This window comes from Ctenopharyngodon idella, chromosome 12, assembly GCF_019924925.1.
Source record: "Ctenopharyngodon idella isolate HZGC_01 chromosome 12, HZGC01, whole genome shotgun sequence".
NCBI lineage: Eukaryota > Metazoa > Chordata > Actinopteri > Cypriniformes > Xenocyprididae > Ctenopharyngodon > Ctenopharyngodon idella.
In genome coordinates this window covers 1,592,885-1,664,973 of record NC_067231.1, presented here as the reverse complement: position 1 = coordinate 1,664,973, position 72,089 = coordinate 1,592,885, and the positions used below count along the sequence as shown (strand labels likewise).

The 72,089-nt window shown below is 36.7% G+C and overlaps 3 protein-coding genes and 1 long non-coding RNA gene across 7 annotated transcripts; 3 read left to right on the top strand and 1 right to left on the bottom strand.

The window, feature by feature from the left end:
• Positions 1–18,847: 18,847 nt before the first annotated feature.
• Positions 18,848–23,428, top strand: LOC127523605 (bone morphogenetic protein 2-B-like). Of its 2 annotated transcripts, XM_051914513.1 has the most exons (6): positions 18,848–20,173; positions 20,255–20,382; positions 20,921–21,028; positions 21,101–21,167; positions 21,243–21,284; positions 22,843–23,428. In XM_051914513.1, the coding sequence occupies exons 1-6, from the start codon at positions 19,882–19,884 to the stop codon at positions 23,253–23,255; spliced, it is 1,050 nt and encodes a 349-aa protein (XP_051770473.1). In that variant the 5' UTR covers positions 18,848–19,881; the 3' UTR covers positions 23,256–23,428. The 2 variants fall into 2 exon arrangements, with proteins under 2 accessions (XP_051770473.1, XP_051770472.1); XM_051914512.1 differs by having other exon boundaries at positions 18,849–20,173; positions 21,101–21,284.
• A 1,837-nt stretch (positions 23,429–25,265) lies between these two features.
• On the bottom strand, positions 25,266–33,312 carry LOC127523591 (uncharacterized). The gene is made up of 2 exons (XM_051914493.1): positions 32,755–33,312; positions 25,266–31,691 (listed from the first exon to the last, which is right to left on the bottom strand). The coding sequence occupies exon 2, from the start codon at positions 31,585–31,587 to the stop codon at positions 25,837–25,839; it is 5,751 nt and encodes a 1,916-aa protein (XP_051770453.1). The 5' UTR covers positions 31,588–31,691; positions 32,755–33,312; the 3' UTR covers positions 25,266–25,836.
• Positions 33,313–38,640: 5,328 nt separating this feature from the next.
• Positions 38,641–46,190, top strand: LOC127523611 (uncharacterized). Of its 3 annotated transcripts, none has more exons than XR_007932906.1 (5): positions 38,641–43,309; positions 44,953–45,006; positions 45,097–45,207; positions 45,656–45,683; positions 45,784–46,190. It is a non-coding gene; the product is annotated as an uncharacterized LOC127523611 (long non-coding RNA). The 3 variants fall into 3 exon arrangements; XR_007932905.1 differs by having other exon boundaries at positions 45,091–45,207; XR_007932907.1 differs by lacking the exon at positions 38,641–43,309 and adding an exon at positions 43,620–44,289 and having other exon boundaries at positions 45,091–45,207.
• Positions 46,191–49,128: 2,938 nt separating this feature from the next.
• Positions 49,129–64,977, top strand: vstm4b (V-set and transmembrane domain containing 4b). The gene is made up of 8 exons (XM_051914516.1): positions 49,129–49,282; positions 50,789–51,187; positions 59,361–59,414; positions 59,865–59,972; positions 60,974–61,007; positions 62,054–62,175; positions 62,264–62,328; positions 62,443–64,977. The coding sequence occupies exons 1-8, from the start codon at positions 49,231–49,233 to the stop codon at positions 62,566–62,568; spliced, it is 960 nt and encodes a 319-aa protein (XP_051770476.1). The 5' UTR covers positions 49,129–49,230; the 3' UTR covers positions 62,569–64,977.
• The last annotated feature ends 7,112 nt before the right edge of the window (positions 64,978–72,089 follow it).

The window sequence follows — 72,089 nt, the reverse complement described above, 5'->3', positions numbered from 1 at the left end:
CCTGTGGATTATACCCCTGTTAAAGAGAAAAGACAGAATAAGAGAGTGAATGATCTGGCAACTATAAAAAGAAACAAGTGAAGGGCCAATATTAAACTGACAGCTGTTACAAGACTTTCAAGGAACACAAATGTATGTATTCAGGAACACAAAACTGGTTATGAAAAAAGATCTAGGCATCCTATCAGAACAACTGGACACAAATATGCTATATAGACTACATTAGTCATCTGGAGTGATTTGACTTTTTGGGAGTGTCACATATATCTGCGCCGCCTCGTATACAGGAGTGATGGATCGCATACTCTCAGCAGGCACTTCAGAAGAGTTTCTCTGATTACATAATTGGCTCACAACACCACAGGGAGAAGGTCCTGTTTGATATTTCATGTCTTTGGTGGGTCTTTTGGCCTTGAGCGGTCCGCGAGTCTACGAGGGAAAGCGCCACTGTCCGTTTGGAGGGTTTTATGTTTAGTTTGTCTTGGCCACAGGATGCATATCGTTCCGATGACATTCTGCAGACATTTCCAGCTTTTTGTTTTAGCTCCATCCATCTCTCTGTCTGTCTCCCTCTCAACCCTCAAAGAAAGAAAGAGGAGAGAGTTATGTCTCCCCCTGTGTTCTCACTCACTCAAACCTGGCTCGAGAGTCTTGTGGGGTGGTAGTAAGGGGTTCGCTGCATGCGTCTCCCAGCATTCTGCTTTTTGGCAGTCTCATGGACCTCCTGACCCCCTGTTTGCTCCCCGGCCCCATCTACTGATGAGTGATGGCTAATAAAAAGGTCCTCTCTTGCCCTGGAGTGTGTTAAACATCTCACTGGCAACGCAGAAGCGATTTCTCACTGTCTGGTTATCCGCACACGTTTGCATACCAGCATCCTTCAGACAAATTAGAGGTGGCGGAAGGAGGCAGGATTAAATGCTGGCAGACACAGGTACACAAAACCAAAGAGGGACAATATGTAGGTTTAATCAGTGGTAAATGATCTGAAAAAAATTATAATATGCGATTCTTACCTCAAGGATCTATTTCTAACATTTAAACATTTTCGTTGTAACCTAATTAAAGGGGACCTATTATGCACAATTCACTTTTACATGGTGTTTGAACATAAATTTGTTGGCAGTGTGTGTACACAACCACGCTATAATGGTAAAAATCCACTAATTCCTCAATTTTTTTAATCCCCATAAATCATAAACAGTGTCCCAGAACAAGCCGTTTTCATTTTCTGAGCAATATGAAGTCATACTGCTCAGGCCCCGCCCACGACTGCTGACGGACTCTGCCGTATTAGCATAGACCCCGCCCTGAGCAAGTTGTACACAGTCGTTATTTTCTCCAGGCCAGAGCAGCTGTAGCAACAAAAATGCCTCGAAAGCAACTTTTGTTGTTGGATGTAAGAGTGAACATAACAGTCTTCATGTACTCCTGACATCAGAGCCACTGAAGACACAGTGGATTAGATTTATTTTTGAAGGGATGTACCTAAATCCATTTATGTGTGAATAATTTTACACCAGACTGCTTTGTGAACGAGAGTCAACACAAAGGGACAATACAAAACAGGTTTTGCTAAAAAGTTGTTACTCAAGGATGGATCAGTACCAACTATTCATGATCCAGCTTATAGTCTCTGGAGTGATACTGGATAAGGCAGTAATGAAGGGGAGAGAACGCACTTTATTACAGTTTGTCGAAGTTGTTTTACGGATATAAAGTTTACCAGTTTATTAAGCACCCCTGAAAAGGCATAAGGTCTGTATTCATTTGTTAACTGTTAATTGTAACGAGTGTTTTTGTGTAATTCGCTGTGTATGTTGATGATAATGCAAGGGAGAGAGCTTATGGATAAGACTTTAATGCGCACTTCTTATACTGTGTTTTATTCAGCTCTTACTGTGATTTTCTGGAGGGAAAACAGACGCTTCATCTTTTGTGTGAAGTACAATAAACTTCATTAAACTCATTAGTAAAGTTTTGGCCACCATTTGGACGGAGTCCGCTACAACAGGCTTGTACTAATAGTGGATAAAAGCAAGAGGAAAACATAAGTTAATTAAACTAAACTAAACCTGTTCTATCTCCATGCAGCATATATTCTCTGGCTCTGTAGGCATCATTGTCCGACTCTGGTTCAAACTGAACACCATTACTGACAGTTTCTGACATTTTCAGTGCGTGAGATTGTCCTGTTTTGTTGTTGCATGAGCTCTTGAAGCTCCGCCCTCTTCTTGAAAGGGGCCGGGAGCACCAGCTCATTTGCATTTAAAGGGACACACACAAAAACGGTGCGTGTTTGCTCACCCCTAAAAATTTTAACATGCTACAAAATGATCTGTGGGGTATTTTGAGATAAAACTTCACATACACACTCTGAGGGCATCAGAGACTTATTTTACATCTTGTAAAATGGGGCATAATAGGTCCCCTTTAAGTTAGGGAGATTGAGTCATAGTTAGGCATTAATAAATTAACATTTATCATTAAGTTTAATAAATAATTAAACGATAAACATTTATTAAATTGCTCATTAATATATGTCCACCTTTCTATTATTATTGTTGCCTCTAGTAAATATGTGTCTGATTTTTAATTTTAATTTTGGGTTCATTTTAAGCCAGACATACAGTAATTTTTAATCAATAGTTGGGTTAAATAAAACTGCCCAGCACATTGGGTCAAACATTTAACCCAACCGCTGGGTTAAAACAATCCACTTGCTGGGTTTGTCCATTTTCAACCAAACTTGGGTTGTTTTTAACCCAGCATTTTTTAGAGTGTACTATAATAATAAACATTTAAAAATCAGATCTTTACTAAACCACTTTTAAATGAACTTTATTCAATCCATACGGGGAAAAAAATCATCTCCCCAAGTCCCAAAAAAGTTAGAGAGAAAAACATTAACACGAATTTGCTTGAATTTAACATGTTTATTTGCAAATGTGATGACAAACGCACAGCTCACCCTTTTCAGGCCTGCTATTACACTCCCATGCTCTGTTTGTTAGGACAGATGGTCTGGAGCGTCTCTTAGCCGAAGTCCCTGTACGGAAAAAAAGATGGGTTTTAAAGTTACAAAGCCATAGACAAGGAGTCCTGTCAAAGCTGAGCGCAAATGACCGAGTGTGTAGGAGAGAGAGACACTTTAAAGGCAGAACAGCTACAGAGATGTTGGAAAGTTACTAATTTCCCATCGAGAAAAGCCAGATTGCTAAAACCAGATTGTTAACAAATCATTTTGTTCAGATCATTCTGATGATATAAATGTTACTGCATCAATCTTAATAGATATTTTAGGCCAGACTATGTTATAAAGCCCAGCGGTGGGTCTTGCCCTCCATTACGAAAGCTATTGATGTGTTTTGCTACCATGAGGACGTGCAGGCTGGTATTGTGCTAGTTTTGGCCAATATTTTATAGCTTTTAAAGCTTCTGCTTCCTTCCTCGGATGAAGTATTACAACTACTGTTTGTTATTGAGCCAAGAAATCACAGGTAACAGGGGCCATTCACCATACGCCAGAAGGAGGGCTTGTGCACTTCACGGAGAATTGACTTTATATTGAGTCTCATAAAACACTGCAACCTTCTCAAAGACGTTACTATGGAAGCAAATAAATAGATGTGTTTTTTCCCCGAGATGGTCACCATCCAGCCTGCATCTCTTTTGGCAAAGGATCGTTGGTATGTTTGGAAAAATACTCCACAGAGGGTTTTTGGGTCATTAATAAAGCCTAATTGCAGCTAACCTAGCTGTTATCGGCTTCTCCTTAAACAAGCAATTTGCTATGAAATTCGAGATTCTGCACTCATTTATGCTGTGTTGGTCAGTTCAGCGTTTATATAAACACTTTATAAATCCTTCATATGAAGCCCTGCGAGCCTGCGGCCGGCCTCTGTTGCCTGCAGCTCTTTCTTCATGCTTATTTTAAAATGAGGCCATCTCAGATGTTTCTTATAGTTTATTGAAGAACCACAATCCATCGACAAAAAAAAAAAAAAAAAAAAAAAGTCCTGGATTGCGATTTCTTGATTTGGACTTTAGAGTTATTGCCTTTGTCTGCACTAAGCAAAATATACATGTTTCATTTCTAGGGGAAAGTTGAGAGAGACTGCCAACGACACTGAAAATTAGGGCTTCGTTTAGCAGGAAATTACAAATCCGCCTTTCAGACGACGGCATCCTACCTGTACATCACTCGGTAAGGACCTGGAGGAGATCGGTCACGGTCCCGACCGACGACAGTGTCAACTGAACTGTTTCTCATTTACATTAAGAATGACATCTTCCATGTTGTGAAAATGACTTCATTAAGGGAGTGGTTTCACTTGCAAAATACAGTATTAGTGACGTACAGTATAAAGGTGTGATTACTTTTTGCTCAACAAGATTTTGCAGGCGAAATGCAGTCATTTTAATAGAAATCTGCACATTTGAGAGTTTTGCGTTAGTGCCGAAAAGTTCCCCACACTTGACAATGGACGTTTTTTTTGCACATGAAATATCACTCAACTCTAAAAAATGCTGGGTTAAAAACAACCCAAGTTGGGTTAAATATGGACAAACCCAACGATTGGGTTGTTTTGACCCAGCGGTTGGGTTAAATGTTTGACCAACATGCTGGGCAGTTTTTTTTTTTAACTCAACTATTGTTTAAAAATGACTGTATGTCTGGCTTAAAATGAACCTCAAAATAGGTTGGAAATTGAAAATCAGACACATAATTACTAGAGGAAACAATAATAATCAAAAGGTGAACATTTATTAATAAGCAATTTAATGAATGTTTACTGTTTAATTATTATTCATTAAACATATTAATAATTGTTAATTTTCAACATATTTTGGGTTCATTTTAAGCAAGAATACAATAATTTTTAAACAATAGTTGAGTTAAATAAAACTACCCAGCAGGTTGGGCAAACATTTAACCCAACTGCTGGGTCAAAACAACCCAATCGTTGGGTTTGTCCATTTTCAACCCAATTTGGGTTGTTTTCAACCCAGCATTTTTAAAGTGTATGCATGAATTGCATTTTAACTTATTTTTGAATAAATTAACGAGAGGACAAAAAAAACGAGCATCACATCAATGACCCTTAATCTCTTAAAAACACACTGTGGATGTGCTCAGACCATCATTCACTCCAGAGCTATGTCCTCAATCCTCATTTGAGGGTGGGAGTTTGACGAGGATCCAAGAGAATACAACACATGGCATATAAACTACAGGCCAGCCGTCAAGGGACCCATCCGAAAATCAGCGCTACATCAGGGCCGTAACCGTGAGAGGAGATGAAAAATGAAAAGTTTTACAGCCTATGTCTTCCATATGAGGGCCGCAACCCCTCCGCCCTTGAGGCATGATGGACGCTTGCAGCTGTGGGACGCGCTGGAAGAGATGATTTGCATAGCCATTGGTCAACAGCTGCTGATGTCATTAAGGGTGGCTGGGAGAGGTGTGTTTATCCGTTCCCCTACTGATAGAGCACCGGTCTTTGTTGACCAGCCTCAAAAACCAAGGCCGTAATCATGTCTTGAACATAGGGGGAGGAGTGTTATTGGTCTTTTTACTTAAAGGAATTAAATAATTAAAGGATTAAAAGGGAATAAAGAAATAAGAACGGTAAAAGTTCCAGGTCTATTGTAGTTATGAAGTAATCAATTTAAACTATTTGCAAATAATATATATTTTTAAAATAACTTTAATTATCTTATTTGTGAAAATATGTAAAAAAGGCAAAACCTTTCTTGTCTCGACACATTCAGTTACATGAATCATGTAAATAATAGCATATTTTCAATTCAAAACAGTGAAATTTAATTAAAAAAGTCAAATATTACATGATTAGTTACTTGCATCTCACCACGCACTCTTTCACTATTAAAACTAAAGCATCTTGTTGTAATTTGCTCTGGTCTTCTGTGAACGGTAAGCCCCGCCTTCTTTTATTTGATTGGCCATCTCAGTCATTCTGACATTGACGAGCACTGTTAGACCAGCTTATAAATGTAACATTTAAAACTTTTTGTCATCCTAACAACAAACGGAGTGCTGCGTAATGGAGTGCAACAGAGCAGCATCAACAATATCAAATATTAGGGGGGACAATTTGGCCATTTCTAATTATTGGGGGGAAATGTCCTCCTCAATGCCTATGGTGGTTATGTCCCTGCTAAAAAGTTTTAAAAGTTGCATTTCTAAACTGGTCTGCTTATGCTGTTTAATGCTACTTTCATGTGTTATCAGTATTATAGTAAATACAAGTTTACTAGTTGAAAATGGGACATGAACACCCTCTAAAGTCGTATTTACCACTGGGAAGCTTGGGGATAATTTTGTTACCCAAGTTCCTGAGATGGGCGTGCCATAACTTTAAACATGGCAGATAGAAGAGTGATTGCTGCTGTGATTGGCTGATATCTTTGCATATGAAGTAGCTAAGTATTACTCTCTCAAAAACCTTTAGCACGTTTTTACTATTACAGCTCTCAAGGTTACAATAACTAATTGTGAAAAGTGTTGCATTACATTTAGATCTATGGCATTATATTTAGATCGTGGCATGAAAGGTTGCAGTGATGAAGATTGTAGTCGATCACAGACATGTTGTTGAGCGCATGAAAGCAGTGATCTTGTCATTGCAACTCAGTTTCTGCACACTAACGAATGCTCTCATCATAAATAACAGTGATATAACTAAGAGATTTGTTGAATAAAACGGGAGTTTTGGCGCGAGTCCAGAACTCAGTCACTGATAAACTTGTGCTGTTTGATTGACAGCTCCAGCGATTGTAAAGGGAGCGTTCTTTGATCGCTTTCTATATGTAATTTAATCACCATTTAAATAACAGTTTATTTTCATCCTACTAAGAGAAACAACATGAAGTTGAGTGTTTAGTCACTGGTTTGATTTGCTGACACATAGACAAAGAACATCTGACTGTACATGAATCATTAATATCAGATCAGGCATTAGAATTAACATGTTGCATTACTGTCGAGTCCATATCGTAAAAGTAAAGCCTGCGCCGATTGATTTACCAAAGAATCCACAGTGAAATGTACCGAATAGAAAGAAAAGTTGATTTCACAATTCATGACCCCTTTAATAAGATTTCCTCAGCATGAATAAACCTGGTGTCCTCCATGATTCCCATTCTTTCCGACAACAAAGCATTTGAACGCGACAAGCTCGTAATCACGACTTCAGAAGTGGGAAGTAGGACATTTCCGATAGCATGTGAAGGCAGCATAAGGCAGTCAAAATGACTGAGATGACCAATCAAATCAAAGACGGCGGGCTTTACTGTTCATAGAAACTGAACATGAACTCAAGTGCGGTGCTTTTTAACAGCGAAAGAGTGCGAGATAAGATGCAAGTTGCTTAACATTTAATATTTGACCCTAACCCCAATAATATATAACGTTTTTGTCAAATTTCACCCTTTAGAATCTAAAACATATCGTTTACATGATTCGTGTAATTCATAATTGAATATGACAAGAAGCATTTTTTTTTTTGCGTTTTTAACATATTGAATGTGTGCATAGTTTACAATAAAAATATTTGCAAACAGTTCAAATTAATTATTCTTGTTCTTTTACTGTTTATTTTACTTTATTTCCCTAAATCCATTTAAATCATTTATTTAATTCCTTTAATAAAATGACCATTATCATTTATTTAAAACACCCCTCCCAAAAAATGTTCAAGACATGATTACGGTCTTGCTTCTGTAAACTCCCATAATTCTCTTTTAGTGTTGGACAAGCTTCTTTCCTCGAGGGGAAAATCGTAATGTATTTAATATCTCAATTACGATAGGCAGGATTCCAGATCTCGGTCAGAAACCGGTCTTGCATCACTGAAACGAGACGAAGTGTAAACTTCTGACCGCATTGTGAAAGCACCATTTACCGAAGGGAATGAGATTGAAGATTATTTGCGACCGGTGAACTTTCACTGTGACGCAACGATAGTCACTCAGAAAGGGTCAGAGAAAATGGCCCCTATTATAAGAGAAGATTTACTGTGGGCAAAGCTCATTAGACTCAAGAAACTAGTGGAGACACAATGAATAATGGCTTGCCTCGGTGTGTTTGTGCAGTCCTCTTTAATCTGTGTCACTGTGCCCGCTGTGCTGTGGATGTTGGCGCGTTTCCCGCTGGATAACTGACAGTGCCCACCATACGCCCTTCTCCTGTGCCCTACTCACCCAGCCTGAACCCATTCCTTCTCTAAAGCGCGCCACCTGACCTGGCACCGTGGCTGCTCTCGCCGACATTTAGCAGCAACTGCCGCCACCCGTCCGCCTCGATAATTACCCACAAAATGAGAAACAGGAAAATGTAATAACTCAGACTGGTGATAATGAAATAAAACTGCGAAGGAGAAAAAAAACACCACTCTGCATTTCAGCGATCGGGAATATCATCTGAGCAGCAATAATTTCCCAGATGAAGTAGTGTCTAGCCTCTGAAACGGTAAGGTGAGGCGAGCGTTATAAGGCTTGGGAGTGGGAAACGAACTGAGACACTCAAGCTTTTGGCCCAGGAGCCGTTTTGCTCTTTCTTTCGTTCTCCCTCTCTTTCTGTCTTTCTTCATCACCTTTTCTCCTCCCAATGCAAAACGTTCACAGCCGTAAACAGGCCTAGAGAAAAACTGTTTGCATTTTGTTAAGAAGGACTAAAGGTGAAGCACGGGTCTGACAGCAGCAGCAGCATTTGTGGGTCAATGGAGCAAATAAGAAAAGGAAAGAAGAAAAAAACTTCAGAAATGCATTTATATATATATATATATATATATATAGTACATGTGAGTGTCACAAAAAAAGTTTTAAATACACATGTACAAATGTACTCGTTGTATTCATGCTGGCTTCATGCAGGTTTGATACTACTATTTTTTAAACAATTTTAAAGAAAATGTTCAATTTTATCACTTAGTTTAATATTTAAAGTGGTGTAACCAAATAAAAAGTCATATATTTTCTATACTCTAAAAAATACTGGGTTGTTTCAACCCAAATTTGGATCAAATATGGACAAACCCCACCGCTGGGATAAAAAAAAATCATTTAAAAATTTAACCCAACGGTTGGGTTTTGTCCATATTTGACCCAAATTTGGGTTGAATCAACCCAGCATTTTTAAAGAGTGTATACATCTTGAATACATGTTACTATACACATCTTAATTTTTTTAAAATGTTTTTTTAAGGTAAAAACTTTTTTTCAGAATAATTTCATGAATTATTCATAAATTTGATTACGTTTTTGGAGAGTCGCACCACATGACATGAAATTTTACAACATGCATTTATGTATCTATCCTCGTCATAAAAAAGGTCAAATTATCTGATATTTTAAGAGATTTATTGACCTTGACGCACAGTCCTGAGGATCTTCTCCATGATAAAATTTCCTGATATTTACAAAATAAATTTTAATACAGAAATCAAAAACATGCTCATCATTGAAGTTGCATTTTTAATCACTCTAAAAGAAATGCTGGGTTAAAAACATCCCAAGTTGGGTTAAATATGGACAAACCCAGCGATTGGGTTGTTTTAACTCAACTATTGTTTAAAAGTGACTGTATGTCTGGCTTAAAATGAACCCAAAATAGGTTGGAAATTAAAAATCAGACACATAATTACTAGAGGCAACAATAATAATCAAAAGGTGAACATTTATTAATAAGCAATTTAATAAGTGTTTGTTTAATTATTATTCATTAAACTTATTAATAAATGTTAATTTATTAAAATATTAATAAATGTTCATTTCCAACCTATTTTGGGTTCATTTTAAGCAAGCAATATAGTAATTTTTAAACAATAATTGAGTTAAATAAAACTACCCAGCAGGTTGGGCAAACATTTAACCCAACCGCTGGGTAAATCCATTTTTAACCCAACTTGGGTTATTTTAACCCAGCATTTTTTAGAGTGTATTGAATAAATTGTTAAATAGGACAAAATTACATTTAACATTTTTTCCTCCAAGTAAAGCTAAAGGTGAAGCACAAATCTGAGAGCAAAACAACCTGCATCTGTTTTATTATTATGACTCTAAAGCGAAATGAGCGTTGAAGCGTCTACATCCCACCTAATCTGTAACCTCCTGGACGTTTAGAAGCCTTTCCACCAAACCCAACCGCTTTGGCTTAATGTACTTCTATTCTCAGCCGACTCCCTGGCTGTTTTCACAGGGACATCGCTGCAGGACTCTCATTTCATACTGCGCCTGCCAGCTGACTCATGAAAAATACACAGCGACGCGGTCCAGTGTCTCGTTGCATTTAGCACTTACACTAACCAAACCCCATTGTTATTTTAGCTCAACACTGAGGAATATGGTGAATGCCTCTTCTGAGCACCTTGCTTGTTTTTTGAAGGAGCAGAGCCCTCCTGCATTTCTATTTATGTTTCCAAAATGAGCCCTATACAGTATATAATGGACCGGGACATGGAGAACAAGGTCACAAACTTAAAATGTTCAATGAAAAGATATAGATTCACTCATGCAAACTGGCTGATTAAACAAAATCAGACACAATGTGCAATGGTAAATTCATCATTCACTAATATAATCATACAAGCTGTGTAAAGAAAGAGTTTATGCTTAAATTATCCCAGATCTATATAATGCATGTCATTTTTGTTACTTTACAATAAACCAATATTGTTGCAGGGTCACTTTATTTAATATTATATTATATTATCATTTTACATCAAGTCAGCATGTCAGTCACCCAAAACTGGCGTGATCCATCACTGTTGTCTCGATCTGCTGACACTGATTTAACACTGAAAGACGCAATGCAAAATATGCCCATATCATACAGAAACACAGGCAGCTTGGGAATAGATGAGTGAGAGGAATGAATAAAAAGACAGAATCTGAGAGAAAAGACAGACAGATGGGCCTGGAATGGAGAGAGGAGGTCCAACTTAGTTGGCCTGTGGAAGTGTTTCTTATGTAACACCACACTCATACTCGTGTGCCAAAGCTTTTTAGCATGTTTGTAAACCTGGCAGGTCTAAAGCGCAGCTTTGAAATCAATATTTGAAGTAAGTTTTCATCTGTCTTCTGATTCTGAAACACAGATAAATTGAAAAAACACTTTCAGACAGAACTGAACCAGCCATGCCGTATCCATTTTATTGTAATTGATGGGTTTGCGGCCTAATTAGCTAGATCTTTTGTCTAAAACATTAACATTCTTGCCCGGGGCAGAAGGTTATGCAAAAAGTCATTTTTGTGTGTGTGTGTGTGTGTGTGTGTAAAAAGGGTCAGCAACGTTTCCTTACAAAATATCAGTCTGGAAAAGTTTAAGACACCACAAATGGCAGATGTGTATGACAATTTCAAGAATAACGATGTAATGTTTTGAGAATAATTTCATAATTAGCCTTTTACGAGAATAGAGTCATAATATTACAAGCTTAATGTAGTAATATTTTGAAAACAGATTTAAAATTACGAGAAACAATCATAGCATTATGAGATTAAATTTGTAATGAAAATAACATCAAAGAGAACATTCTTCTCATCATTTATATTATAATTCTCATTTATTCACATATTATAGCGACTTTAACCTCATAATCCTACAACTATTATGTAACTTTGACTTTTTTCTTAAAATATTACTACTTAAATCTCAAAATTTTATGATTTTCCTATTATAAGGTTATTCTAAAATCATAACAACACAGAACCAGAATGGAAAATTACACACACACACACACACACACACACACACACACACACTTACAAGGCAATATCTCCTGACCAATATAAATTCAAAATAAACACAATAATCACATAATATACATCCAATATTAACATTTAAAACACACACAAAAAAATTCTAATTTCTAAATATATAATTTTATAAAAGACTTAAATGGAATAAAAATTAATTAAATTGAACACAAAAGTTGTATATTTTTGGCTCCAGTGACAGCTTTTGTACCAGTTTGTATGTTTAATCCAATTCCATTAATTTTACCTACTATCCCAGCTCTAAGGAATCCCTTGGATAACACGAGCAGGATGATCCGTTCCGCAGTATCGACACTGATTACGTGTCGTACCACCCACATTGTTTGCAATGGCAGAGTCCCAATGACTGTCTGTCAGCATCGGCCACTACTGTTTGATTACAGTGTGCCACATCTATCAGTCAACACATGCTGCAACACACATGTGTATATATGTGTTTGGAGGCAGCCGGGGGAGAGAGGAAGTATCAGGTGTGGGTTTGGTTAACAGAGGGCTTTTCCTCTGTCAGTGCGCACCTAAAGAGCAGCCTCCAGGGCCCGCGGGCATCAGGTGCTGAAAGCTCAGCCTCTGTCTGAACAGATGTGAAGAGGGTTCAATGCAGTTATACATGAGAGAGACCAAGACAATTCCTTCTGTTTTTCTGTATGGATTTGTGTCGTACATCATTGTAAACATGACCCTGATCTATGTACTGCAAAACCTGACATAGGAAATAATAGTCTGATATATATATATATATATATATATATATATATATATATATATTATATATAACTCTAAAAAATGGTTAAATATTGGGTTAAATATGAACAAACAAAGCGTTTGGGTTAAATGTTTGACCCAATGTGCTGGGCAGTTTTATTTAACCCAACTATTGATTAAAAATCACTATATGTCTGACTTAAAATGAACCTAAAATAGGTTGGAAATTAAAAATCAGACACATAATTACTAGAGGCAACAATAATAATCAAAATGTGAACATTTATTAATAAGCAATTTAATAAATGTTTATTATTTAATATTTTAAGTTTAGTTTAGTATTTATTAATAAATAAGTTATTTATTAATAAATAAGTATTAATGAATAAGTAAACTTATTAATAAATGTTCATCTATTAAACATATTAATAAATGTTAATTTCCAACATATTTAGGGTTCATTTTAAGCAAGCAATACAGTAATTTTTAAACAATAGTTGGGTTAAATAAAACTACCCGGCAGGTTGGGTCAAAAATGTAACCAAACCACTGGGTTAAAACAACCCAATCGTGGTGTATGTCCATTTTTAACCCAACTTGGGTTATTTTTAACCCAGAACCCAGTATTAAATATATATATATAATACTGGGTTCTGGGTTAAAAATAACCCAAGTTGGGTTAATATATCAAATAAAACAAAAAACATGCAAAAATATTTTTGTTATTTTTTATATACAGTATTGTATTTTGTCTAAAGGCAGTTCCATTATATATATATATATATATATATATATATATATATATATATATATATATATATATATATATATATTATAGTTCACATTTTATGATATAGTGAGAATATGAAGCTCACATGAGTAGGAAAAAAGGCCCAAACTGAGAAAAATTATGCAATTTGATGCAGATGCTGATATTTACATATAAAAAGCATCGGAATTTCATCTTACTTTTTGGTAATGTAAATCAATGAGATCTTTATAACAATATAGCAGATACTTACATAAAGTGCATATTAATATCAGTCGTCACTCTATATCTGCCAATAATATGTCTTAGTAAGATGATATTTCTTAGTTTATGAACAAAGCTCTGTCATTTTAAAACATATAATGCAATGCAATACAGTGATGATTGACAGATGAACCAAAATGATGGATCATATTTGATACTTACATTTTTGCATGATTTTTCTGAAACATGATGTATGGTCCAGTCCATCTTGAAATATTACTAACAGTTATTACATTTACTTCATGAAGATTTCACAGCAAAAAGCATATCAGGTAACACTGCCTTAACCATAATAATATTTAAACATTTTTACCGGTTGACAAATCTCTACAGGTAAATTTCAACCGACTTTCAACTCAACTTACCCTGAGTCAGAAAGTCTACAAATATCCTCAAGCTTTTCAAGATCTTTGCGTGATATACAGTATCAGTAAATCCTTTTATAAATGCAGCCTTCGTGCCAATTAAATATCCAAGAAAAACACGAAACCCTAAATTAGTGGTTGTAATCTAAAAGGATGACTGCATCTCTGGTTTGGTCTGAACACACTTTTAAATGTTAAATATTTCAAACACACATTTGGCAGGTAAATGCAATCCCTCCGGCTCATACTGTAATTTAGAGAAGAGTTTCTACGGCCATTAAGAGAACATATCCTCTTACTGTAAAAAGCTGATTCAAAGCATTCACTGTCTTATATGTCAAGAGAATGTCTAAATGTGAAATTTGCTTTGTGCTTTTGCTTCAGATGTAATATCTGGCCAAAATCAGCCCCAGACACTTTATTTCGATAGTCTAGACATTCTACAAAGTAACTTTGCAACTACATGTCAAACTAACTCTCATTAGAGCATTAGTAGAGTGGTAGATGAAAGAAGAATAACTTAAGTTGACACGTACTTGCAAAGTTACTAGTCAGTAGAATGTCTGTTGAGGAGAATCGAAATAAAGTGTAAAAGACAGTCTACTAATATCAAAGACTTTATATTATATTATAGGAAGACGGTGCACTCCTATTACTTATGAATGGGAGAAAGGGCAACACCCAACATGGCGAATAAGCCCCGCCTTCTAGGTGAAAGAGCCAATCGTTGATTAGTGAAGTCATCGCGCCACTGCAGCTGCCAATAGAAGTTCCTATAGATACAAGGCTTGTTCGACTTGATGCAGTGCCACAGACTGATCGGCGGTCTGATTTGAAGCAGAGCATGCCGGTAAGAAATTTTGTCCGACTTTTGAATCAGCGCCGATGCCATGTGACTGTGACGTATGGCTTCAAAGTACCGCGAGAGCGATTCGAGATCAGCCGCCTGAGTCAGCCAGCGCAGTTTCTCAAGAGGAGCTGCACGAGCTCTGATGACGACACAGCTGTTTCATGATTGGCCGGATTCACCGCATGACAACGATCACGTGTATTTCGTGTTTATTGTCGCCCCTTCAGTTCCACTAATGCTCACAAATCTGTATTTTTATAACAGTTAAAGCTCTTTTCATGTAGTCACGATGTTATATTGTGTCATGTTTATCAAAATAAAACTGATAAAAAACGTAGACCCCACTACATTGGTATTTAAATAATATATGCTTATGTTGAACTTTATTCTTGTAAAAACAGAAGCTACTTAAAGTATAATGAAAATGTCTCTGAAACATCAGTGTATTAGTCAAATATTGCATTTATTTCACTTCAGCTGTGATAAAGTATGCAAACGCAGCGCGAGTGTCACTACGAGAAGCAGAAAGTGTCCGACTTCACGTCTCTGTTTTCAGCTCCTCCCCGCCTGCACGCGGCTACTCTCGCCGATCGGTTACATCCAGCCGATGTCGAACACACGTACAGGCAGCGCTCTCAGACTCGAATATCCGCATTGGCTGGTCTTGCGTGAAAAACAAGCTTTTTAAACGCTATTTGAACAAAAGAAACAAGCTTTATGTTTATGTTGTTGTCAGATTTCATTGGTGAAATTTAATAGTGAGCTTAGTGAACAGTTTTGTAGAATTTGATGTTTCTTCATTCAAACCGATAGGAGCTGCACTCGGATGCCCGAGAGGCGTTTCAAAGATGGCCGCCGACTTTGCTAATACCAAAGACTATCCACCTTATTCCTACGCCCCATGACGCTTTGCGCAAATTATGCGTGTAACTTCCGTTAAGCTGTAAACAATCAGTGAAAGGCTCGCTCTATGAACGCAATAATACTTAATAATAATAATATATATATATATATATTTTTTTTTAAACTGGGTACAATGAGATGACATTATTCTACTCACCCTTCAACCAACGAACATTAAAAGGACCTTTAAAAGTGTAAAAGCATCAACAAGGTACTTTCAACAGGCCATGAAAAAGCGCGATTCTTCCACAGCAATAACGGACGGGTTAAATATAACTATAGTGGTATATATCTGTATTATGTAATACACGTTGCCTTAATAAAAAATGTTCATGAACTTCAGCATTGCGTGATACTATTTCAAAGTGATTTCCGTCATTTTTACAGATAATAAATTGTATTTACCTGTGAAAACAAACCTGGAAAGAGACGTGAGGCTTTGAGGAGAAAAACGAGAGATTCTTCGTGCATTCCAGTGAATTATTAATGGGATATATCATAAATTATATTGGGAGAACAGACCACAAATGTGCAGTATATGTTGTCCTTTTTCATACTATTAAATTTCATACTATTAATTTCATACTATTATCGAAATGCAAAAGGGAAAAAAGAAAATAATCACGAAGAAAAGAATGCAGCGACTGAAAAGAGCTTTTGCCATAGATATTCTTGTTGTAACATGTCACGTTAAAATACCAAGCGTTACGTTATTCTCCATGTCTGAAAATAAAACATGAAAGAAAAACTAACAGCTCATTCAGTCAAACTGACGGAGAAGCTTTATGTGTAGGGCAGCCTTATGATTTAAAATGATTCGTTTCAGTCTTTTTAAATGGAAGTTCCCCAAACCGGAAGTGCAACCCATAATTCAAAACGCAGTGGGCTCGTCAGGAATAAGGTGGATAGAATAACACAAGACGCGTCACTCGTATTGTTTTGAAAGGGAGAAAGTGCAACACGCAATATGGCGGAATAAGTCCCGCCTTCTAAATAAGAGCCAATCGTCTAAAGTCATCGCGTCACTGCAGCGGCCGCTAGAAGCTCAGGTTCCTATAGAAACAGTCAGATGTGCGACTCCGAAATGAGACACAAGTTTATGAGACCGTTGTTGTCAGATTTCATTGATTTCAAATATGAAATTTAATCGAAAGCTTGTCAAACAGCTTTGGAGAATTTGATGTTTCCCCATTCAAAGAGATAGGAGCTGCACTTGAATGCCCGAGAGGCGTTTCAAAGATGGCCGCCGAGTGAAATGACTTGTCTTAAAGGGACTTTGCTAATTGACATGTAGTTAGTAGAATGTCTAAAGTGGACCATCGAAATAAAGTGTTGCCCATGACTATCATTTTATCAATTACCATCAACATTTTCTCCCTCAAAGAGTCAATGAAGCATAATAAACCTGTACATTTTCCCTGTGAGTAACACTTCTAAACAAACGAACTAATTGCTAAGCATAACAGATTCTCAAGAGAGGAAATGAGCAGAGATATGAGAAATGAAACGGCAGCTCCTGTAAACTACCCATTCACCATCCTCATCTTTAACCCAAACAGCTCTAAACACTTCACCTCCAGGTCAAAGAAAATTCAATCATTCTGAAAACATAAAACACCAGGCCTCCCATAATCCCCCAGTGGTATGTTTCCACTTTAGCAATAATTGTATTTTCTCTTCAGATATCTAATAGAACAGCAGCAGCAATGGCTTGGTGCTTGTTTAATTTCTTCCATCTGTTCTCTTTTGGACCCAAAGACATGTTGAACAAAAGGGGGAGGCCATTAATAGGAATACAGTTTACAGAAGTGCCAACGGAGCCTGTAGGTTCGGACTGGAATGGGCCAAGAATTTCACCTCATACTTTTAGGCAGAAAAATCTTTCCTCAAATCCTCAAATGCATGGAGCAGCTCATTCATCTGTATGAAGATCTCCAAAAGACTGTTGTCAAAATGTTAATGCAATTCTGTATATAATCAGCAGATGGAATCTGAAACTCTGAACAATGTATTTAATGGGGGATAATAGCGGGGTGCTTTCAGTTTGCGCCATGAAGAAAAAAGCCTAAATGCATGGACTCAAAAATACCTGTCCTTAATAACTACTGAATTGTGAGGCAGCTCAGGTATTTATGTATGAAGCATTGAGTATTAAGTAATACATTTCACTGCTAAAATGCCTAGACTGCTCAACTTCTCTGCTAAAGCATCAGCCAAGAACCAAGCACTTGCAGATGTGTTGAAATCAAAGTTGTTTCCTTGGTCATCGGCGCCATCTAGAGGAGAAAACTGATCATGAAACCCAAATCCCTTATATACTGCACAAGACATTTTGGGGGATCATTTTTGTGCATACTTCTGCAAACATGTCACTTGAGTGAGTAATTTTAATGCAACTATAACAACGCCATTAATGAAAATAACAGTCCCAGGTTGGGATCGTTTATCCCATGCTATACGAGTTTCCCTCAATGATTCTGGGACAAAACAGCCTACAAAACTACAATACAACCGCATGTATCAAGGTTTAATCACTCGGTATGTACAGTATGGAGCAAAACAATCAGATACAAAAATATCGTGAGCTGTTTTACAGATATATGTAGCTTTCATTTCAATAAATGAATTAATTCATTCCCTATGGGTTCAAGCTAATTTTCAGCAGCTTCTATTGGATTGTCACCACACTGCAAATAAATAAATAAAGTATTTTTGTCTTGTTTTGCAGTAAAATATGCATTTTTAAATCAAGATACATTTACTTGAGAAGCAAAATGAGATATAAAGTCATATTAACAAGATATAAAGTCTTGTTTTCTGAAAGTGGGGTAAGAAAAAAGAAAACTTGCTTTAAAAACATCCCAAGTTGGGTTAAATATGGACAAACCCGGCGATTGGGTTAAATGTTTGCCCAACCTGCTGGGTAGTTTTATTTAATTTAACTATTGTTTAAAAATTACTGTACTGCTTACTTAATATGAACCCAAAATTCAAAATCAGACAATTACTAGAGGCAACACTAATAATCAAAAGGTTACCATATATTAATAAGCAATTTAATAAATATTATTTAATTATTATTTATTAAACTTGTTAATTTCCAACCTATTCTGGGTTCATTTTAAGCCAGACATATAGTAATTTTTAAACAATAGTTAAGTTACTACCCAACAGGTTGGGTCAAACATTTAACCCAACCGCTGGGTTAAAACAACCCAATGGTTTGTCCATTTTTAACCCAACCAAAGTCCCCTTAAATCAAGTCAAAAATACTAAGAAAATATATATATATTTTTTGCAGTGCACAGTCAGAAAATCACACGTGCGAAGCCTTAAGAGTTTAAGATTTTTATTATTATTAATATTATTATTTATTAACATCTTCCTTCTTTTAGGACATAATACTGTTTATTTAAAAAAAAAAAAAAAAAAAAGTGTTTAAAGTTTAACATATATTAGAATGTATGTGAAGTACTGAGTCAAGGTCTGAAGTCAGTGGCCCGCATGTCAAAGGCTGTTAATGAGGATGATTTGAAGACACAAAGATGCCTTACAGAAAAGGCAAACACGCTTCGGGTAACAGTGAGTAAATCTTCATTTCCATGTGCGTCATAGTCATGTCATTGCGTTTACTTCTGTCACTATGGAGGACCTGGCTGTCCAGAGATAACAGACAACAACCTGCTAAAACCAACAAGGACATGCAGCAATTTCCAACATTTGTCTCTTCATTGATGTTATCGTCTAATGACGTCTAAACCAGATCCAACATTGTGATATTCGACAAATAGGCTATAAAATACGGCCTTAAACACATAAAAAATGTATTCATGCAATTTGTCAAACAAAAGTGAAGACGCCATAAGCAAAAATTGTCTATAAAACTGCAAAAAGCAATGCTTTCTTTAAAAAAGTGAATGCACTTTTTATTTTTAGGAAAGGCTAGGTTGGTGTAAGAGAAAAGGAAATTCAAAGGTGGCCTTAACGGTGTATGTATCTGATTAATTAATATGAGGCAGACAGTTTATTTAACTTTAGTCATGATGTTTGACCTGTAAGGCTGTCTGTTCACTCTTATCTGTGCGGGGTGAGCAGCATACAAACCCTTGTGTAAACTAAGGTGTAAATTTATAGTTGGTTTGAATGCACTGTCACACCAGTCCATCTCAGCTGCATCACAGCAGCAGGTGCAAATTCACACTATAAGGGAATACTCTGGTTGTAACATGGTCAAATTAAGATCTGCACGGTCAGAGATGAAGTTACTGACCATTTATCTCTTTGGGATTTTTGCTTTTGTGTCATCCTCCACCTCAACAGATGTGCAAAAGATAACAAATGCAATTAAGATGCGCAACTGGAATGAAATATTCCAGGTAAAAGATTTGACGCGCAATGTTCCGACCAATAGGAAGGCACCTGAGTTCATGATGGAGTTATATGATGCCGTTGCGGACTCGAACGGAACGCTGAAAAACTCGAAAGTGCTGGAAGGAAATATTGTTAGGAGTTTCGAAGGTGCGTAAATTTAAACGGTGAAATGGCTGATGTTACAGTGGACGTTTAAGATGGTAATGCGGGTATTTTTTTCTAATCTAGGACAGTCCAGTGGCTCATATCACTTCTTTAATCTGACATCATTCGGACAGGACGAGCGCGTGGTCAAAGCAGAATTCCGATGGTTTCACCAGAAACAGCCTTTTATGGGACGTCATCGCTTTTACAAAGTAAGTTGGGCATTTATAAGTAATCGATTTAAGTATGCAGCGGATTATACGTTGACTTCAATAGCCCAGTTAAGAAAATATATTCTAAGAACGTTTTGCTAACGTGCTCATTAAGTTATGAAAGCCTATATCTGAATGTTCTCTGAAAGTTCAGAACGTCCCGTTTTAAATACCTTTTTATGTTGAGAACATTCCATTTTGTAACTTTACTTTTGAAAGTTCTCCGAACGTTCTAAATCAAGTTGTTACATTAAAAAAAAACATTACGAACGTTCCATGAAAAGTAGCTACATTTAAAAAACGTTCTATGAAAGTTTTTTTGTGCTAACATTTTGAGAACATTATTAAAGGCCTGATAACTTTGAACAAATGTTCTATTAATGTTATTGGAATAATGTTTGTTCATAACTTTGAGAGAACCTTGCCAGAACGTTCCCTGTTAGCTGGAAGATGATGTTCCAAGGCTTAATCTGTTGATGTTCGTCTAAAGCAACCCATACTGTCTTGTAGAAAACTTCACCAGAAAACTCTGTTTTAGGTCGAGCTGTATGAAGTGCTGGACAGCAGACCTAAACCTTGGCAAAGAAATTTGATATGCGCACCTGTCTACACTAGAGGATGGGAGGTATTCAACATCACACAAATGGTAAATAAAATTTCACTATGAAGAAGAAAACTGTTTGTGCTGCTGTTGCAATAACTGCTAAATTATTAACAGGTGACCAGATGGATTCTTCACAGCGGTACAAATAATGGTATCCTGGTCGTGATTGCTTCACCTTCAGGTAACTGGTTTAAGTCCAGCATTCAGATGAACGGGCAGTCCGATGAGACAAATGCATATTTGGTTATATATTCAGATGATGGACGAAAGCGCTACCAACACCCACCTTTCTACACAGGTAATTATTCCATAAAACATACTGAAATTTTCCAGGCACAAGTATAATATATGGGTGTTTTTAGACTATGGACACTTCCAGTGTTACTTCACAATGTCATTTCCATCACATCTCAAATAGCATAGGAAATGGTTGGAAATTTTCATATTTTAAGATTAAAGGTCTGGGTCTGCAACAGGAGTAAAAAAAAAAGCACAATAAGAGCCATTTTAAAAGTAGTAAAAATTATTGATGAAGGCCTGGTAAAGGGTTAGTTTACCCAAAAATGAAAATTCTGTCATTTATTAGTCACCCTCGTGTCGTTCCACATCCATAAGACTTTCGTTCATCTTCAGAACACAAATTGAGATATTTTTGATGAAGTCTGAGAGATTTTTGTCTCTCCATAGAGATCCAACGCAAATACCACTCCAAGGTCCAGAAAGGTATGAAAAAGACATCCTTAAAGTACTCCATGTGACTCCAGTAGTTTAAACTAAAATTTTATGAAGTGACATGAGTGCTTTGTTTGCGCAAAAAAAACCATAATTTACCACTTTACTTTCAAATATTGATCTGCAACGTGCGTTCACAAGAGCTTCACGACGCATGCGTGTTGTGTTCAGACTCACGCGTCAATGCAACATACATGCGCGAGTTCATGAGAGCTTCACGACACATGCATTTTGTTTGCATACTCGCGCGTCAACTCAACATACATGCACGAGTGTTCACGAGAGCTTCACGACGCATGCGTGTTGTGTTCAGACTCACGCGTCAACACAACATACATCCACGAGTGTTCACGAGAGCTTCACGACGCATGCGTTTTGTTCAGACTCGCGCATCAACTCAACGCACATGCGCAAGTGTTCACGAGAGCATCACGACGCATGTGTTGCGTTCAGACTCACGCATCTAAATGAGCACCATGACACATGCGTGTTGCGTTCAGACTCACGCTTCAACTCAATGCACATGCGCAAGTGTTCACGAGAGCATCACGACACGTGTGTTGCGTTCAGACTCACGCATCTAAATGAGCACCATGACACATGCGTGTTGCATTCAGACTCACGCTTCAACTCAGCGCACATGCACGAGTGTTCACGAGAGCATCACGACGCATGCGTGTTGTTTTCAGACTCACGCGTCAACTCAACCACAAGATCTTCACGACGCATACGTTTTGTGTTCAGATTCGTGCATCAACTCAATGCACATGCGCAAGTGTTCGCGAGAGCATCACGACGCATGCGTGTTGTGTTCAGACTTAATTTGTGTTCTGAAGATGAACGAAGGTCTTACGGATGTGGAACGACACGAGGATGAGTAATAAATGACAGAATTTTCATTTTTGGGTGAACTAACCCTTTGAAATTTCCAGAGCATTTTTAATGTGATATTTGTTTAACAAAAATAAAAAGTTTAAATCAGTTTAGATAAAAATCAACCACAGGGACGTAAAAGTACCCAAAGAAGAAAGACTCATATATTGATAACTATAATGCATAATGAAGTGTGCATGTCATAAGTTTTGTGTGTGAAAGTTCTGATATCATTGTTGACTCTCTTTTAGGACAAAATATCAACACATCCCTTAAATTCCTCGAGCCTACAGAAAGTTTAGTGAAGTCAACAATGCGGAACCGCAGGAGCGTGCGCACGTTAACTTCTACATGCCAGAGAACAAACCTCTATGTAGACTTCACTAAAATTGGGTGGTCAGGGTGGATAATATCTCCCAGAGGTTATAACGCATACAGTTGCATGGGCTCGTGTCCGTTCCCGCTGGGCGAAGGTCTACGGGCTACGAATCACGCTACCGTAAGATCCATCATGAACGCGCTGAAACTATCGCAGGAGGCGGGAAAACCGTGCTGCGTACCTGATGTGCTTCACCCCATCAGCCTCCTGTACTTCGACGATGAGGAAAATGTTGTTCTAAAACAGTACAACGACATGGTTGCGGGCAGTTGTGGCTGCCATTAAAATACAAAACGGCAAGATGTAAACTTATCTGTTGATGTGTACTGTTTGAAGCATTACATGTGCCACACTTCAATCAAATGTAAATTTAGATAGCACTAATATAAGTTGTTATTTGTATGGGTATTTGTAAGTCTAAACCAAATTAAAGATATTAAATGCATGCAATACGATAATGTCTTTTATAAGTGTGAAACAGATCTACCTCTATCATTATGAGCCATCTACTGTGACTGGAAAATGCCCTTTCAGACTTGGAAACGTCAAACTTGAAGCTTTACCCACCCATAGAGTTCATCTACCACAACTCTATTAAACTTGTTAAAAAAATTTTTTTACCATGCCGGTGTGATATTCGTTTTATGCTTAAAGTTTGAGCTGCCAGTACATATGTTGTAATAGTAGGTCATCCTGAGAAAGACGTGCATATTGTCAGACAAGTTTGACCCCGATGAGTCATCCTGAGTTCCTTTATTTTCTCAGCCAATGATGTGTCAGAGAAATAGCACATAATGCTGCAACCCAATTTTACAGCAGTTTTAGCAGGTGATAAGACACTTGCAGAGCTCCTATTCACCACTTGGTGGTGGCAGAATGGTGTTGTAATGGGCCTAGCGGGATGCAGTCTGGTGCATTTTGCAAACAAATGTCTAGCGCTGACTGAAATCACCAATGTACTGGTTGATACAATGAGCAAAAGTGAGGATCTACTGATTTTCCAAGGTTCTCCAGTTTAGTGGCATCAAATCTTTGAAAGATAGTCAAATGTTTTGCTTTAGGCACTTAAAGTAGCAAAGTAAGATGTTAACTAGATATCCATGAGCAGAACTGTATTTTCCGCTTTGTTTTCTGAAATATGTCTGAGAAATAATCAGCAATTACGACTTTTGAATGGACAACGTTTTTGCGCCATTATTTTTCAGTGCTGGTTTATTGTTGTGGTGTAATCTATTTCAGATAACCCGGTGGGATTAAGCAGCTTGTGGTCATGGTTGGTCACTGTTGATCAGATGATCGCTTCCTATCTTAAAGGATTAGTTCACTTCAGAATTAAAATTTCCTGATTATTTACTCACCCCCATGTCATCCAAGATGTTTATGTTTTTCTTTCTTCAGTCGAAAAGAAATGAAGGTTTTTGAGGAAAACATTCCAGGATTTTTCTCCATATAGTGGACTTCACTGGGGTTCAACGGGTTGAAGGTCCAAATGTCAGTTTCAGTGCAGCTTCAAAGAGCTCTACATGATCCCAGACGAGGAATAAGGGTCTTATCTAGAGAAAAAAATAAAATTTATATACTTACTAACCACAAATGCTCGTCTTGCACTGCTCTGTGATGCGGCACACATTACATAATCATGTTGGAAAGGTCATACGTGACATAGGCGGAAGTACTGCAGTAGGGCGAAAAACTCCATCTCATTTTCTCCTCCAACTTGAAAATCGTCTGACATCGTTGTTTTACCTTTTTTTGTAAAGGCCGTTTGACTTAGTCTTTGCACGTTCACTTTGTAAACACTGGATCGGTACTTCTGCCTACGTCACGCGTGACCTTTCCAACGTGATTACGTAATGCGTGGCGCATCACAGAGCAGTGCAAGACGAGCATTTGTGGTTAAAAAGTATATACATTTTTATTTTTTCTTAGAAAATGACCGATCATTTTTCTAGATAAGACTCTTATTCCTCGTCTGGGATCATGTAGAGCTCTTTGAAGCTGCACTGAAACTGACATTTGGACCTTCAACCCGTTGAACCCCAGTGAAGTCCACTATATGGAGAAAAATCCATAATTTCTTTTCGACTGAAGAAAGAAAGACATAAACATCTGGGATGACATGGGGGTGAGTAAATTATCAGGGACTTTTAATTCTGAAGTGAACTAATCCTTTAAGTCTGGCAGAATAATCTGCAGTGATGGCTAGTTTTTATACTGCAAGTCTAAACTCTTTCTGAGACTAAACTGAATGCGATTCTTCTTCGGATAATCCAAATGAAATAATTAAACAATTGCTCATTGATGATGCTTTTATTGGAATGGTTCTTTTCTGAAGCAACAATCCATTTAAATGGATTCATTCCAAAATGCACCCTGGAAAGTGATGCAATCAGCATTTGTCAAATACACCATTTTAAGCATATAAAACACATTAACTATGTTAATCTCTTAATTTTTACAATACTTTTCTGCTGTGAAAAATACTGTGGACTAGTGTATTTCCAAACCTCAAATACAAGATGTATCAAAATAATCTGTTAAATAATGATCAAATATTTTTATGAACGCAAAGCTACTTTCAATAAGGCACGAATCCAAATCTCAACCCTGCTGTTACAAATAGACAAGTGCTTTTAACAGTAAGAGAACTAGCTAATTGCCTTACTTTAAGAAGAAATAAACATTTACAATCCAAGTCTTGTGTACTACAAACAATGAACAGCATCCATACTACAAAAACTTTTCCATGTCACACCAGACTGCAAGTTGGAAATGGTGAAAACTGCATTCATCTACAAACAAAACAAATCCCTGATTTCAGTCACATTCAATCTCTAGACCATCCACTGGTTCAGTCAGGATGTTGTCATCTCACACTATCAATTTCCTCTTCAGGTGTATGTTCTTGTGATATATACACTGGCTCAATGTAAGGATTTACTTCTTCATTATTTATTTGATAAAAGTCCTCCTGTTTCCTGCTAGGTTCAAAGTCTTCCAGGTCATCGGGAGGAATCATAGATCCTCCAGTCCTGACAACAGACTTCTGTGATGACACGGGCATGGGAACAAACCCATGATACAGCATAAGTGGTGGCGTGTTCATAACCTCCAATGGCGGAGCTTGTCGCACGGCAGCCTCAGGAGACTGTACTGGCAGTTGCACATAACTTTTAGTTTCTGGGTCAAAGAAAGTTTTCGTTTTGACCTGTACTGGCATATCCACCAGAAAGTACTGTCCTGAGTCAGGGTCCTGTAAAAGCTTTCTCTGGGTGATCGGGAAGGACTGTGTTACAAGATTAGTGGTTGGTGCATAAGTATGTTCAATGCTGTTTTGGCGCAAAGGTAACGCCTTTGGAGTAGAGTACTGTGATCCTTCTATTAAACCAACAGTGCTACTTGACATGTTTTCGTTTTTTTCCCTTAGAAATCTATCCAGACTTTGAGTCCTACGTTCCAGTTTCTTGGGCAAGTGTTTCTCATTGCTTCGACCTAATCGATCACTGTCATTACTTATATTGCCGTTCCCCAAATGATCCCCGTGGTTTGATGTGCCATCAGTGCGATGGCCCTTTAAGTCACCAGTTTGGCTGGTTTGTCTTTCTTTGTCTTTGGTTGCATGTTGCAATTTTCTACTAGGTTCATTCTCTTCTATTTGACTCTTGTGACCACTATGGCGTCTAGTATGCTTCTCGCTTCTTTGAGTTTTGTGCTCATTTGTGTCATTGAGATGCTCGCTGTGTTTACTGCTGATTCTGTCACTGCTGTGTTCTGATCTGTCAAGTACTTGGTCGATGCTGTGGTGCCTCCTCTCAGCCTTGTGACTGACACTTTTGTCACTGCTCCTCCCTTTACGCTCAGATTTGCTTTTAGCTTCAGCCTTTTGTATCCTCCGTGTGGTGAGCTTCATGGCTCGGCGTAGAGCCTTTTCAGTTTTTGGAGGTACAACAGGCGGCTTGTTCTGACCATTACTATCATTTCCGCTGCAGGCTGAAGCAGATCTCTCGCTGGGTGCCTTGGATCCCTCCGCATCCTCTGCTGGTGCAATGCCAGAGAAGTTCTCCTCCATTGTATCCCCTCCGCTTGTTTCATAGCTGTCCAGGCCTTCAGATAAAGTGCTCACAGCAGAGCGCCTCTCCTCCTCCTCAGACACAGAGGCACTTCCAACGGACAGTTTTCCCTCTTTGACCAGGTGATTTGTCGGAAGGGACAAGAAATGCATTGCTGGTTGGTTTGGTTGGGGGGTCTTGACTGATGGTATGGCAACTGGAGAATGGACACAGTCCTTGCAGAGGTCCAGATCTTGCTTATCTTTCTCAGATCCATTCAAGTGGTCCTTCTGAGACAGCTGTTGATCTATTTCAGGTTGATCCTTAGAGGAAGTATGACTGTGTGATATTTGTGTTAAGTTTCTAGCTGACTCAATCAAGCTCTGCACCCATCCCCTTTTGTCCACATCACTCGGTGGAGAAACATCTGGCTCACTTTCATGGTTGCTTAAGGAGCAGGAATCTGTTGTTGGTTTCTGGAAATTCTCCTTCATCTTTCCATCAACTTTGTCTTTCATGTAGCAGACCTCTGCTTTATTTACCAACTCTTCAGGTTGTGATTGCGCCCCCTGTTCTGATTCATGCAATAGAGAGAGCTCACATGAGTTTGAAGATTGACTGCTGTGATGTGTTTGTTTACCATTTGATGAGGATACAGTATGAGATTGTCCAAGAATATCATATACTTTGATACTGTCCTTTCTGGCTTTGTCGGGGTTGAAAGACTCTGAAGACAGTGTTTCAGAGAGTTCCTCCTCATGTTCATCTACATTTTTTCCCCTTTCTGAGCTTGAAATTCCAAGAAGTCCACTAAAGAAGTCTTTCATATAGCTTTTACAAGGACCTTTGGATTTGTTCTGCTTGTCTCCGAACTCCTTCGGACTTACAGAACCCCCCTCCTTCTCATTCGTTTTTACTTTGTTGTCTTGCATTTCTTCATTTGTGTTGTTTGTGAGATCATGTATAGCTTTTTGGAAGTCTTGGGTGACACTGTGTTTCCTCTTTGAATGTTCCTCACCTCTTTCTGATTCTTTAGAGGAGCTGTTAGACTTTCTTTCACTCTCTGAATCCATCTCCTTGTAGATAATGGAATAAGTCCCACTTTCAGGATCACTGACTGTGAGTTTTGGTGGAACAAATTTATGTTTAATTTTGTCTTTTGCAGCCCTTTCATTGCGTCCCTCTTCTGTAGGCTTTTCGCAGCTTGTACCTTCAACAGGCTGACCTTTCTGAACATCCTTGAGGTTGACCTTATTTTCTTTGTCATATTTCTCTTTCAGAGCCGATACATTTCCTCTTACAGGGCCTCGATTCTTTGATTGTCTTGACTGAACTTTCTTAACTTCCCTACTTTCCATTTCCTCAGTTTTGACTGCAGTGTCACCTTCTCTTTTAAAGTCAAAATTACTTTCTTTCTTTTCACCTACTCTGTCATTACTTTGAGAATTACTTCTCCCTCTTCTTGGGGGTATCTCAGGTTTAAAGGAGCTAACGCCCAACTCTTCCTCACACTGTTCCACACTGCGAATATTGCTACTTTTCAATTGATCAGCTGTTTTTGTGCATTTCTTTGCATGACTTATATTTTTATTCTTCAACTCTTTCTTTTGACATATTTTATCATCCTTGCTGACATTATCTGTGTTGCTTTCTTGATTGTTTAGGCACAATCTGTCTCTCTCATATTTTATAGGTCCTGCATGCTGGCACTGCCCAATAGATGCTTCCTGCTTACAGGGCCTGGCTAATTTTACCTCAGGCACATGACTTTCACCATGTTTGGCCATGTCTTCTGACATCGTTTGAACAGTCTGCCAGTTTGTTTTAAAAGCAGACACAGTATTCTGACCTTTGCCATCTTTTGCACTTTTCCCCCTCTCATTCAGCGAGAACATACTAGACAGTTGGTCCTCTCCACTGGTGGGTAACTCACTACCACCTTGAGGTTTTTCACAATCGACTCTTTTTATATCAATGAGTGAACGTCCTGCATTTGAGACCTCTTTACTTTTCAACTTTCTTTGCTCTCGTTCAGCAATTACTTCCTCTAAAGCCATTTTGGCCAGGTTGTACTTATCGATAACAGCATTCTCTTTCTTTAAGGGTGCATTTGTCTTATTAGGCACCTGTTCCATTGATGCAAATAGTGCTCTCTTTTCAGAAATGTTTCTTTTCATTGTTTCAGAGTTTCCTTTTTGCTCTCTTTGAGTTTCCAAACCACTCTTTGATGTCGTACTGCTCTGGTCTTTAGCTGTGTTAGCCTCTCCTCTTACATGAACCCTTTCTTTCAATTGTGGTCCATCCATTACTTTATCTTTATGTGTGTTTGCATTATGCGTCTCTTGTCTTATCTCTTTTGTTTTTGGATTTTTGGAATGCCTGGACCACTTGTCATTTTCCTTTTTATCCTGTATAGTCAACGGTGCATTAGAACTATCATTATCACGATGATTATCATCATCTGTACTTACAAATCTCTGACTTTTAATGTAGTTGTTCTGTCGTGCAGAAAAGACATGCTTTGCTCCTGCCTCCTTTCCGTGTGGTTCCTTGTCTTTAACGGGGCTTTTCTGTGCACTGACTGTTTCTCTAGTTTTCAACCTGTCCGTAATTTGATTTGTACCATCACTGATGACTTGCTCTTCCAGGTTTGTTAAACTTACACTCAGACTTTTACCAGATTTGTTTTCAAGAGACATTTCGCTATGTAAACCTACAGTGGGTTTTGGGGCATTTAGCATTGACTCTACAGGATTATTTTTGCTTTGCAACTCTGCACTTTTAAACAATTTACTTGGAAAATTATGCTCTGTGTCACAATCTTTGCTAGCTTTATCTGTGAAAGACTGAGAACTGGTGTCAACCACAGTTTGAGCATTTGCTCTAATATTAATCTCCTCAGGACTAGTTTTTCTGTAAAGTTGTAATGAGGGGTAAGATGCCTTGTTAGCTGCAGGGCTCCTGTTTGATTTTAATTTTCCAGATTGAAGCAGGCTTAATGCCAAATAGTCATCTGGCATCCCGTCATTTGCAGGAGAGCAAGTTTGAGTGTCTGCAGTTTCCAACAAGGGACTCATCTGAGAGATGATGGCTTTGTGACGAGCAGATGAAATAGTTGTAGTTCCTGAAATCTCTGGTATTTCAAGCCCATCTTTTGACACTTCAGGCTGGGGAGACCCTTTGCTTTGATTTGCCACATCCAAACCTTTAAACTTAGGTGGACTGTACATTGTCTTAACCCGTTTTCTATTGTCTTTGAGATTGAACAACAAGCTTGATGCTATGGATTTGTACCCCTCTCTTTTAATCTCAGGTGACGGATGCAGTTCTCTCTCCGGGAGTGGTGGGAGCTCCAGGGTAGTGGGTGAGAGCAGGATCTCTGAGGTTCCTGTCCCATGTCTGGAGGGTATCACTGGTGTCAACAGCTGTGAAATACTGAAAGGAGTTGAACTAGCGGAGGTCTGGTCCTCTATTGTCTTCACTTCTTTAAATGCCTGTGCACTCCCTTCTTCAGCGCTTGCTGAGTAGATGGAATGCCCCACAGGAGCAGCACTTTTTGCTCTACTTCTGCTTTTTCGCCAGGGAACACAAGGTTCCACCCTTTCTGAATTACATCTCTGTTCAGAGGCAAGCGGAGGGGCCTTTGTAGGAATATTATGCTGAATGTGCTTGGACTCTTTCTCTGGTTTTGGGGGTACACTAGGTGCTGCGGATTGTACAGATGCAAGCTGTGATTGAGTCTCACTTTGTTTAGGACACTTTTCGACTTCTTTATCCACTGATGGGGGGAAACTTAATTGATAGTGTCCATGTGCCGCAGTTAACTCTTTGTAAAGAGGTGAATCATACCATTCAGGTCGCCTGTTGCTTAACATAATCTCCGGTATGTGCTCCTGACCAATGGAGAATTTATTAAAATCCCTCCATGACAAGAACGGACTGAATTCACTGTGGAGGAAAAAGTTGATGGAATTCAGTTTTCTCAGTTTGTTGTTTTTGCTGTGTTTACACTTAGAGGATTTTCCAGAGGGAAGCGATACATCCTTGCTTGATTTCTTGCCAGACCCTTTTTCATCTGATTTTAGATGATTCTTGGCTTGGGAAAGATGTACTGCTGTTAAACTGTGGTAATCTGAAGAAAACTCAGAGAGCTCTCTTTGGATGCTGAGTAGAGCCGATTTGTCCCATGAATCACCATTTGTCATCTTGGTGCTCTCACCATTCTTTTTGGCTGAAAATACTGCAAAAAGTGCTGAGTCTTTGGATGACTTGTTTGATCTACTCAATAAATCATTCGCTCCATTAAGGGGGTAAGAATTAAGTTTTTTGACAGCAGAAACTGAGCTCTCCTGAGTCTTTTTTGAGACGTCCTCCACCACTGGCTTGTGGCAGCTGACTGGAGAAGGGGAAAACTCTGAGTCATTGTAGATTGCTTCATCTCCGATGCACAGACTCTTGAAAGCTCGATCCGTCAGGCTCATGACCTCACGGTCTATTTCATCCATAAAGCTATCAAGATAGCGGAGGTGTTGCATGCTTGTCCTTTGACGCTTCTCCTGGTTGCTCATGATGAATGTGTTTGCCCAGTTCCTTCAGTCTGATGCAGAATTGACCTGGCTTGACACTTCTTGCATTGTCATCACCACATATTGGAGATTACATTGTGATATTCCTGCAAAAAAAGGAAATAGAAAATATATCAGTTTGTGCAATCACAGTTAAAAATAATTAAAAAACTGCTATAAAAAAATGTTGTTTTGATGTGGTTGGTAATCCAGCCTGTGACTATGTACAGTAAAGAAAGATACACCATGCCAAACACCAACTATTTTTAGAAGAAGGCAGATGTCTCTATGCCCTTTCACATACACAGGCCACCTGCACAACCCTTGGCAATCGTTTGTTAAAACAAATGGATTTTCAAACTATTCAGGGGATTTTTCAGTGTGCCCTGTTCAACAGATCTACTTTTTAAAGCAGAATACTTCTATACCTGAAATGTCAACATTGTTGAATCGTGTCAAAGAAGTTATCCAACATTTTTTTCGGCATTATTTACAATCCTGACAGCACAAATTAGTCATCATGCAGTCATTTGTTTGCAGCTGCTGTACTGTGTGGTTGATCCTGGTATAACTCATTAACCCATATTTATCCTCTGACCTGAATCCATTAACCAGCTCTCATCACAGCTTATATCTGTCATGGAATGGGAATGTGTTTTAAAAGAGCAGGTTTCAGACTACAATATAGCATTATTACACATTTCTGTGTAATTCTTGGAATGTCACCTCAGAAAGCTCAAGTGCTGACCATGCAAGGACAAACCTTGAAATATATTTATAAGCATTTAAAGGCGTGCACTAAGTGGCCAAGAAGATTTGGACAGCACAACATTTTTCCATCGCCCATAATTCTGTATCAACTTGCAGTCGGGGTAATTTACCCAACATCTGTTACTTTATTTATGTGAAAGAAGATCTACAGTATAGTGATAAAGCCCTGACTAACCTCAAGGAAAGTTCTTCAAAATAACAGACTGTTTATCATCAAATTATGAAAACGTGAAAGAGCAGCTGCGCTCAACAGATCTTAGCTTTTTGTTATTGAAAGGAAAATATCATTTACTCTAAGAAAATTTCAAACAGAGCTCCTGTCAGGAAAGTAAGCACATATGCTGAACTACATTAATTTGACAGTAACAGAGTAATGGCCTGTTTAAGTTTATTCCTTACCTTTTTTGAGGTTCTGTATTTCATCCTTGGACAAATCCTTAAAGGTAAATTTCACACAAGCCACCAAGTGAAGTCAAACTTCTCTGTTACTCCATAAAGGAACACTACGAAAATGAACACGACCTGAAGCTCATGGTAGAAATCCATGTTCAAGTAAGCACTTGAAGGAGGCTGAAGAAGGAACTGAACACACCCTACCGAAATAGTTGCCGGCAAGGCCAGCGCTGTAACACAGGAAGAAGTTAGTGAGCGCAAATAACTGAGCGACTGTTTGGTGTCGAGTGGGCGACAGATGAAATAGAAATGGTCATCTGCTATTTTGGTACCAGTAGCTTGAGGACCTTCGCTGTCTATACCGCTCCAATCCTACAGAGACTACAACTTTTCACATTAACACAGCAGCTCTGAACACATGGGATGTTGTTGTATGGTGGCTGGGGTGGGTAGGAGTCATTTGTCTCACAAACAGGGGAGGCAAATATAGCACCTTGCATCACCCCACCGCAGTGTCACCAGACTCAAAGTGTAGGATGAGTGGCTAATGGAGTCTGATTACCATGACAGGCCGCCCACAGTTGTTAAGCAGGTCCTGCTTGTGTCTTTCTAGTACGTCTGCCTCCAGCCACTCAGACTGAGAGGAAAACATATTTGCTCATACTCTTTTTTTAACTGTGCTCTTCGTTGACAAAGTTATCAGAAAATGCAAGTTACCTTTTAAAAACACATTTTTTTCCCCCCTGACATGACCTCTCTGTTTTAAAGGGGACCTATTATGCCCCTATATACAAGATGTAATATAAGTCTCTGGTGTCCCCAGAATGTGTCTGTGAAGTTTCAGCTCAAAATACCCCACAGATCATTTATTATAGCTTGTTAAATTTGCTCCTATTTGGGTGTGAGCAAAAACACAGCTTTTTTGTGTGTGTCCCTTTAAATGCAAATGAGCTGCTGCTCCCTCCTTTCCAGAAGAGGGCGGAGCTTTAACAGCTCGCGCTTCGGTCGCTCAACAACAACAAAGCTGGAGAATCTCACGCAGCCAAAATGAGGATTGTCAGTAACGGTGTTCAGCCTTACATTGTTCAAACCGGAGTCGACACTGATGGAGAGAATGCAATTGGACATTTCTAAATGGCTAGTGGATAAATTTATGGATAAATAAGTTGATTCAACTCATCAACTAGCAGATCATCACTAGTTGTGGGCAGGGCTTCCCCTGTAAGCGTAGGGGGAAATCTGAAACCACGTGTTTGGAGAGACTGTTTATGATTTATGGGGATTATAAAAAAAAGGACTGGGCTGATTTTTACCATTATAGGCTGGTTGTTTACACACACTGTGGACGCATCTGTGTTCAAACATCTTTATAAAAGTGAATTTTGCGTAATAGATCCCCTTTAATGCTTCATTATGTAATTTTATTTATTTGGCTATGCTCTTCACACCTACACAGTATGATAGAGAGTTATTTTAGTGGCTCTATTTGAAGCAGCCTGTATTTCATACAGTAATGGTCTGCCTTTCTTTCTGGCACACCTTCATATCTCTGCTTATCTGTCACACGCCTGTTTCTCCACTGTACAAGGCCAGACTCTCAAGAATATTGATAGTGCTTTTCAAAGTTTTAACAGTAAAGGCCTGCTCATGATAACTATAACCATAAAGTGTAAATAATCATTCTAATTCTATGAGAACATAAGAAAATCCACATTACAATAACACAGAGGAACGGTATTGCTGGAATCACTTTTTAAGCTATTTATTGCAGCTGATGAATGAAAAAAGCATTGACAGTCAATCAGATTTTAAAGAGCTCAAGCATTTAAAGTGGCAGAGGACAAAATCTTTAATGCATCTTTCATGCATTTATGTGGATGCTAATATAGTTATCGTTATATTCATCTTTATAGTTTTCATTCTTGGCATGAACATGCCTTAACATAAAAACTGATAAAGTAAAATTATATATATTTATTAAACAGAAATGTAGGTGATATGTGTTAAAGAAATAGTTCAGCTAAAAACGAATATTCTGAATAATTCCTTTCGTGGAACACAAAATATTGTTTGAGTCAAAAATTAATCGTTCTTTAAGTTGAATCTTTTCAGTCAATCAGTTGATCCAGTTCACATGAATCATTCATGAATCGTGATCTGAATCAGTGATCTGGTTGCTGCAGTTAACATCCTTTTGCATTCTTTTTAATTTAGATTTTCATTATTTGGAAAAATACTCTTCAAAAATGTTGTGTTCATCAGAAAAGAAAAAGACTTTAATATTAGTTGAAATACAGCTGTTCATTATTAGTTCATATTAGCTCAGGTCCATTAAATAATATTAACAGATACAATTTAAATAATATATTATTAAATGTTGAAATTAGAATTTTCTAAAATTAACAAATGCTTTAGACCCTATTTTTCATTATTTCATGTTAGCTAAAGAAATTAACATGTTAACAAATGGAACTTTATTTTTTATCTATATTTGTTTTTTATATCTACATACACTCTAAAAATGCTGGGTTGAAAATGGACAAACCCATTGAATGGGTTGTTTTAACCCAGCGGTTGGGTTAAATGTTTGATCAACCTGCTGGGTAGTTTTATTTAACTCAACTATTGTTTAAAAATTATTGTATTGCTCGCTTAAAATGAACCCAAAATATGTTGGAAATTAACATGTATTAATATGTTAAATAAATGAACATTTTAATAAATGTTCACCTTTTGATTATTATTGATGCCTCTACTAATTATGTGTCTGATTTTTAATTTTCAAACTATTTTGGGTTCATTTTAAGCCAGACATATAGTCATTTTTAAACAATAGTTGAGTTAAATAAAACTACCCAGCATGTTGGACAAACATTTAACCCAACCACTGGGTTTGTCCATTTTCAACCCAGCATTTTTAAGAGCGTATGTTTAAATGAAAGTAAATATGCATTCAAAGAGATGCAAGCGTTTCTCAATTTAGGAAACACCTTTTTGGCACAAATTCTACAAAATCAACAAAAATGAGTGAAAATATCAGCTCTGCATCAGGTCACACACTCGCACATGTTTTTTTCCACAAACTGTATGTTGTTCCTGTACATGATTCATGTGGTTGTAATGGGGAAAGTCCCTTCCTAATGATATTTAGGGTGTAAGACTCTGCGTCAGCAGTCAGAACACTGTATAGAGTGCATTTCCCTTTTACCATCTGCTAATGTGAACCTCGAGGGGAGGAAGGTCACAAGGAGAGAGGGCAGACGAGTCTCTATCCTTAGCAACCCGGTCTCACCGTTTCCAAAAGGCTCTCATGTCCACTCAACCTCTTATTCCAGAGCGAGCAGGCAAGGCTATAATAGGACAACTGGAATCTGTAGCTCTAGGGGGAGTCCAGGGTGGCCGCAGAGAGGAGCGTGATGGACGTCCACACATGGGCCGGCAGTAAAGCAGCCGCGCCAGCTATCATTCATTGCATGGGACTGGAGAATGCTTGACCATCATGGCAGCCAATAAATACTAGCATGTCTGATGCGCTGGCCTCGACATGCACCCGCTGCCCGCAGAATGACTGCCAACGTTGAGGCTCATGTTACTGTTGTGTATTGACTGCCATGCTGGATTCAAGAGGGAGAATGTATGTAAATGTAATAACATTAGCGCCTAAAGAAATAGTTCACCCAAGAAAAAAAAAAAGAAAAAAAAAAAACATGACTTTCTTTCTTTCGTGGAACACAAAGGAAAATGTTTATATCAGAATGTCCAGCTGCTCTTTAGTCTGTTCCCCACCTATAAACCTAGTAGTGAAATATTATTAAACTAACTGTTCTCTATTGTAACAAATTTTTAAAATGTAATTTATTCCTGTGATCAAAGCTGAATTTTCAGCATCATTACTCCAGTCTTCAGTGTCACATGATCCTTCAGAAATCATTCTAACATGATGATTTGCTGCTCAAGAAACATGTCTGGAAACCGTGTTACATTTTTAAAAGATTCTTTGATCAATAGGAAGTTAAAAAACAGCATTTATTTGAAATAGAAATCTTTTGTAACATTATAAAATGTCTTTACTGTCACTTTTGATCAATTTAGTGCATCTTTTCTGGATAAACGTATTAAATGCTTATTTAAAAAAAAAAAAAAAAAAAAAATCGTACTGACCCAAATTTGTCAATGATAGGCTGCAAATGGGTCATTGACGAATAAGGTTTTTAAAAGTGTAAAAAAACATAATGGAGATTAAATTAATTTTGAAGTTTTATTAAGTGTTAACAATGAGATTGTGGATTTTATAATCAATTAACACTGCTTTTGTCCTTTTTTACAAGATGGACAAAATTTGTCACCAAAAAAGTCATTCAGTTTTACCGAATGACACTTTTGGTTATGCCGAATGACGATATTTTCAAACAATGCTAACAAGCTGATATCTAGCTAGCTATCAAAAGGACAATCAAACATTTTATATTTAGTACAAGTTTTTAAAATATTACAACATTTTCCATGTTTTATAGCGGTTGTACCGAATGACCTGATGTTTCGGGACATGTGTATGATCAAGTGAAAACATGAATTTTTCAAATAGTTAAAAGAGAGTTAGTTACTTTGCTTCACGACCATGTGGTCCTTGCCAGGTGTGTGAATGATGTCACATCCTGTCACATGATATTGACCACATGACTTGATCCAAAATGGTCCCTTTATATTGGTCACTCCGAATGACATCAATGAAATTCATTTTTCCGGACATTCTTTCTAATAACAAAGCAACGACTTCTACATAAAATTTTAATACCATTTTGCACTATGTTGATATATGATGTTATAAAATCATGCCAGAATAAAAAATATATACATTTATTACATTTAAAGATATTTATATCACAAATGAAATTGCTGTATTGGCCTTTGGACGGTTAAACCGAATGACCTTTTGACACTTCAAAATCTTTAAAATATCTTTATATGTAGCAAAATATAATTAAAACCTTTTGGATTCAATAAAAGAGATCTAGTTGTACTACCTTACATACTTTGGATGTCATATCTTTGATTTTATTATTATTATTAAGGCCTTTGGACAAAAAAATTACCTGTCACGTCATTGACCCAAATATTAACATCAGTCATGAAATTGATTTAGTTTATCATGTAATTGAAACATGTATTAGCATTAAACAAAAACAAGGGAATTCCATCCATGGTTCAATATCAATTCAGAGATAAACATTTCTCAGAACATCCAGCTCACAGAGCAAGTCAATTGCAACACTGACTCATTGCAACAGATCCAATTAATATGAAACGTCCATGTTCAAAGCCCTGAAGGCCGAGTAATATCTAGAGCCGAAGCAGACTTCAGTTGAGACATCAAGATGTCAACAAATCACCTTGTGATGAAAACAAATCACACAGCAGTACGTCAGTTCTGAGATGATGCATGTGACTCACAGATCTAAGGATGTACAAATATCCAATCTGCCAATGTTAAGCAATGGCAGTGTGATGTAAAATCATGTCTAACATTGTTTAGCTATGAAGTTTACCACTAAACCGCCTCACTATACTGTCATTCGTCCACTAGAAAGTTGTCAAACACAAGCTGTCATTCTCACACTATACTTCAGCTGTAGTATACTTAAAATATAACATTATTATCCTGGTTTTATTTGTTTTGTGTGGTATGTTGCTCTAAAACAACATTTTAAAACAATCAAGATTATAGAAGTGTTATTCCTTTCTCTTAAGAAAAATGTTGTTTACTATTACCAAAAGAGATCCTTTACACCCTCAGCTTTTCTCATACTGCGAATATAAATAGAGCAGACAAAGAACTCTTGTTGTTACGGTTTAAGAGATTATGATAAGCATTTTGGGTAGACGGAGGTTGGGAGGTGTTTCTGCACACAGTTCACCACGTGCTACTGGACAGACACCAGCCTGTAAGTATTTATGGAAGTTCACAAGTGTGTTTGTTTGGAAAGACAAGAAATGGAATGTTGAAGTCATATTGAAAGGCACAGGTTTACTCTTTGAGTGCAAAAATACCACCTGAAAATGTTTTCATTTTCAACTAATGGTCAGTAAAAGAAGGTGTTGATCGCCATCCTTAAGAGGACAAACTAATTTCTGAAAATATAAAAATATGAACTTGTTTTATTAAGTCCCAAGCCCTGAAAGGTTTGGCTGTGGAGTTGAAACAAATTTATGGCGAAGGGAAACAGGAAGTGTGTTATAACTTCTGCATACATAAACTGATTTTGATGAAACATCAGCTGTGTGTTCATTGTAGGAGGCCGATCACATGGATGTGACTATTGTGTGTCAAAGTCAAAGAGCCAACAACTGGCAGCAGGAAGTGTGTCACTTTCAAAATGCTTTGAAATCGGCCTATTATTTTTACCCGATTTGCACCGATTTTACACCTGTGAAAGGATTCTTGATATCTTGAATACTGTTGTCATGGCAACCCTGAGGGTTTCTGAGGCATTTAGCATGCTTCAAATTGCATGAAACTTGACACACACATCAGAGTTGCCAGGCAGAAGACATGGGCAAAGCCTTAGAAATGGGGTGTGGAGGAGGGGCTCTATAGCGCCACCTTTTGTCTAAAGTTGGGGGTTAGTTTTACCTACAGTCACCAAACTCAGTGCATATATTGTTCTCATCGAGCCGGACAACTTTCTAATTCACAGTCATTAGCTCCAACCAACAGGAAGTCAGCTGGTTTTGTTTGAATGTGGATTTTTTGAACCAAGCTCTCAATTTTTAACTACTGCTCCAAAGGCCATCATACAATTCACACCAAACTTTTTCAACATGAAGTCAAGACACTGAGGATGCTAAATTGCGGATGGATATTGGATATCTCAAACGGTTTGGCCGTGGCGAGGCAACATATTTATGGCAAAAAAAGGGAAACAGGAAGTGTGTATTTTGATGAAACTTCAGCTGTGTGTTCATTGGATGAGATCAATCACATGAATGTGACTATTGTGAGTCAAAGTTATAGTGCCACCAACTGGCAACTGGAAGTGTTTCACTTTCAAAATGCTTTGAAATTGCCTTCTTATTTTTACCCAATTCACTTCAGACTTCGTCAGAATAATGTCAAGACATGGCATATGTAGACCTGTGAAAGGATTCTTGATATCTTAAATACTGTTGCCATGGCAACACATCAAACTTTTATAATATTCTTGGGTGTTGTTGAGGCTCTTAGCATGCTTCAAATTGCATGAAACTCTACACACACATCAAAGTTGTCGGCCAGTAGACATGGGCAAAACCTTAGAAATGGGTGGGGAGGAGGGGCTCTATAGCACCACCTTTTGACAAAAGTTGGGGGGTTAGTCTTACCTACAGTCACCAAACTTGGTACATATATTGTTCTTATCAAGCCGGACAACTTTATAATTTACAGTCATTAGCTCCGACCAACAGGAAGTCAGATATTTTGGTTTGAATATGGATTTTTTGAATAATCAGGCTCTGATTTTTCGATCGATTCATGCAATCGCCACCAAACTCAGTCAACATGAAATAAAGACACTGAAGATGCTAAATTGTGAACGATTATAGGATATTTTGAACAGTGTTGCCATGGCGAGGAATTAATGACAAAAAAGGGAAACAGAAAGTGTTTAATATCACGTGAAATCATTGTTTGATTTAAATTAAATTAAGATTGTATGTTACCCACCATGCACAGGTTTCCTTAAGCCACCGGTGTGGCGGTGGCGCTGGGGTTTGGGCCCGTCATCGCTGCTTGCAGCTATATTTGTTATTGTTCTTTTCTATAAGGTTTGCAACCTTTTTACAAAACTTTGGGGTGTGTAAATACAGTTTAGAACCATATTTATGTGATTGTGTAAACACAAGTAAATATCTACATAAACAGAGGAAACAATTGCTATAACAATTTATCACGCAGAATACAGTCCAAAAGTCCCATTTTAAGATGGCCAGTGGTCAATGACTTTTTCATCCTCTTAAATGAATAAGCCTTACAGAATTTAAACATGGTAAATCATCTTAGTCAAGCTGAGAGTTTGCACTATGTTGAGCTCTTAGAATACAGATGTAACCATAGAAATAACTTTGAGGCATTGACAAGGGAACAACTGACAATAAATGTTGCTAATTTAAACCTAAAGCTCTATTAAACATAGCAAGACACTTTGCATGAACCTCCCAAAATGTCCGGCTGGCTATATACATACATATATTATATATATAAAAACATCAGCCTGTGAAGCTCTCAGTGGTCAGAATTGATATGAATAGCAATTATGCAATAACCCTCCAGTAAATACATTGCTAATACCAGTGCTAAGCCCCATCAGATGATAAAAAGATTAAAGCCGTAGCACTTTACAATAAAGCCCCATTAGTTAATGCATTAACTAAAAATAACTAACAATGAGCAATTCATTTCTTACCATTTTTATTACCATTAGATGATAAAAATACAACAGCCTTTATGTGTAAAGCATTATCATAATGTATGTTATAATGCATCTTTTCATATTTTTCAAAGTTAAAATACATTATAATATTCACAGATTCCTTGTTACATCAGAAATTGGTTGTTTGTCATGTTTTTAATGCATTATACTTTCTAAAGATGTTCAATGAATAGATCAGTATTGTAACTGTGGTTTGTGAGATCATACAATGCATTATAAGGCATAATTAATGCATTAAAGAATAGTGTTACTAGCTTTGACAGTTACAGCATTGCCTGTTTTAGCCCATTATTTTAACAATTCGGACCACAAATTTGTCACTCTGATTGTAAAACCTAATATAGTGATATTAATGTCATTTTTGTGTAAATGTGAAGCTTCCCAAATGAAGACCACACAAAGTTGGGAGAACCTGACACCCGTTTGAGCAGCTGGGAGAACGGACGGCCAAGGCCATGATTATAAGTTGCTATGGTAAGGCCAGTCTCTGCAGGCAGTTTATCGACACAAAATAAAACAAGGTGGCGTGTTTTGCGGTTTCTGAATGCTCCATTAATCCTCCATATTTGATATGCCAACCTGTTAGTGCTTGTCTATAGCAGACATGCACTGCTGACCACCGTAAGGCCCCCTGAAGAACGAGTCTGCATTCTTTCCAGCAAAAGACTTGTTATTTGTGACCTTTGACTGTGTAACAAGAACCTATTGATGGAAGCCTGTCCATAGAGCATGTACTCAAGTACATCATCTAGAAACATTTAAAAGCTGCTCTGGTTCTTTAGGCTCATATATAGCAGCATGATAACAACATTTTGAGAAGCTGTGTTAGATTTAGTGGTCTGGCTGTACATGCATAAATGTTCTCATATATAATATCCCAGTTAATAACATCAGGATACAAAAATGCTGGGTTAAAAACAACCCAAGTTGGGTTGAAAATGGACAAACGTAGTGATTGGGTTGTTTTAATTACACAGCATGTTGGGCAAACATTTAACATTTTTAACCCAGCATTTTAAGAATGTAATTATGACAGAATGTTGAGAATGTTTGGGTAAATTACAAATATAATTTTAAATGTACACTATCCTTAAAAAGTTTGGGGTTGGTAGGATTTTTTAAATGTTTTTTGATGGAAGTCTTTTCTGCTCATCATTACAGGAAAAAAAAAAACAACAGTGATGTTGTGAAATATTATTACAATCTAAAATAACTGTCTTCTATTTGAATATATTGTAAAATATTTTTTGTGATATATATTAAAGCTGAATTTTTAGTCTTAAGTGTCACATGATCCTTCAGAAATAATTCTAATATGCTGATTTGCTGCAAAAAGAAACTGATTATTATCAAACAGTTGTGCGGCTAAATATTTTCGTGGAAACCTGATTTTTTTTCTTAGTGTTTCTTTGATGAACAAAGTTCAAAAGAACAGCATTTATTTAAAATGGAAATCTTTTGTAACATTATAAATGTCTTTACTGTCACTTTTGATCAATTTAATGCATCTCTGCTAAATAAAAGTATTAATTTCTTTAAAAAAAAAAGGTGTTGTGGTCAAACCTTGCACTCACGTTTGATTCAGTGGTCTAGCTGTGCATGCAATATCACAATGTTCTCATATCACATACCCCAGTTACTGAGCTCTAGTTGCAAAACAAATTGGTGCAACAGATCTCGCTGCAATGCATGTATACGTGTCAAAACACTGACTGGTAATTGAATGGAGCATTTTAGCCTGATGAACCTGATCCGATTCTTTAACTCGCACAAAGTGCGATGCTTAATGTGCATTTGAAATTACAGAATGGACATATCTCGTATTGTGGTTTAAAATGCACTTGATACTGTTTACTGTTGTTAGAAACAATTATCACCTAATGGAAAGAACGCTGAAGAGCTGCACACTTATCATCAGCATCTCATCTTATCTAGAAATCATTTGGTGAACGTACAGGAAATGGTTTTATTTCAAAAGAAGCACAGCAGCAAACTAATGCAAAACAACCAATGTTAGAGACAGACATGAAAAGACGTAAAAATGCCTGAAGGTGCAAGATTCTGCTCAGCCTTCTGCTTTATCTTCACCATTGGTAAGTAATTCTCATTCAGTTCATTGAAGTTGTGCTGCTAAAAATTTTTATAGGTATTCAAAACTGTGACATCAAATTATATATAAACACAATTAAAGACTGAATGATGATTTTTATGCTTGATTATTGATAAGATGCTTGAGAAGATCTGCCAAACCAAAAGTGTGTTGGACGCAGAAGCACATTTTGGCCTAGAATATTAAATTAATTATTTATTTGTGACAGATAAACTACTTACAAACTAGGTCAACACATATTCTGATAACATCATGTGTGTGACTGCATGTATCAATTACAGATCTGATGAAACTCTATAAAGATGTAATATATTGTAATATGTGTTGACCTAGCAAGTAGTTTATTTTTAGCATTCGTATGTCTTTTGCATTTTTGAGAAAGGTTTGCACGTCTCAGTGTTAAATAGGAAGTGATGTCGCAATCACAGATTTAATCTTACTTCCTCTCCATTAGGTGATTTGTGTTTTCAAACAGCTAATAAAGAGACACTGATTTACATAATGAAGCAATATGAAGCTAAAAACAGGCCTATATGACAAAAGAAACATTTGCTACTGTATTTTTGGTAACGCTTTACTTAAATGTGACCTATTATGCCTCTTTTTACAAGATATAATATAATATGTGTTTGTGAAGTTTCAGCTCAAAATACCCCACAGATCATTTATTATATCATGTTGTAAATGCCCATTTTTGAGTGTAAGGAAAAACATGCTGTTTTCGTGCATGTGCCTTTAAATGTAAATGAGCTGCTGCTTTCCAGAAGAGGGCGGAGCCTTTACAGCTCATGCCTCGAATACTCTGACAAAAACTAACATCCTTATCGCGGTCACACACACAAGACATTGCAGTTCTTTATCATCATTAAAGTCTATTATCTGAATGCGTTTTAAAGCCATATCAGTCTAGACTGATCAGTCACAACCGAAGCATGCACACAGAAAGCTGCTGTCAGACGGCGCGTGAGTATTAAACTAACTTATTTTTTACATCTTACTGCCCTTAAACGGTCAAATACACACAAGGCTGTGTCAAAAACACACAAAGTTCACATAAACAGCCAGTTATGTCTGTGAACATCCAGTAAAGAAATTGCATGTGTATATTAGTTCTGTGTAAGCAGCGTAATATACAGTATCTACTGCTGTTAATATGAACCAAACGACAAAAGAAAAACAGAAAATCACTCACTGCTCTTGATTAAATAACTTTAGCAGCTTTAATAAGAATACATTTCATACTTGAATGCTGCTGTTAAATGATCTGGCGAGGAGAAAAACATGGCGGACTGTGTACAGCTCACTCAGGGCGGGGTCTATGCTAATAGGGCAGAGTCCATCAGCAGTCGTGGGCGGGGCCCAAACGATCACATGTTAGGAAACTAGGTCAAACTAAACACGGGACAAGTGGCTGTTTACACGACACCATTGTCAACTAAAAACGGAAAACTTTTAATGCGTTTTGGTCTACACAAAGATAAAACTTTTAATCTTTTTTTTACTCTGTTGTTGTGTTACAACTAAACCAAAACAGAACATATAAACGTGATATTAATATTATTTCAAGGCAACATAATAATCTGATACATTTTAAATAAGGATACACTATTGACTAATATTTTACAGATTGCTTGTTGGTGACACGTGTGAAGGGACAAGACTCTTCCAATGATGAACCAGGTAGAAGATGAAACAAACTCAGAATCTAAACTCATTTATAGAGCTCATAAGTGTCCTAATTAGATGATGTTTTCTTCCTCTGAGCCTCAGAAATTAAATATGCTGTCATAGGAGCAGGGATTGGCCTTTTCTTCTCCATCTGCTTTCTGCTAATGAAAATCTACATAATCAAAAAGCAGATGGTTGACAATGAACCATCAGGTAAGTCTTTTCCTAGAAAATAATATTAAAAATCATACTACACTCTAAAAATGCTGGGTTAAAAACAACCCAAGTTGGGTTGAAAATGTTAAAATGTTTGCCCAACGTGCTGAGCAGTTTTATTTAAGCTAACTATTGTTTAAAAATTACTATATGTCTGGCTTAAAATGAACCCAAAAAAATCAGACACATAATTACTAGAGGTAACAGTAATAATCAAAAGGTGAACATTTATTAATAAGCAATTTAATAAATGTTTACTATTTAATTATTATTTATTAAACATATTAATAAATGTAAACATCCAACCTATTTTGAGTTCATTTTAAGCAAGCAATGCAGACATTTAACCCAATCGCTGGGTTTATCCATTTTTAACCCAACATTTTTGATTTTTTAATCAAATGGAAATAAAATATTTATCATTAATACTTTAATATTTTTAAAGATGTATCAGAAAGAAGAGCATCTTCACGGTAAGAATATTTTTATTTGCATGCTACACTTTTCCGTATCAGATGAATGATGTAGGTTTGGTCTGAAAGTAAATCTCATAAAATGATCTCTATTCTTTAGGGCCAATGATGTGGAAAGCAGGAGGGACTGAAATGTCTTTTGAGGATTAATTAATATTATGATATTATGCTCAGAGGAGAACACAATCAAATGTCATTTTATGACAGATTTTATACTGATTTATTTATTAAATAGTGGCCAATTTAGGCCTGAACAATAAATGTTTGAATATTCAGCATGTGCCTTCATGAGGACTTTTTGTGCTTTTTACACTGAGAGCCACAACTGCTCTTACATGAGTAAAATGTATATATTTATATACATCAACTAATATACTGCATGTATCAAGAGCACAAGAGGTTTAAGCCAGCTTGTCTTTTCATTTCTTTGCCTCTGTTGTGTGACAATTTCTATGCATAATCAAACTGTGTTTGTAATTATCAATAAAAAATGAACAGCTCCTTCCAGACCGGTTGAATTAGAGTCATTTATCTTTATTAAAATGCATGTGGTGACAGATACCTGAGGCTGTTATGGACCCTAAACACACACACGTTTGTTTTCACCGTATGTTAGTGAGGACATTGCTTAGACTTCCACTGATTTTATATTAATGATATTTTTCGAAGGCCTAACCCAGTAAAATATCCTCACTAGTTGGTAATATTTCAGTCATTTTTGAGTCTTGCATTTGCTTTCTTCTAATCTTTAGAATTAAAATATAAAAATACAGTCTTGCAACTAATGGTTTTGTATGTACAAAAGCAGAATAGTGCAGAATCTCATTGCATTTTACATAACATTTCTTTGTATCACTGGATCATGCAATGTCACACTTTATCCAGAGGAGGGCAGTCAGTCCTTTCCTGCTGTTGCACAACTGTTTTTCACTATTAGCTGAAAAGCAGTACATATCTGTCTTTTTTTTTTTTTTTTTAATTTTAAAACATTTTGATGGGATATTTGCACAATATTTGCTTTTAATAACACTTCCAAAATATGAGTAGGATGTTATATTGGGAAGAAGAATACACTAAACTTTGTTAAGGTATTAAAATGACAAAATTATTTGGAAAGAAAGGCAAATAGCATATAATTAATCATATTATGTATATTATCATGTTATGCAAGCATACATTGACTACAATGTAATCAGTTATTAATATTTTGTTAGTTCTCCCTTGTTTTTGATTACAGCAGCCATTCTCCTGGGTATTGACTTTGTGCATGCATTATGCTTAACATCTTTCCAGTCCTCCTTAAGTTCTTCCCAAAGTTGAGCTTCATTGGAAGACCCGTGTGACTTATTGTCAATGAGGAGACTGAGGAGGCCGCTTGAAGACTGCAAAACGCTGAGCATGAACACTTTCATTGTGTGCAACTTTGTTTGCATTTGGGATTGTTATTGTTATGATTGTTAATCTCCAAACAGATCCTCCATTCTTAGCTACATTGTGTTCAGCAGGATTCCCAAGCATTGGTCCATTTTCAAAGTGCCAGCAACTTTGTAGATCCTTCCAACACCTGCTGCAGACAAGTTCACCCAAAAATGAAAATAATGTCATTTATTACTCACCCTCATGCCGTTCTACACCCATAAGACCTTCGTTAATCTTCGGAACACAAATTGAGATATTTTTGTTGAAATCCGATGGCTCAGTGAGGCCTGCATAGCCAGCAATGACATTTCCTCTCTCAAGATCCATTAATGTACTAAAAACATATTTAAATCAGTTCATGTGAGTACAGTGGTTCAATATTAATATTATAAAGCGACGAGAATATTTTTGGTGCGCCAAACAAAAACAAAATAACGACTTGCATAGTGATGGCCTATTTCAAAACACTGCTTCATGAAGCTTCGGAGCGTTATGAATCTTTTGTGTCGAATCAGCGGTTCGGAGCGCCAAAGTCACGTGATTTCAGTAGTTTGGAGGTTTGACACGGGATCCGAATCATGATTCGACACGCTGATTCATAACGCTCCGAAGCTTCATGAAGCAGTGTTTTGAAATCAGCCAGCACCAAAAATATTCCCGTCGCTTTATAATATTAATATTGAATCACTGTACTCACATGAACTGATTTAAATATGTTTTTAGTACATTAATGGATCTTGAGAGAGGAAATGTCATTGCTGGCTATGCAGGCCTCATAGAGCCATCGGATTTCAACAAAAATATTATAATAATTTGTGTTCCGAAGATGAACGAAGGTCTTACGGGTGTGGAACGGCATGGGGGTGAGTAAAAAAATGACAGAATTTTAATTTTTGGGTGAACTAACCCTTTAATGGTGCCACACATGCATTTGGTATTAAAACACTCCAGTCGTCTCCTACGAACAAACCCGACACCATTCAAAGCCAGGGTACATTTTGACTCTTCGGACTGCAGAACACGGCTCCAATCTTCCATACTCCAATCTTTATGTTCTTTGGCAAATGCAAGGTGTTTTTTGCAGTAAATGGTTTCTTTACTGTACACAACCTCTCAATCCAGCCTCTTGTAGCCGTTGGCTTACAGCTCAAGATGTAATTGGAGGTTGGAGATCTCATCCAGAAGCTGTTTTGAGGTGGTCCCATCCTCCTGTCAAAATGCTCACTAGTCTTCCTTGACCAGCTACCGCACTTCACATTCAGCATGGTGCCAGTCTCACTGTGCTTTGAAATAATTCTGTGGACATTGTGACCATTCACATCCTGCACATGAGCATATCCAAAACCAAATGACCAGATTTAGCCATTTCAACAATTGGTTGCAGAGGATAACTCCTTCCATCTGGCCATTTTCACTAAAACCCACAAAATAACGTCTAATAATATAGCTAATACTTGCCACAATTTATTGAATTACAGGCTGGGAATAATGAGTGCAAGCTTGGTATGACCACTTGGCCACACAATTTCACTGCGTCATGATAAATTATATAACTGAAACGTGGAACACATACATTAGTTTTAGACTCCAGGCACTTCACAACATGCATTGTTATCTTTGAGATGCTACACTCTTAAAAATAAAGGTTTCAAATGGGGGTTTTTACAACAGAACCATTTTTTTGGTTCCCCAAAGAATCTTTCAGTGAACAGTTCTTAAAAGAACCGTTCTTAGTGTAAAGAACACCTTAATTATAAAGAACCTTTTGTGCAATTACTTGACTTGGATAGATGTTAAAGGTTCTTCATGAAACCAGATGCCAATAAAGAATCTTTATGTGTAGGTGTGTATGAAATGTTTCACTGGCAGTAACCTTAACCTCCAACTGGACTGGACAAGAACTAGATTTCAGCCTCCTGAAGAGGAAATGACATCTCTTTCATTGAGTGTAGTGTGTAGTCCTGTACAAAGGGGGAGGACAGAGGGTGTGCACTAAGTAAAAACAGAGCGTGTCCTGTCTCGGGTTACACAGAAGAGAAGGAGAGAAAAAAAAAAGAGTAGAGGAATTCACAGTCACTTTTTGCGAAGAGATTTAACTGGAGTTGCATGGAGCCCATCAGACTGGAGAATGAAGATCTCTGCAGTGGTAACAGCTCTCCTGACTAACATCTTTTTTGGAAGTAAGTGCCGTGTGTTTGAATTTAACATGATCAACTGTGATTGTTCAGTATAGCTTAGAAAATCAGCCTAGGTGTTGCAAGTAACTGCATTTTTTATCTAATGAATGTATTTCTTTCTATTTTCATCTGTTTATTTTTGTAGTTTTGAGAGTTTGAATATAAAGTTCAAGTTCAAGGCTAGATGTGGTCAAGCTGACATGTGTGCAATGCCTCAATATAAACACTAGCAGTGTGAAATTTCAATTGTTTGTGGGTTTTTTTCCTGATAATTCACTTTTTCTTTTCAGCTATATGCTGTGGTTTCTGACTTCTTCACAAGTATATAAGGAACATCCTTATTTTTTGTAACTTAAATCTTATCTGTGTGTGTGTGTGTGTGTGTGTGCGTCACTTTGTGTTTATAGATAGCACAACGTTCTCAGAAAGAACTGACACACCAAGTTGTTTTCTTTCTTTGAAAAATGCTTACTGCATAATGGAAAAAAGACATCTATTTATAACTTTATATTCAGGATTTATATGCCTAAATTCAAATTTACGAATATACATTAAAACTTATACCTATATATTATGGTTTTATGTACAGCAAATATTTCTGGTTGTACAATATTTCACAAAATGATGTTCGAGGAACTGACCGCAAGCATCCACAAAAATATCCCCTCCAGGGTATCTGGTTTCAAAAAAAAAAAAAAATTAGTTCTGAAATTCTGTTGCAATTAAATACAGGCAGTTATTAATGTGCAAAACTGTCCAAATTCTGTATATTTCACAATTTTTTTTAAAGAAATTAATACTTTTATTCAGCAAGGATGCATTAAATTGATCAAAAGTGACTGTAAAGACATTTATAATGTTACAAAAAATCGTATTATGAAGCAGCACAACTGTTTTCAATTTTCATAATTATCAGAAATGTTTCTTGAGCAGCAAATCAGCATATTAGAATGATTTCTGAAGGATCATGTGACACTGAAGACTGGAGTAATGATGCTGAAAATTCAGCTTTGATCACAGGAATAAATTACATTTTACTATATATTCACATAGAAAACAGCTATTTTATATTGTAACAATATTTCACTATTTTTACTGTATGTTTGATCAAATAAAAGCAGCCTTGGTGAGCATGAAAGACTTCTTTCAAAAACATTAACAAATCTTACCGACCCCAAACTTTTGAACACTAGTATGCATAACTGTATATATAATTTAATATATGTATTTGTGGCGATGTCTGCCTGAGATCCACCCAAGTAATGTTCTCCAGATGGCCTGTCAAAAAGTCTCCTTAAGCAGAAGAGTCTGGAAAGGCTCTCAGTTTTAATTTCCCAGCATGCATTGCTTTACAATGCTCTTTAAAGTCTACAGACAAATTGCTGGCTTAAACGACTGAGACGCTGAATAAAAAATTACTCTCGTTTAATAATTCTTCATCCATTTTTCTTGAATACTGTGGCTGTATTAAATGTTGCATCTCTCTCATGAATGTCACATCAATTCCAGATGTGTGCTCGGCTATCAACGTCACAGTCACTCCCTCTCCGTTCACGGTGGTGGCTGAGGGGGAAAACATCACCTTGTCCTGTCAGGTGAGCCAGCGACGCCGGTCGGCGAGTCTGCCTGTGGTGCGCTGGATGTTTCAGCCGGAGTCGGGAGGAGAGGAGCTGCTGGTCGCGCGGGTGAACATGCAGAGAGCCAAGTTTTACGGAAACTACACCAAGAGCTTCCGCAAGCCCAAAATGAAACTGACGGTGGTGAAACACGGCAAGATATACAACCTCCTCATCGTGAACATCAGCGAACAGGACCGGGGTCTTTACAGCTGCAGGGTGCAGGAGTTTAAGAAGCATCAGGAACGATGGAAAGCTTTGACCAACAGCTCGGCCTCGACGCAGCTCAGAGGTTTGTCTAACGTACAGCACTGTTTAGTGATGGGAGAAATGAAGCTTTTCTAAACTTTGAATCAACTGCTGTGCAAAATGTTTCACTGTTTCAAAGCCCTCAAAACGTCACAGGCTGGAGGTCAGTATGGTGTAAATGCAACAAAAGCCCAAATTATGCATTCAAAAAAACACCTTTTACAACCAAATGCAAACGTTCTATTGAAGATATAACCTTTAAGGGCATGTTTACACCTGGTATTAAAGGAGTGGTTGATTATGATTTGACTTTTTTAACTTTAGTTAGTGTGTAATGTTGCTGTTTGAGCATAAACAACATCTGCAAAGTTACGACGCTCAAAGTTCAATGCAAAGGAGATATTTTCCTATACAGAAATCACTTTTTAAGGACTACAACAAACAGCTGGTAGGGACTACAACGAGCTTCTTCCTGGATTAGTGACATCACTAACCCTAAAATTTACATAAACCCCGCCCCTGAGAACACACAACAAAGGGGGTGAGGCCATGTTGGACTGCTTTAGAGAAGAGGAAGAGTTGTTGTAGTAGAGTGTTGTTGTCATGCCGTCATTTTACGCCGACTGCTTCACAAACGAGGGTCAATTCAACGCTGGATTTGCACAAAAGATTAACATGACGGCACATGCTAGTCGATGAGTTGAATCAACTCCACAGCAACTACATAAATTTATCCACTAACCATTCAGAAACGTCTAAAAGTTGTAACTTCTTCCTGAGTCTCTCCATCAGTGTCGACTCCGGTTTGATCAATGTAAGGCTGAACACCGTTACTGACAATCCTCATTTTGGCTGCGTGAGATTCTCCAGCTTTGTTGTTGTTGAGCGACCGAAGCGTGAGCTGTTAAAGCTCTGCCCTCTTCTGGAAAGGGGGCCGGGAGCAGCAGCTCATTTGCATTTAAAGGGACACAAACAAAAATGGCGTGTTTTTGCTCACACCCAAATAGGGGCAAATTTGACAAGCTATAATAAATGATCTGTGGGGTATTTTGAGCTGAAACTTCACAGACACATTCTGGGGACACCAGAGACTTATATTGCATCTTGTGAAAAAGGGCATTATAGGTCCCTTTTAAGAGGCGTTTTGGTCAATCGGATCACAAGTGGACGACGCTAAATACAGGTGTAAACGGGGTCTAAAATCCTTTGAGCTTTGAGCTTGTCCACTTTCGACCACTTCCAAAGGTAATCAAAAACGCATTTGACTGGATTGTTTTTGTAATGTAAACACTCATGTGGTCGAATGTGTTTTAACAGCCACTAAAGACCGCCTACTTTCCGCCTACTGACCTAATGCATAAAAAAGTAATGGGGAGTCGACTCCAAAAGAGTCATTTCCTCGACTCTGAATAGCCCCAGAGTCGGGGTCGACTCCAGCACAGGAATCGACTCTCATTGTTGACTCTGTTGCTGTGTCCGAAATTGCTCACTTGTTTATTGATCCCTATACAGTGCATGGCAGTTGAGTGCACTTTATAAGCAAGGAGTGAACGAAATGAAGCAAGGAATTCGGACACTGACATATTACATCGTGTCAGAGAGCTGTCGCAGAAACTGTGTTATATACATTTATCTGACATGTAGCTTAATTTAGAAATAGATAACAGTCATAGTGAGACTATTAACTACAACTCTTCTTTTATATTTTACAAGTGTGTCATTAAAAAAGTCAACAAATTTAGACACTTGTGTTCACAGAGATCAACATCCATTAACCAGCGAACTAAACATTTCAAAACAGTTATGAAGTAACAAAGCCTCGTTTACTGAAATCACAGGACTTTTGGTGTTTGATTCACTGAATCGTTTTTTTTTTTTCAAAACAGATGATTCTTAAAATTTTGAAGCTTCTCAAAAGCACCCATCACTAGCACTATTCCATATGCTGTTGTGACTTTTCGTTGAAAGTTTCTCTCATCTTGACTCTTAAATTGTCTCGAGGTTTGAAACATCTGACAAAATACTCACCGCATACGCGACACATGTCGAGAAACTCTTTCTGGGTTTTATGTGTTAGATTTTCCATTAAAAACATGTGGAAAAGTGATCTAATATTTATGCGCTATATATCTGTCTTTTGGCAGTCAGGAGATGACAGAAACAAAGTGAACACTGGCGTAGTGACAGCCAAACGCTGTTGACACTGGCTGCAGAGTGGAGTTTTCCCTTACTAACTTACTGTACCGACAAACAGACACACAAAAAGACTGTCGCTCTCTGGATCCAAGACAAAATAAGTCCAGACATATTTTAAATGTAAGAAGGGGTTCACGCCAAAGCAGCAAGAGTCATAAAAGGCGAAGAGAAAAATGAGGTCAGGAACTTGACTAACAGATCAGAGTTTCCCAAAAAGGGGCGCCGGTGCTCACTGTGGGTGGCCGTCGCATGGCCTACTGAAAGACATCAGGAAATCAAAATGAGATGTTTGTGGCTTTTAGTGCATGTGTGTTATCTACATGTGAGTGTACTGCCAAACATCTGCAAGATTCACTTTTAGCAAACATTTAAAATTTGCAGTCTTTCCCTTCAGGTAATCTGACCAAAACAAGTTAACTCTAGTCTGAACTAAGGGACGTACATAATTTTTGTCAAATGACCACCAAGGACTCAAATACAACATATAGGCTCACTGGAAAAACATGCCATTACCTACATTTGTGCAGAAAACATACCCATGCAAACAATTCACTGCAATTCACAGCTTAAAAATTAACATTAGTGTCAGCAAAACCGCAATGATTTTAATTCCTTTTCACACAAATTATAACTACAGGGGCAAATTATCGAATAATATAGAGACTTATTTTCACACAGTTCACTTTTACACATTTAACACTTAGTTAACGTAGTACATGACTTGTAAACTAATACATTTTGACGTTTGCATCACATCAGCAGCTCTATATGTTTGGCGTTTCGCACATGGTAAACTAGTTCAGCAGCTTACCTGGTACTGCACTGCTCTCGTGATGTAAAGCTCTCAGGTACGAGTGAGCTCAAAGACATGTAGAAGCAGCTGAAATGCATGGTTGCTTCAGCAAATTGTATCCCATGTTTGCTTTTGTTAAGACTATCGGTTAGGTTTAGGAAAGGTATAGTGTAAGTGCATATGTGGAGCAATGGAGCTCGTCAAGCCCTTTCATGTGGTCTTAAATTTCAGAAGTGTAAAAAAAAGACTTCTAAATTGCTATTTTTCAAAAGTTACTAAAAAGTATTAATAGAAAAAACTTTCTTTTTCTAGTCTAACAAAAGTTTTTTTCAAGTGTGTCACATTTCACTTTCATATGAAAGCTTGTTTCCACCACTAAATAAAAAAATTTAAAAAGATAACTGCGACTTTATCTTACAATTCTGACTTTTTTCTCGCAATTGCGAGTATTTTTCACGCAATACTGACTTTATATCTCACAATTCTGACTTCTCAGAATTGCAAGATATAAAGTCAGAATTGCATAATATAAACTTGCAATTCTGAGAAAAACATCTTTTTTCCCCTCACAATTCTGACTTTATATCTTGCAATTCTGACTTTGTATCACATAATTCTGACTTTATATCACAATTCTGACTTTATATCATGCAATTCTGATATTATATCACTTAATTCTGACTTTATATCACACAATTCTGACTTTATATCTTGCAATTCTGACTTTGTATCACATAATTCTGACTTTATCACACAATTCTGACTTTATATCTTGCAATTCTGACTTTGTATCACATAATTCTGACTTTATCTCACAATTTTGACTTTATATCATGCAATTCTGATATTATATCACTTAATTCTGACTTTATATCTTGCAATTCTGACTTTGTATCACACAATTCTGACTTTATCTCACAATTTTGACTTTATATCATGCAATTCTGACTTTATATCATGCAATTCTGATTTTATCTCGCAATTCTGACTTTATATCATGCAATTCTGACTTTATATCTTGCAATTCTGACTTTGTATCACACAATTCTGACTTTATCTCACAATTTTGACTTTATATCATGCAATTCTGACTTTATATCACACAATTCTGACTTTATATCACGTAATTCTAACTTTATATCTCACAATTCTGACTTTATATCTCACAATTCTGACTTTTTATCTCACAAATCTGACTTTATAACTCGCAATTATGAGTTTATATCTCACAATTCTGACTTTATATCTTGCAATTCTGATTTTGTATCACACAATTCTGACTTTATCTCACAATTTTGACTTTATATCATGCAATTCTGACTTTATATCATGCAATTCTGATTTTATCTCGCAATTCTGACTTTATATCACTTAATTCTGACTTTATATCACACAATTCTGACTTTATATCACGTAATTCTAACTTTATATCTCACAATTCTGACTTTTTATCTCACAATTCTGACTTTTTATCTCACAAATCTGACTTTATAACTCGCAATTATGAGTTTATACCTCGCAATTCTGAAAAAAAAGTCAGAATTGTGAGAATAAGTCGCAATTACCTTTTTTATTTTTTATTTCATGGTGGAAACAAGCTTAAATGCTTTTTTTTTTTTTTTAAATTGACAATTTTACTGCCGTAATCTGGTGAGAGAAACAGGATATTTTATCCATCAGGAACCGATCTGATTGTGAAAAGTGAAGATTACAAGAGAGAAGAGAGTGACGCGGTTGAGTGGAGAGGTTTAAAAGAAGGATTCATGACGTCAGCTAAAAAAGGAAAGTCATTTTAAAGTCATTTAATTTCAATAATAAAATATTACAAACATGTTTTTTATTTGGAATAATTATGCAGCATATCATCAATAATAAGAACTTGTATTAATAAAATACTGTAATTTCATGATGGGGATTGCTTGAAATGGGAGATGAAAACACTGTAGAATGATGACATAAAAACACAGAAAACAGAAATCGCACATCCAGTAACTACTGTATGTACAGATACCCTTTGATAAACTCTTCCATACAGTTACACAAGATAAGCCCTCACTGTTAGAAATTAATTAGTATGGAACAATTATATACTTTAGTTGATGCATAACCTTAACTAACAGCTCAGTTTAAATGAGAATCTGTGTTTTTGATTTTAGGTTATCTATAGAACTGTAGTCCCAAGTAGTCCCAAAACCAGGCCATACCACTAAACTCAAAACTATCTGTTCCTAAAACATAATCACATTTTCCACTGAGAGTATTTGTAAGGAGAGCCATTGAGCGTCTCTGCCATGTGAGGGAGGATGTGGTGCAGATTTAAATACACAGTAGCACAGCGAAATACTGACCGTGTTTGTGGGTTCAACAACAATGTAGTTAGATGTTTTGTGTGACTCTTGTCAGCACGTGTTGCAAATCAATAAAGCCTTTATTGAAGGCCGTCTCTGTGAAAAAGCCTAGATTTGAAGTAAATGGGTTGTATTTTTATGCATTTTTGTTGTGCCTGTCTTTATTTCCAATGCTAAATGGAAAGTAACTTGCTATGCTGAAAAGGCACGACAACCATCAAGGCTTAGTTGTCATGAGTAAATGTCTCAGAATGTGATCATTCATTTCACAGAAACAGAGGAAAATGTTATAATTCCCTACTTTTTTATACTCGTTCATATATTCACTACTTCTTTTCATAGTTGAATGTACTGTGGCCATGCAATGAATGCATTAATATATCAACTGATGCAGCTGCTCTATTGAAACATGCATCTGTGAGGTCTTCAACAAATGACTTTTGGCAAAGGACATACTGTACAGTGACATTAGCCTTCAGTAAACCACTGAAGAATTTGTATCTGGCTCTTTTTTGTCCAAATATAAGCCATATGACTCCATAGAGCTTTTGTCCCTTCCCAGTTCAGTCAGACATGAGCAAGGGCTCCAAAAATAAGCACATTTCTGCAAGAGTCATGAATAGAGAAATAAATAGTAGTCCATGTGCAAGCAGAAAAAGCAGAAGACATTTGCAGTGTGGTTAATAAGAATGCATAGCCAACTGGAAATGCTGTGCATGATCTACATTCTAATGATCTACTCTGTTACAAACGCTACATAGTACAATAAAGACAATTTCATGTAGTTCCTCGCACAATACAAATGTTATGACCTCAAAACCCCATAGTGCATGATTTATAAGCTAATACATTGTGAAGTTTGCATCACATAAGCAGCTCCATATGTATGGCTTTTCTGATGTAGTAAACTTGCTCGGTCGCTCACCTGGTACAGCACTGATTTGATCTTAGAGTGTGCGAACGCTAAAATCCACGCCAACGTTCATATTTATAAAACGGTCTTTGATGTGGAAAAGTGCTTAGCGCCACATCAGGGTCTAAGCAGACGTACGCACTTTTCCTTGTGGCAGAGAGTCGGAGTACTGAAATCGAAGTAAAGGATTTGGACGTTGACTTGTGCTCTTTTATATGTTAATGACATTAATTAGACAGTGTTTACAAGGTGGAGATCTGAAACAATCTGTGCACAATTTCAAGATTGTTTGCAATTTATAAATTTCACATCTGGAAGAGAATGTTGCATATGCACGCTTTTTGTGCGTACTTTCGTTCTCTGAATCGCACGTACGCATATTTGAGAAATGATCGTAATATCAAATTACACTAAAAAATAATGGGTTAAAAACAACCCAAGCTGGGTTGAAAATGGACAAACCAATGTTTGCCCAACGTGCTGGGCAGTTTTATTTAACCCAACTACTGTTTAAAAATTACAATATGACTGGCTTAAAATGAACCCAAAATTAAAAATCAGACACATAATTACTAGAGGCAACAATAATAATTAAATAAGCAGTTTAATAAATGTTAATTTCCAACATATTTTGGGTTAATTTTAAGAAAACAATACAGTAATTTTTAAACAATAGTTGGGTTAAATAAAACCACCCAGCAGGTTGGGCAAACATTTAACCCAACCGCTGGGGTTCAACGGGTTGAAGGTCCAAATGTCAGTTTCAGTGCAGCTTCAAAGAGCTCTACATGATCCCAGACGAGGAATAAGAGTCTTATCTAGAGAAACGATCGGTAATTTTCTAAAAAAAAAAAATATTATTTACTTTTTAACCACAAATGCTCATCTTGCACTGCTCTGTGATGCTCAACGCATTATGTAATCACGTTGGAAAGATCACGCATGACGTAGGCAGAAGTACTGATCCAGTGTTTACAAAGCGAAAGTGCAAAGACTAACGCCTAAGTCAAACGCCCTTTACAAAAAAGGTAAAACAATGATGTCGGACGATTTTGAAGTTGGAGGAGAAAATGAGATACTTACGCGGTACTTCCACCTACATCACACGTGACCTTTCCAACATGATTACGTAATGCGTGGAGCATCACAGAGCAGTGCAAGACGAGCATTTGTGGTTAAAAAGTATATCATTTTTATTTTTTTAGAAAATGGCCGATGGTTTCTCTAGATGAGACTCTTATTCCTCGTCTGGGATCATGTAGAGCTCTTTGAAGCTGCACTGAAACTGACATTTGGACCTTCAACCCGTTGAACCCCAGTGAAGTCCACTGTATGGAGAAAAATCCTGGAATGTCTTCCTCAAAAACCTTCATTTCTTTTCGACTGAAGAAAGAAAGACATGAACATCTTGGATGACATGGGGGTGAGGAAATTATCAGGAAATTTGAATTCTGAAGTGAACTAATCATTTAAAAAAGTAATGTTTTAATGAATATTTGTTTTCTTAGAATGCAGTAACTAGGGAAGTAAAATATATATATATATATATATATATATATATATATATATATATACACTGTATATAATTGCTTAACTTCCACTTCTACTGCTGACAGAACACACAGGATCAACTCATTTGATTTAAGCGAGTCAAATTTGCTCTTTAGTGGTCTGTTGCACACCCAAAAAGGTGGCTAAACTTACTCAGTAGCCGAGGTGGCTGTGTTTGTTCAGCCAGCTAGCCTTTCTGTCGTCAGCTGCCGTGGTTATGAGTATTTCAGGGCATCACAGTGGGTGTTAGCCACTACGAGCCAGGACCATATCCAGAGAGAGGGAAAGCCTCACTGCTGTCATCCCACACACATCTTCCCCTGCAATTTACTTGATTTAACTGCATGTTTCATGTAATTATGAAGGTCTGGAGCCACAGTGATGAGTGTGCAATTCTCTCTTCTTCCTCTCGCAGTCCATGTTCTCCCAGCCGGCAGACCAAAAGAGGAACTGTGGAGTCTGTTTGAAGGTAAGCCACAAAACTGTGTTCAACCATATTGTCTTGAAACCAAAAAAAAAAAAAAAAAAAAAAAAAAAAACTTACTAAACACGTTCTTTCAGATGAAGCGAATAGTCTAATAGAAATGGAAGGAATGACAGATTTTTTTAAAGGGATAGTTCACTCAAAAATTTAAATTTTGTCTTCATTTACTCGGCCTCATGTCCGAAACCCGTACGACTTACTTTCTTATGTGGAGCAGACAGAATATCCTGTCTCTTTTCCGTATAATAAAAGTGAATGGGTAGTATGGGTCTTAATGGGTCTTAAATCAAGATACATTTACTTCTCAATACAAAAAGGTTACACAGAATGCTGTTATATAGGCACTGCAGTGTTGTGGGTATATTTCTGTGCAGTGAACGTACAGTATGCATGTATTTCAGCTGCGTGAAGTGCTGTTTCTCTTGTGTGTTTCAGATGTGTATCTGTGTGCTGTGCTGGTGTGTTGTGTTGGGCTCTTGTGCATGTGCATGTTCACTATAGCTGTGAGCTGTCAGTATCTGCAGAGGAAGAGACGATTAAAAGGTATGATTCTTGCCGTTTTTGATATACAGTCGTGCTCAAAAGTTTACACACCCCTTGCAGAATCTGCAAAATGTTATTTTAACAAAATAAGAGGGATCATACAAAATGCATGCTATATTTTATGTAGTACTGTCCTGAAAGATGTTCACATATAGTAGAAATTCTTCAGTTTTACAGCATCTTCTGCATATTTGAACCCTTTCCAGCAGATTTTGAGATCCATCTTTTCACACTGAGGACAACTGAGGGACTCAAACACAACTATTAAAAAAGTTTCAAACATTCACTGATGCTCCAGAAGGAAACACGATGCATTAAGAGCCGGGGGGTGAAAACTTTTGCACAGGATGAAGATGTCCAGATTTGTCTTATTTTGTTTAAATAGCAAATTTTTTCATCTAGTACTGCCCTTCAGAAGCAACAGAAGATCCTACATGTTTCCTGGAAGACAATAATAGTTGTGTTTGAGTCCCTTAGTTGTCCTCAGTGTGAAAAGACGGATCTCAAAATCACACAGTCACTGCTGGAAAGGGTTCAAATATGCAAAAGATGGTGGAAAACTGAAGAATCTGCAGGACCTGGAGGATTTTTCTGAAGAACAGAGCTCAGTTTAACTGCTCAGGACAAACAAGAGACTCATGAACAACTATCACAAAACATAAAAACAGTCGTGGATCATCCAGGTAACCACACACAGGATTAGGAATCAAGGGTATGTAAACTTTTGAACGGGGTCATTTTTATAAATTCAGCTATTTTTTGTATTGTGTGAACATCTTTTATGTAAAATATCTTATTCAGGACAGTACTAAATAAAAAATAGCATTTATTTTATATGATCCCTCTTATTTTGTTCAAATACTTAACATTTTGCAGATTCTGCAAGGGTTGTGTAAACTTTTGAGCACGACAGTAAAGCAGTCTGATGAAGAATTAATGTGCATGTTAATAATCTTAATCATATATTCTGCTCATTGACATTTTTTACTCCTTTTTGTTAGAAAACTATCATTTGGTCAAGAGCCCACAGAACAGGTGAGAAAAGATGAAAAATTACAACTGCAGATGATTCAAGTCAAATGTATTTGTATAGCGCTTTTCACAACACATTGTTTCAAAGCAGCTTTACAGAAAATCATAATGTTAATATCTTCATGTGGCAGATTAGAGCTGGTCGATAATATAGTTTACATTTTGTGATGACAAAACCAATCACGTAGTTGAGATTTGCTATATAGTACACATCAACCTACACGAGTTACTGTATGCGGATAAAGATGGACATACTTATATATCCAACTTTATATAGAGAGCTGTGTGATAATAGTTTATATTTTGCAACAGCATAAACAATCACGCAGCTGACTATCTCTGAACTTAACACAGGATTCAGGAAGAGTGGGAACAATGGGAACAAAACACTACAAAATAAAATTTTTCTTATCCCATTGGCAGACATTTTTCTTGTTTAACTAAAATATCTTATGTAATTTTGCTTTGTATCTTGTTTTAAGAATGTTTAGATATTTGTAGGGTTGTCAAAAGTACCGACTTTGGTACCTAGACTGCAAAAATGATTTTCTTATTGAGTATTTTTGCTTTTTCCAGTACAAATATCTATGGTTTCCGAAAGTACCAGTACTTCGGTTCCAAGTTGTTACTGAAATTTTAAAAATGTGACAATACCAGCATTTCCCCCTAGCATTTTGAGCACTGTTGAGCAGATTCTGACTAATTTAAACACCTCTGATTGGCCATTGTGTTCACAAGCTCAACAGATATGTCTGTGACTGGCTACAATGATCATCTCTTCATTTGTATTCTAGGGGGAAATGCTGGTATCGTCACAATTTTTAAATTTCAGTACCGACTTGGTACCGAAGTAATGGTACTTTTGGCAACCATAGATATTTGTACTGGAAAAATCAAAAATACTCAATAAGAAAATCATTTTTGCAGTGTAGGTTGCATTATATATCCAACTGAATATATCGCTGGGTGATAATATAGTTTTTCGATGATATAAAAATCGAGGAGGACAACCTTCCTCACAAACTGAAACCGTGTCCATGTGTGTCCAGTTCAGGGGAGACGGTCACTAGTGTCATCAGTCTGTCTCCAGCTCTTCCCAAGAAGGTGAGAAAGTACAAGAAAAATAAAAGAGTTGAGCAGCCAGATGTGCCACCAGAGATACCGGCTAAAGGTAGAGTAACATTTCCAAATTCACCTCTATATATGACTGAAGTGCATACTGTAAATCTCAGTTTAATAACTACAATATTACATCTCAGCCCCTATTGTAGACAAAATGCGAAAGCCAAAGCTTTTAAAACCTCAACCCAGAAAAGTGGTTTTGGTAAGTTACTTTTACGAAATACACAGAAGTTTGTTGTTTGTATTGCAGAACTGCCAATTGTTGTATGTAATATTTTATATGCGAGCTGTAACTTCTGTTTTCCCGTCCCAACAGCCCAAAATTGCAGAGGAGAGCCTGACGTACGCCGAGCTTGAACTGATGAAGCCACTGCCTGAACCCAAAGCTGCAAAGACAGGAACGGTGTACGCTCAGATACTCTTTGAGGACAAGCATGTGTAGCATTACATTTATTTGGTACAAAACATTATTTATAATAACACAATGCTGATTTTTTTTTTTCTGATGTTTTATACATGCAACTTGAGGTGAACTGTAAATATTGTATATGTATATTCATTTTTTTTTTCTATGTTTATGTTTTATCTGTGATAAAAGTTTAATAATTAGCAAATCCAAAATACACATGCAGGAAATTATTGCCATCTGAAAACTGCAAACTGTAACTAAAAGGCATACAAAAGCCCTTAAAACTACAAATATTACCTATTTAAATTTGCTGAAATTTGGACTCCTATTTGTTAATAAACTAATAATTTATACAAGGACATTTGCACACAGGAATATTCTGGGTTCAATACAAATTCATATGCACAGCTTCTGTGTCCTGCAATTGATGTATTTTTACATTAATTATATTCAATACTATTTTGCTATGTTAAAGGTTCTGGAGGTCTTCTACAAAAGATTTACATGCATCTACGGTCATTAAAACACTTGAATTTTCTCATAATATACATTGCCTTACGTTGAATACGGAAGGCAGCTCGTGCGGAAGCTAGATATTTTACTTCATAACTTGTTAAATATGGATCGCTTCACTTCAGAAGGACTTTATTAACCCCCCGGAGCCGTGTGGAGTGTTTATGATGGATGGATGTGGATGGAAGCACTTTCTTCAGCTCATACTCATTGGTATCGCTCACTGCCATTATAAAGCTCAGATGCGTCATGATATTTATTAATATTTCTCTGATTGTGAAAGTCATACACACCTAGGATGGCTTGAGGGTGAGTAAAGCTTGGGATAATTTTAATTTGAAAGTGAACTAATCCTTTAACCTTGCTGGTTTCATGCTCAAGTTATTGAGTTTAAAGGCTTTATTTATTATGGTATAGAAATAATTGATATAAACTTGCAAAGTGATTTTATCACACTAGAGTTACTCATGTAAAAGTGTATCTGCCAAATGAGAAAAAAGTAATGTAAATGTTTTAGGTTTTGAAAAAAAATTTTTTTTAACGTTTATTCTGGTGCATGACTTTCATTGTACATTGTACGAAATGATTTTCTGAGGGTAAGTTTACACGACAAGGATGCTAAAAACGGAAAAATTTTTTCTTTTGCATTTTTGAAAAGTTTCGCGTACAGACGACAACATTGTCAAAACGATCCCCGTTCACACGGATCCGCGAAAACGATTAAAAACGCTGTATTCTGCTGCCAGGCCAGTAGTTGGCGATGTCACTTTGTAAAGAAACACTACGAGCCTTTAGACTGAACATGATGTCACAGTTTTCACAAATTTGCATTTTTGTACAGTAGTTTACATGGAGATGACAACTGTATCGCTTTCAAAAATGTGCACTTTAGAGCCAGTTTTCAAAAGTCTGCATTTTCAGTCCCCTAAAACGCTGTTGTCGAGTAAATGAACGACCAAAACGCATGAAAAGTTTCCTGATTTTAGTTGAAAACGGTGACCCTTACTGAGTTTTTTTTTGTTGTTTTTTTAGTATAAATACTTCAACATTCTTACAGAATACAAGAAAAATCAACTTAAGAAGCTAAATGATATAAGACAGAGCTATCAAGTCTTGTTTTCTGAAAAATGTGCTTGAAAATAAGCTTGAAAACAACAGCAACAACAAAAAATCTGCCAATGGGTTAGAAAAAAACTATTCAAAGGGAAAACTACTTTATTTTTCTGACCCAATTGGCAGATATTTGTCTTGTTTTAAGCATAAACTCAATTAACTGTATACATTTTTCAGAAAACAAGACTTAATATGTAATTTTGCTTCTCTTGATTTAAGAATGTCTACTGGAAAACAAGACAATACAAGGTATTTTTGTTGTTGTTTTTGTTTTTTTGCAGTGTAAGTACATTACTGTTAATGTGATTTCTGTTTGTTTATTTTCACAAACTAAGGGAAGACCCAGAATTATTTCTGTGGTAATGGAAAGCAGGCCACAGAAGCTCAACTTGCATTGAACCCGGAAAATTCCTTTAAATCTGTCGAAATGCTCAAGACTGTTTGTTTTTCTTTCTTTTTTTAATGGAAGAACGTTTTGGATTTAATAATGGAAAAGCTAATGAAATATCAGGGCGTATCCATATCTGAAACAGACATACAGTCGTCCCCTTCAGTGTCTGTCTCACTCTTTAAGATTAAATAAAGACACAATCTTTCACTCAAAGGGTTTTTGACACTATCACAGACTTTCAATGTGTAAGAAAGTTATCTAACTGTGAAATGTAAAGGGTCCTACTGAGATCCCACAGCCTTCACCACTAACAAGAACCATCTGTGAATGACGTACAGAGACCCACATGCAAAAGATATACTGTTTTTCTCTTCTGTTAAGTGTACTGTAAATTAAACGTTTTTATGTGAAAGAACATGACTAAATCTCTCGATGCTTTTATTGTGTACATCATTTGTAAATTCTGTATCTAAAAAAAACAGTCATGTTCAGTTTCTGTGAGGGTTTTTGTGAACTGTGATTTGTGGGATTGCAAGAGGCAAAGTTTCACATGTGTTTGTGTTTAAATGGGAGGTCAAGTTCTCAACGGTACTACGTTAGAAAGCAGTGTGGAGAAAAATACGTATCTGTAGTCCTTTCATATTAATATAATGCTAAATCAAAAAGACGAAGCATTACAAATGTCAAGCCGTGATATTTCATTCTGTCACTTTTATCTCTTTCTATTCCTGTTGACTGTTGTAGTCTTAAAGGGATAGTTCACCCAAAAATATTGACATCATTTACTCACCCTCAAAACCTATATGCAATTTTTTATTCTGCAGAACACAAAAGAAGATATTTTGAACCAACTTTGGACCCCATTAACCTTCACTGTATGGAGCAAAAAAAACAAAAAGAGACATTTTTCAAAGTATCTACAAATCAAGTCAATATTATTTGTATAGCGCTTTTCAGAATACACATTGTTTCAAGGCAGCTTTACAGAAAATTGTGTTTATGTTTATATTATATGTCTTATAGTCACATTTAGATTTAGTAATGATAAAAGAAATTAAGCAGTTGAGATTTGCAATATATTATTACTACACAAATAAACTATGTATGGCGATGAAGTTGGACATACTTATATATCCAACTTTACATAAAGAGTTGGGCATTATACACTCTAAAAAATGCTGGGTTGTTTCAACCCAAATTTGGGTCAAATATGGAAAATGTATTGAAAAATTTGGGTTGAAATAACCCAGCATTTTTTTGTGTATAGTTACATTTTGTGACGAAGCAAAACTAATTCTGTTCTGTTCTTGTTCTTCAGAATAAAGAATTGCATACAGGTTTGGAGGGTGAGTAAATAATGACAGAATTTACATTTTTGGGTGAACTATCCCATTTACACGCCTAGTACTGCCAGTGTATATACACCATAAATTATAGTCTTAGTCATTCTGTATGCAAACAATGTTTTATTGACTGTATTTGAACTGCAGGACAAAACTAGTGATTTACACCCAACACTACTAGAGTTTGTTCTGTAACAGTCACCATAAAATATTTCACCAAATGAGGGAAAAAAAAACATGGCTTGTGTTGCTTTAACATGACCTAAATAAAGCTAAAATAATCTGAGGAGACACGCCAAAACCAGTAAAACGTTATACTAAAAGTAGACACGGTTTGAATTAACTCATGAAAGAAAGGTTTCCATTTTTGACCATGGGATGAGTCTCAGACAAGATTCTTTGAACGGCATCCAGGTAAACATTTATGAAGGTCTGCACGTGCCCTAAAAAAACCTGAGCAAAAACCACATCCTTGAGTCAAAACAAACTTCCATGTGCCAGTTTTCCAGAGACCATTTTAGAGCTTATTACACCTCCACACACTTAAAAGTTTAACGGATAATACAAGACAGAGTTAAATCAGTTTCAAAACAAGAGATCTACAAGCTGTTTACTAAGTCAGGAAATGAAGAATTCATAAAACCTGAGGTCACATCAATTATGAAGTGTGTGATTACACAAGGTGAGGGTAATCTTGTAACTGACACTATAAAGCTGCACCAGACAGCAGGAGCTCATGGACATGAAGATCTTATCACAGACAGATGTAACATCATAGCATGTGGTCAGGACACAGAGCCTCTCCAAAGTGCCTCAGCTAACCGAAACTAATCATTAAAATACATAAATATGTGTCTCTGCCTCTGGAAATGTATTAAAGGCAAGGACAATTTGGAAAAAGAGTCGATATATATATTTATACAACAGTTCTTTCAGGTTGTGATATTATTGTCATAACAGCACTCCTACCTTTTCACCGTTTTACTTCACTTAAAGCGACTGTCATGGTGGCCGAGCAAATCCACCGTTTTTTTTTTTTTATGATTACTACACTTGTACCATGAACTGTAGCATTAAGAGTTTTTTAGGTGAGAATGTAGTTGTTTAGACCTGAAATATGTGACTCATATTTAATCATAGCGCCTATTTTACAATTTGTTTAAACGTTTTCGGAGATGCGAGCTCCAGGCCGTCAGCGGTCGTTCAGTGCTCATGTACCCGCTGAGAACAGCTTCATCTCAGCCAGTGCCTAATGATAAAAATGGAAAAAATTTTGAAATTCAAAAATGTGCAATGAATATATATATATATATATATATATATATACACACACACACACATATATGTTTTTCATTGCACATTTTTGAATTTCAAAAATCTATCCATTTCTATAATTTAGTAAAATTAGTACAATTATTTGGTAGTCAGAGGAGGTGGGGCAGGGGGGCCAGATTTTTTTAAGCGTTTAAAGGGGGCGTGGCTAAAAAAGTTTGATGATTTTCTATAGGCACTGGATACACACATATACATAGCCTATAAAAACAATAAAAACGTGTCCTTTAGGGCTGGGCGATTTTTCTGATTTTTTTAGATTAATTCGAATTTAATGTTTTGCCTCGATTTTATTATTTTTTAAATCGAGAAATCGCGATTTTGAATAAAAATGTTACAATTAGACATGATGACAATACAGCAGTGATAACCGTATTAGGAGAAGAAAATGAACCGACCACATGATGGCGCCGGCGTGCCTGATTAACCGCTCTCATGTGACACTCTATGAACAGAACACATCACTATTCTTATAAGCGGCTGTTCATTCAGAAATGCGTTATTGCGTTATAAAAATGAGACGCAGGCAGTGGAATGAGAAAAAAGGCAAAATTATTAAACGTGTTTTTTAACTTGACCGCCGTGTTTTTAGAATGTCGTTTCATGGGTGAGACGCTGCAAAAGACGCGAGACACGAGTGCAACACCTAAACATGTCCGCCAAACATAAAAACAATAGGACAAATAGCGCAATGGAATGCAAAAACCTGTAAACCTGTTTGATATTTTATGTTTGCATGATGGTTTTTACAAAGCTTTTGCTGTTAATAATAGCTCATTACTGGTATTATTTATTGCTATTACTTTTTGGCTAAGAAATATTTAGCATTTTCTTATTTTATATTATTTCTGAGTATATAGGATGTGTTTAGGGTAAGTTTGTACAACATTTGCCTTCATATTTCAGGCATATTTCTACAAAGATATTTAACAAATTGTTTTACATTTACACCATGTTGATCACTTCATGTGGTGTACTTGGAATGGAACTTTGGAATGGAACCAGATTGTTAATAAAGAGAATGTTACTTAAATCATATTGTTAAGTTTTTAAGTTGACTAGTTAAACAGTAAAAAAAAAAAAAAATCGTGAATCAGTCAATCATTCTGAAAAAAATCGAGATTTTATTTTTTTGCCATATCGCCCAGCCCTAGTGTCCTTACATACAGCACAATCCAAATATAATTTCTATTTAAGGCAACTTTTGCATTTCTAAAAGATATGAACTTCTCCTGGTGGATGAAAAATTCAAAGAATTTTGGGTCACACTTCAGAGTTGGGTCCAATTCTCTTTTGCCTCAATAAACTCCTAATTACTGCTTATTAATAGTAAGTCAGTTGTTAAGTTTAGGTATTGAGTAGGATTAAGGGATGTAGAATATGGTCATGCTGAATAAGGCATTAATATGTGCTTTTTAAGTACTAATAAACAGCCAATAACCTAATAATATGCATTATAATAAGCAACTAGTTAATAGTGAGAATTGAACCCTAAAGTGTTACTGAATTTTAAAGACATAACTGCCTGGCAAGTTTTGTACAGTGACCGTCTGAACAAGCCTGACATAGAAGTTCCTGGCCATAGAAAAGCATCTCTTCAGCAGACGGCATCACAAGCTGCAGTGACTACTTTCTCATCATTAACTGTTGCCAGCAAGCTTCAGTTCCCAGTCATCACAAAACTCCTGTGTCCCATCATCACTGGCTGTCCAAGCTTTGCTAACTCGATATGTGACAGAATGAGCTGGAGAAAACAAGAGGGTGTTTGGCTTCTCAGAACCAGAAACCAGATCCTTGCATGTCTGTGTAAGTGTGAAGCAGCGGTGTGTGAGGAAGCTCTGAAATGTCCTCTCAAGGAGCCCTTAGATCACCTTTCCCACACAAGCAATTTGCTGATGGTCTTTTGGCGAGGATATTAATGTTTAATTTAGCGACAGATGCACTAAAGCATCTGAAGCAACACCAAGCAAAAACAACTAGGATGTTATAGTGCACAAAAGGTTCAAAGAAAACCTTGGTTTTAATCTTTTATTAAATGTTTTGGTTTTATTCCTCAAAAACACACAATTGTGTGGACAGACAGCTGTGTGGTCCACACTCATCTGTAGCCAAAAGAACAGAACAAATGATATAAACAGGCTCGATATATAGTAGAGCTGCACGATTAATCCTTAAAAGATCGCGACCTCGATTCAAACACCCACGCAATCTCATTTCTACATGACAACAATTCGCCTGTGTCTATTAAACCTTTGACAAGTATGATCACAGTGAACATTCAGATCTGCGATGGCGCTGCCGCTGACCCGAGAGCAGTTGTTACTTATAGGGATTAAACAAAAACTTTTTTTTGTGGTCTTTTCAACCACACAGTATCACTATTTCTGTGTTACATTTATTCAAATGATCACTTAAGCACTGTAATAAAAGTTTACAGTTCAGATATAAACACTGATGTCTACGGTAGCAACCAAATTAGAGCAAATCACTTTTGAAAGTAACTTGATGCTTCAAATAAAGACTGTATCAATTACATTATTACACCAGTAGGTGGCGACAAGTGACTGTTAAAAAAAGTATTTGTCATTGAGGGTATGTTTAAGTGACAACAATGTACTAAAACCTGAAAAGTTTTTCTTTGTACATACAACATTGTCAAAATGATCCCCATTCACACGGTTCTGCGAAAATGACTAAACGCTGTATTACACTACCAAGTCAGTAGACGTCACTTTTTTTTAAAAGCAACACTACGCACCAATAGACTGTAATACATACATGAAATCACCATTTTCTCAAATTCGCATCTTTATTGTTTACATGGAGATGGTAACAGTATCGTTTTCAAAAACTTTGATCTTTGCACTTTGAAACCCATTTTCAAAAGTTTGCATTTTTAGGCCCCCCAAACACCATTGTCGTGCAAATAAACGGCCAAAACACATAAAAAGTTTTCTGTCTTTAGTTAAAAACAATGTTGTGTAAACGGCCCCTGAATCATTCATTCAAAAGATTTGTTCAAAAACACTGATTCATCCAGTAATGAAACAAGTCTTTGAGTGAGTCATTGAATCATTCGCTCAACCGATTAAAACATACATTAATCAAATTAATTAAATATTTTAAAATAGACTGCAGCAATTAACATTTTGTCAGAACCTCTAAATTATATGTTATTTTGCTTAGTTGTCTATTTAGAATCGTTTAGATTGTCAATTTATCCAGAACCATGCAGCTTTAATATATAGCATTTATTCAGCATGCGTGGGTGACCATGATTTCGCCAAGTATTACGTGTTCCTGGATCATAATTTTTTGTTGTTCCTGGATCAAACAAACATAGCCATTATTCCAAACCCTAACCAGGAGGTTGATCTGGGAACACGTCCTACTCAGCAGAATGACACACTTCCTACTTAGCAAAATGAGGGGATAACTATGATGCATCCAGACCAGTCGTCACCTTACCCAAATGACCTAGATAAGACATGCAGGTGACTTGAGATGAAGTGTCTTTTGCAATTTTAGTCACACTGAATGTATTTTTTCATGAGTAGATGGACTGTTTTGTTCAAACACTGAGTGAGTCATAACTCACCTAGACAGCCAATTTTACTACTAATGACCCAGAGTTTAAAGTTTGAGGTGGTGAAAAACAAAGTTGCAGTTTAAAACAAAACTTTAGCATTTCAAGATATCAATATTCAAGGGCATGCATTTAGTTTTGTTATTTACTCAAGTAGTAACATTACAATGCAATTTGCAAAATATTCTGAAATATTTTTGCATGCATCATCAATCAGGTATATAATCATCAAAGCAGTTTACTGCCCTCTCTTGGTGGTAAAATGCAATGACAAATGTACTGATATTCTACTTGACTGTAAATGAGCCAACTTTACTCATGATTAAAGATTGAGGTGATGAAAAACAAGCAAAAATGCAGTTTAAAACAAGACTTGTTCATATTGCATTTATTTTCTAACCAGGAATTGTATTTCAAATGATTTACAAAAAAATGCATTTATTTTTCTAACTTAAGTAGTGAAATAATGATGCAAGTTGCATGATCTGTTTTGCATGCTTTCAAAATATTTTGCATCATCAATCAGGTAAATAAACATCAAAGCAGTTTGCTGCCTCTCTTGGTGGTAAAATGCAGTGACAAATATAGTGATATTTTGCATGAGGGTCAAAGACGAAAAAGTGTTTTCAAGCATCAAAACAATAAGTGTAATACAGCTTTGAATTGTTGTTGTTTTTCAATACATCAGAACGGGTCCTGTTTAATTTGTTTGGTTTTTTTTCTGAGCAAAAATTAAATATCATACATTTTTACCATGATTTACAGAAGACACCCACTAAAATGTCATTCAGTTTAACAATCTTGTCAGGGATATTTACAACAAAAAAATCAATTTATGTCATATTAAAGGCTAATTACTTTTACCCCAAATGCTAACTACTTGTAATTTTACATTTTTAAACTTTGCCACTATCCTAGGTTTTGCCCATTTGTCATTTGAAATGCAATAAAATGTATGCTCACTTATTCTTTTATATATTTAAAGTACAGGTCAGAATACATACGTTGTTTAAATTTTTACAATGACAATGGAACATTATTTCACCCACATTTTGACATTTTATTCTCCCAAAACTTATTTGAAACCTTAAAAGTAGATGTTTTACTTGCATTTAATGTGCTTTCTATGTATATAAAATCACTTTTGTAAATTTCTATTAATGCGGGCATCTAAATGTCTTTGACCCATGACTGTAAGTGAAATGTTATACTTAACAGTTCAAAAATAAATCTAGTTGGGATTCACTACTGTCAGATATATCATATTCCATGTATG

Excerpts from the sequence above, each read along its gene's own strand:
- LOC127523591 (XM_051914493.1), bottom strand. The coding sequence starts at position 31,587 with ATGAGCAACCAGGAGAAGCGTCAAAGGACAAGCATGCAACACCTCCGC.
- vstm4b (XM_051914516.1), top strand. The coding sequence starts at position 49,231 with ATGAAGATCTCTGCAGTGGTAACAGCTCTCCTGACTAACATCTTTTTT. Across the intron at positions 49,283-50,788 it reads GACTAACATCTTTTTTGGAA|ATGTGTGCTCGGCTATCAAC; the intron begins GTAAGTGCCGTG and ends CATCAATTCCAG. Across the intron at positions 62,329-62,442 it reads AACCCAGAAAAGTGGTTTTG|CCCAAAATTGCAGAGGAGAG; the intron begins GTAAGTTACTTT and ends CCGTCCCAACAG.
- LOC127523605 (XM_051914512.1), top strand. The coding sequence starts at position 19,882 with ATGGTCAAATTAAGATCTGCACGGTCAGAGATGAAGTTACTGACCATT. Across the intron at positions 20,174-20,254 it reads TATTGTTAGGAGTTTCGAAG|GACAGTCCAGTGGCTCATAT; the intron begins GTGCGTAAATTT and ends TTTCTAATCTAG. Across the intron at positions 21,029-21,100 it reads TATTCAACATCACACAAATG|GTGACCAGATGGATTCTTCA; the intron begins GTAAATAAAATT and ends AATTATTAACAG.